General features: G+C 39.1%; 1 protein-coding gene and 1 long non-coding RNA gene across 2 annotated transcripts; both read right to left on the bottom strand.

Moving 5' to 3' along the window:
• Positions 1–24,095: 24,095 nt before the first annotated feature.
• On the bottom strand, positions 24,096–27,778 carry LOC139918853 (uncharacterized). The gene is made up of 5 exons (XM_078283294.1): positions 27,768–27,778; positions 26,513–27,575; positions 26,252–26,407; positions 25,590–25,682; positions 24,096–24,416 (listed from the first exon to the last, which is right to left on the bottom strand). Exons 1-5 carry the CDS (start codon positions 27,776–27,778, stop codon positions 24,096–24,098), a joined length of 1,644 nt encoding a protein of 547 aa, XP_078139420.1.
• A 395-nt stretch (positions 27,779–28,173) lies between these two features.
• Positions 28,174–32,559, bottom strand: LOC144538583 (uncharacterized). The gene is made up of 3 exons (XR_013504371.1): positions 32,481–32,559; positions 32,094–32,147; positions 28,174–28,322 (listed from the first exon to the last, which is right to left on the bottom strand). It is a non-coding gene; the product is annotated as an uncharacterized LOC144538583 (long non-coding RNA).
• Between the last annotated feature and the right edge of the window lie 39,530 nt (positions 32,560–72,089).

Below are 72,089 nucleotides of genomic sequence, written 5' to 3'. Positions count from 1 at the left end.
ACGTAGGTACCAGCCATGTTATGCTAACTCGCTGGGAAGCGGGCGCAAGATAGCTCCAAAGTCGGCGAGGTTTAGCTCTAGAATTGTGATGCGTTTTAGGTCCTTGGAAAGCTGGGAATGTTTAGTTTCGTTCGATACCAAAGATGTTGTTGTGGCGTGATGAGAAAAGTATCCCAGTGCCTTTGAACGCAACTGGCTCTGTTTACTGAGTCTAGTCTGTCAAATTCAAAAGGGGCCAGTGTTACAATTACCTAGGTATCTGGTTAGATGAAAAATTGTCTTTTAAACCCATGTCAATGAACTGACTAAGAAAGTAAAATTTAAACTGGGTTTCTTTTTTTTTTTTTTAGAAATAAGCAATGCCTTAACATGAGTAGTAGGATGCAGATTGTATAAGCAACACTTTTTATCAGTGCTTGATTAGGGTGCTGCTGGGTGATGCATTTTATAGGGATTGCTCTTGTTTTTCTTAGTAGACTTTCTTATTTTGTCTGCATGTGGATGGTCTGGAAATAACTTATTTTGTTTGTTGTTTTGTTTTCTTGTAGTTCCCAGTGCCTTTGAACGCAGCTGGCTGTGTTTACTGAGTCTAGTCTGTCAAATTCAAAAGGGGCCAGTGTTCCAATTACCTAGGTATCTGGTTAGATGAAAAATTGTCTTTTAAACCCATGTCAATGAACTGACTAAGAAAGTAAAATTTAAACTGGGTTTCTTTTTTTTTTTTAGAAATAAGCAATGCCTTAACATGAGTAGTAGGATGCAGATTGTATAAGCAACACTTTTTATCAGTGCTTGATTAGGGTGCTGCTGGGTGATGCATTTTATAGGGATTGCTCTTATTTTTCTTAGTAGACTTTCTTATTTTGTCTGCATGTGGATGGTCTGGAAATAACTTATTTTGTTTGTTGTTTTGTTTTCTTGTAGTTGTGTACACAGGTCTGTCTCGCAAACAAGATGTCGATCTCAATGGGACTTACCTGTTTAAATAAAGGAAATAAAAAAAACATTTTAGGACATTATTATTTAAACTCTTTGTGATCAGACACAGTTTGGACAAAATACAATTGGTTTACGGATTTACGGAGCGAAATGCTAACAATTGCAATGCTGCACCGCTTAGCAAAACTAGTGAACGCCAAGTCTAAGGGCAGGGGCATTGCAAGGGCGGCAAGCACACTTTAAATTTTCTTTAGAAAATTTAGCCTTTTCTAGTTCTTATTCTTCTTCCGGACAAAAGTTTAGCATGCATCTCCTCCTACAGTTTTTACAGTACATAGACATGTGAGACATCAAAATGCGCGGCTCATTGAGGAATCCTGCGCTATTACTTTTCTAAGAGATCTGTCGTAAGCTCTTTGAGATATTAATGATTCAATGGCATTTTTAGACGCAATACACACCCATTGTAAAAGGATGAGAACCTGAGAACCGTGTGGACTCAATCACAGGATCACAGAGCCAGAAATTTAAGTTTGGTTTTGTCCTTGTTTCTCCGCGGAGATCGGGAGCCTCCCACTCAGTAGCTGAAGCTAAGGTAGAATCAGATGAGTATGGATGTATTTGGACTTTTATTCTGTATATTAAAAGTCTAGTGCAGAGTTTTTAATGGCTGGCTTGATGCATTTGGGACAGACGGACGGAGATCGGGAGGTATGTCTGGTTTCTCACACACAGTAGCTGAAGCTAACTGAAGCTACGGTACACACACAGAGTATGGTGGTTTCTGCGCTTAACGGAGCTTCTCACGAGCTCAGTTTTTAAGCTAGAGCGGAGCTTTTTTATTAGCGGAAACTAGACATCCAGCCGAATACGTAGGTACCAGCCATGTTATGTAACATAGCTCCAAAGTCGGCAAAGTTTTTGACAAAGGTAAATGGGCATGACTATTTTCAAACGGGTCCCTTGACCTCTCACATTAAGATATCTGAATGGCTCATTAGAACCGCAAGAGTCTTAGCTTTACAGCCATATCTGACATATGTCAGCTACATAGGGTATATGAGCTCCAGGGTACTAAAGACACAGTGTTCTGCATGCAGTGAAAAGATGTTATTCTCGCCTTTTTTTCTTTCCCTATTTCTGCACACTGTGGTACCTAAACAGTCATGGAATTGTAGAAATTGGGTATGGCTGCAAAGCTGAGACTCTCGTGAATCCAAAGAGCCCAATTGCATTCATGTGTGATGAAATATGGCCTCATAGTAACCATTTCAATGTGATGACAGCATTTTTTAAAACTTGACCTTACTGTGAATGAAATGAAATGAAATGGTCGAGCTCATTCATGTCAGTGCTTCGACACAGCCAGCAGATGGCGACAGAGACCATGAGTTCCCCACATGGGCTTTCTGTCAGTCTCGGCACCGTCTTTATGATGCGTTTAGGGTCCTTGGAAAGCTGGGAATTTGTAGTTTCGTTCGATACCAAACATGTTGCTGTGCAGTGATGAGAAAAGTTTCCCAGTGCCTTTGAACGCAACTGGCTCTGTTTACTGAGTCTAGTCTGTCAAAATGCTAACAATTGCAATGCTGCACCGCTTAGCAAAGCTAGTGAACGCCAAGTCTAAGGGCAGGGGCATTGCAAGGGCGGCAAGCACACTTAAATTTTCTTTAGAAAATTTAGCCTTTTCTAGTTTTCCATTATTTTTTTAAGCCTGAAGAACTGAAGTCTGAAACGGTCCCCAGCAACGTCAGTTGTTTTGGAGAGCTCTGCAACTTACTTCACCTGGAAACCCAAGGGAAGCTTGTATCGACTAAAAAACTTCACTGGATTTTCTACTGGCATGGGGGTGAGTAGATAATGACTGAATTTTCATTTTTGAGTGAACTATTTCTTTAAGGTATACCGGTATTGATTAATGTGATGGTATGCATTTTTGCAATACCTTCGACTTGGACTCGTCTGCTGTGAGACTCGATTTACTTGCGACTTGACTGCTTCAAGATTCGACTTGACTCGAGACATGAAAGTAAAGACTTGATTTGAAACTGGTAAAATCCCGGAGCAATTGCTTATTCAAAAACAGGCTTTTAAATGCCTCCCTTTATTGCTTTACGCACAGTTCTGCCTTTAGCTTTTGTTTTGGAGTAACCTTGATAACTGGCTGGGCGCTGCCAAACTGGAGTGGATGGGAATAGCGGGTAGCCTATGCCTAATGATGAGCAAACCTAATACTGGTGACTGTTAAGGAATGAAGAAAATAATAAATAAATTTGATGTAAATGTTTCCATATAGGCCTAAACGTTGACTAACAACCTTAAAGCATAAACACGCCACCAAGCCTCCAGCCGCTCTCCAACTGCACCGGGATGAAAGTGGCGAACAACTCGGAGAAATTCGAGAAATTGTGTGGCTGAGTTCAGAAAATAAATAAAAAATAATTAATGTATATGAACAGAGTTAAAACGAGTAGCTTACCTCTATTGCTATGACTTTGATGTTAAGCTTCTTTATGTTAAGCATGCGCCGCAGCCGCCACCATACAAATACATTTTTGATATGCCAATGCCTAGTTTTCGTTACAGAGATGTTTTTCGTTTTTATAAATATTAAAGATTATTACTTATGTCTTTTCGTCTTTATATTGTACCTGTAATTATGAGGAAACCCATATTCATGGCCTCCACCCAATGACCCTACAATTATCAGTAAGACAGAAAGTCAATTTACTCAACACGTTCCGTTAAACCTGCAATAAGCGATTTGTAGCGATACCAGGGAGACATTTGCAGAAAGCCCACAACCTTTCTGTTGTCTTCTTGAATCAACACCAAATGACCTATCACAACAAGTGGCCATAAAGGTGTCAAATGGACACAGTCCATGGCTCAAGGAGTTGAGTCTATGCCAGCCAGAGATGTCTCCACAGGACAGCTTAGGAAATTAACGACAGGATACCAACCCGGCAAAGAGCTTTGAAACTCACACATTCCACAATTAACGACCTTTATCTTTCAGCCATCAGGAGGAGAAGGACTCAAGAACTCAGGAATACTAATGAACTATACAATCACACATCCATACTTCTCACACATCTGAATATAGGGAATCACCCTCCTTTCCTCATTTGGAGTACCAGACTGTTCTGGTTAATCAGAAGGGACAGTCACCATTGGGTGAGAACGGGAATACACACCGTGTCAATACGAAGGAACCAATGACTGCTGTTGACACTATCCAGAGTCTCATCACTACCCCCTCTCTAAATCAGGACAGTCATAAATCTCTTCCCTTTCCACATTCCTTTAAAACCTACTTTCAACTATATTTTCCCAATGTCTTTAATGGATCTATTTTGTAGTTTGAAGTATACTAGATGTGTTGACTATAGGCCCATATATATGTTGAAGATGTTCAATAGCTAAAGTTACATGCACAGACCATGATGCGTTAAATGATTGAAGTGTATCAGATATTCATCCAGAGACACTCTCCTATTTTCATGGTCCTACACTGCCACCTTGTGGTCATTTATAGCGACGACAGGTCCGTATAAAATGTCAGTGCGTCCAAATGTCTTAAATGTTTAAATTGTCTTTCTCATATTGATCACGAAGTTAGAGACCCAAGTCACATATACGAGTTAACTTGATGAAGACTTTCTAGCCACAGATTGTACCAGGAAGGTATTTGATGTCCTTATATTGATGTGCTAGTTATATAAGTTTGAATGTAAGTTGACAGGTTTTTATTATTTCGATCAATTGACAACAGTAATTGGTGGAGATGTAAAATACCGACATATTATTTTAAAAGGAATCTTTATTAAGATCACTTAGTAATAGATCCCAAAATAAAATAGACTAGAGGAATGATTCCTCTTGCATTCCTTTCCCCCCTCCCTCTCGGTTCGGGGTGAAATCCTCTCAAACAAAGAAATTAATTAGTAAACAGAAAAAGAGCGCGAAGCGTGATTTGCATGGCAAACCACGCCTGAGAATTCAAAGAGCTATAAAATGTTCCTATCTGGGTTTTCAGACAGTTCAACATTCCGCCCGCACCAAGAAACCTGCTGAAGCCAAGACCAACAATTTAGCTACAATTCGACCTTAGCTGAAACTTAAGAGTTTGAACCTGGAGTTAGAGACGTCTTCTCCAGATGAACTTAAGAATCGCGTACAAGAAGTTTGAACCTCGCCTCTAATAGTCAAGAAGTTATCAACGCTCGGCCAAGCGAAGATCATTTTCGAAGCTATTTAGGAACGAGATAATTTAGTTTTATAACAGTTAGAAGAGCTAGAAACGTCAACTCTTCCAAGACCAGCAGTCAAACACTGATGCAACATCGCCGCAGTGTTCCACATCCAGAGAGGCCTGTTGTCTACAGCTGTGAAAAGCCGGTAGCGCTGCTTGCCTTGACGTGACGATAACACATCAGAGACCAGCTGTTCCACCAGCGTCTGCCGTTGCCAGGTAACCGGCCAAGCCGAGCCCGTCTCTCCGAGCTCAGCTGGACCAGACAACCCGACCCGGCAGGACTTCTCAACTGAACAAAGTAGGCTCTGATTATCCACGTCTTTACTGCTGAGAGTTAATGCAACAGCTTAGATTCAAATTACTTAAATAGATCAGGAAAAGTTAGGCTTTTATAGTCTAGTTGCCCCGTAGCTTTCCGCCTCGTTTCTCTGGTTGATTGATCCATACATACCTCCATTTACTGCTGCCAATTCTTATTCCCATATTTCATTATCATTTCCCTTTCACTCTTATTTTGTTTCATTGCATTTCATGTCTATTTTTAGTCTATAGTTTCCGTGCTTCATTCTGGTGATCAATATACGTGCCTTATATTGCTTATCTCATTGAATTTGTTATGCTTGTATAGTTAAATAAATATTCCCATTTATTACAGAGAAGTTGTTATGTGTTTCCTTACTTGCAGAGTAAAGTAATCCCTGTATTGAAAAGATTTCACGATCTTTAGACTGATGACTGATTAGTATAAGTAAAGGTCCTTCATCTACGAAGGTGGTGCCCCTTACGAGTGTAAATTGATATCTTTATCAAAGTTTCATATTTTCGTACCTTTACTAAATTCTAGATTTGATAATTTCGACTCTACACGCTACAGATTTCAGACCCTGTAACCAATTCTGAAACTAACATGTGCTACGTTGAGATTTCCGTGAGACGTAATGATATAAACAAATAGCCACACACACAGCCAGCTGTGTTGTTGTTTTCACCTCTTTCCTAAAGCTTGTTGTCAAAGTTGGCCCGAGTAATGGCGAATCGATGAAGCGAGCGAGTAAACGTTTTCAACTAGTAAACTTGCTACCTACCTTTTCACTTGTCATTGTGGGACATGTAACCTTCAGCGGGAGAAAAATCTGGCAAAGTGAGACTGGTAACCAGCGATATTTCTCCGTAGGTACGTTTATTTTAGCCATTAGCCTTTATACACGGTTTGTCCTTAAGGGCTTCCGTCGCAGTAGCTTTGCTGTGTGTGTTTACAAAATGTGTTGCGGGGTTGCTGTCACCCTCTAGTGGTCAGAAAAAAATCGCTTAATGTAGCTTTAAGTCAGTTAGGTTAAACAATGTGAGTGAAGTAGGCCTAATTGTGTTTTACTTTCATCTGTTCTCTGAAAGAAAACCCACTTTTGAAACCTCTTCCACTCCAGATCCCAGTACCGGGTCTAGAGACTACTCTAAATTACTACCGACAAAAAGTTAAAAAAAAAATGCTGTGGACGCTGTCCAAGTAGTCCATTTTGTCCAACAATGCCTGATAGGAAATAATTGCAATATTTGTGTGAAGTCTCCTTTTTCCACGGCCGTCACACACTCTCGTCCCTTGTCCTTCCCAATTGTGCAGTCCTTATAAGCAGCTTGGATGCGCTGGGCGCGCGTAACACACACCCAGGAGATCGCTGTGAATGGAGGAAGAGGTTGTCGTTTCTGACAGCCTCGAATGAATCTGGGACTTCAGTTTAACAATTGATTGTCTTTTTGCGTTCTTGTCAATGTAAGTTGAGTCATTACAATCATTTGTACTAGGAAATACGGTCAGATCAATGTCTGCTAAATCCTATATGGCAGACGCACAGTAGCCTGGCGCTCGGCCAAATTCATACGCCACGTCATCATTTATTCAGTTTGTTTGTGATAGGAGACATTCACTATCGAAACCACATTATGTCATCAATCACCAAGCATGCCAATCATATCCCAACCTCATCCCAAACTGGACTCTGCCTTGCGTTTGATACCTCTGAACCCAGTGAGTGGGCATCAAATTAACCAGCAAAATTAAAGTTGTAAAATAAAAGCCCTCAAACTGCAAGGGACGGTAGCATTAGAGAGATAACTTGAAAAGGTTTTGCTTGCTTGTATAGCGAGATTTAGGCCTACAGGTCCTATATTTCCTACTATCCAGTTTTTAAATCTTGATGTTTCTCATGGTTCAGTGTTCATGTTCCTAATGAAAATTGTGAAATTTAATACAGCATTTTTGATTGATCCTTATTTTTCTTCAGTATATTTTAGCTGTATTTATTTAAGCAAGTAGAAATAGCTAACAATTTTAATAGAAAACCTAGCTTGCTGTTGCATTTCTCATGGCATTTGTATTGGAAAAAACAAACAAACAAACCCAAATACCGTCAATATCGTCATACACTCAATATTGTGGAAAAATATTGTGATATGATATTTTTGCCATATAACCCATATACTCAGGCAGTCTCCATGCTTTAGCCATTTGGATATCCAAAGTGCGCCAAATGGGTTTTCTGCCTGTTTACTGGGAATTTTACTTCAAAATACTATTTATTTCCATATAGCCATGTTATAAATGACAAAAATCTCCAAAAGAAACAAGAAAAATAAAAAATAAAAAACACAAGGAAAGGTCTCAGCCAATAGAATCGATTGGTGTATAGTTAATTGATGTCAGTGCTTCGATACAGCCAGCAGATGGTGACTAAGAGTTCCCCATATAGGCTTTCTGTATTGGTGGGTACTATTGCCTTCCCTGAAACAAAGGAGCAATGGCGCATCATGTTGATGGCTGGGAATTGACAACAGGAGGGTGAGTAACTAAAATCACTATTATTCAAACTCTTTCTAATCAGACATAGTTTGGACAAAATACATTTGGTTTACGGATTCTGAAAGCCCAGGTCCCCCTGGTAATAACAGTATAACACTCATGTCATCTATTTAAAAAAAAAATCTGCTTTTCTCTTTCTTTGGGTAGAACTGGATTATCGCCACTGGCATCGGTGCATTAATCTTATTGGCCAACAACGAAAAAATCGTCCATTTCCAATATTCAACCGATATATCAGTGCATCACAAATTTTTAGCCCCGCGATAGCAGGGGCTCTATGGATTGCACCGTCGGTCAGTCGCTCTGTTCACCACTTTATGGGTCATGTGGGTGAAAGTGTACCCTACCTGAACTCCCTCGTTCAGGTCTACGCTCCCTCCCGCTCACTATGCTCTGCCGAGGAGCGGCGCCTGGTGCTGCCACCACAACAAGGCCCTAAGTCTCTAGCCAGACTCTTCTCTTCTGTGGTTCCTCGGTGGTGGAACGAGTTACCAAACTCCATTCGATCCGCAGAGTCCCTCTCAATCTTTAAGAAAAGGCTAAAGATCCAGCTCTTTAGCGAACACCTTCTCACTTGATGGACTGTGTAATTATAAAAAAAAAAAAAAAAAAAAAATTCTTTATCTGCCTCTATGCACTGCCTCGTGGCACCTATGTCCTGTTGGACTACAACTTAGCTTTATGGCACTTACTCTCGTTGTGCTCTCCTGACTAGATCCTTGCTTGTGTTGTATTAAAATCTCCTGTGTACGTCGCTTTGGATAAAAGCGTCTGCCAAATGGGAAAGGGAGTTAGACTGCAGACTCTCAATCAGGAGACCGGAGTTTGATTCCCGACAGGAACGAAAATTCAATGTCGCGGGGCTGTTACACTCTTAGTCTTGTTCACCTTTAACTTAACAAATGCCATTTCATGGAGACTTTTACTCTCATTGAACCCCTAACCCTGGCAGTGTTAGTCTCGTGCCTTACCCATTCAGCTGCACAGGGAATTGAACCCCTAACCCTGACAGTGGTAATGCCTTGCTCCACACACACACACACACAACACACACAATTTGAATTTAAATTAATTCCACTGCTAATTAAAACTACACTAACCAACTTCACACAGCCCCAAATGGCAGAGTTGTAACGTCAATAAGCTGCACAAAGCCCCAGTTGACCTGAGATGCTTTGCTGTATTCCATTGGAAGTCGGAAGTCGATAGTTCCGAATTTGTATTACCGACTTCCGATCTAAATACGTTCCAGTGCGTCTGCTTGGGAAAACAGTTGCAAAGGGAGTTCAGTTTACTTTTCACCATGTGCGCCACCATACGGCTGTGACGTAAGAACTCAGGAGAACGGAGCCCGAATTTCTGACTGGGAACTGTAACTTTATCGACCGCGCTGTTGCACTTTTGTGTGTCAGAAGTCGTTTGTCTCCAAGTTCAGAGTACAATGGAATGTAGCATAAACTAAAGCTAGCTTACATTAGTTAATATAATATAAAACCTCCTTGGCTAGCTAGCTACCAGCCAGCTAATGCTGCCCAACGTGGTGGGTCGTAATTTCATGTCAAATGTAATAATGTTATATAAATAGATATTTAACAATTATTGTTTATTTTCACCAACTTTGTTTACAAATCTTAAATGTTCTTGCCAAATCCATGGTTATGTACTCTATTTCTATGTTGATGGACAAGCTTCCACTTGGGTTGGCTACAGTCAATGTCTTTTTCATATATCTGTTGTTGCAATGAGAGAAAAGGGCTCACTGATGGACTAGAGTCACTTTATAAAGTTCACTACGCAAGAGGTCATGACATCGTTACTGCACTCCAAATAAAATACAGTAAAATAAAATAAATAAAACAAAAATAGGCCTAGATTTTTCATTACAGCAAAAGGATTAGCAGTTGCATTGCATATAACTTTTTAAAAAAGGCTTGACGTTTCTCATCTCAAAAGCTATTGTCAATGTCATTCTTGTAAAGCACATTGAGTTTCCCCGTGGATGTCCTCCCGTGTCTTTGATCTCTGTATCTTACTATAATATTTTGTATGTATACTGTGTATATATATATTTTTTTTTTTTCTCGTCATTGTATACCCAATACAGATGTTGTTTATTAAAAATAAATAATAATGAAGCTCTTCCGCTAGTGCAGATTAGTTTTAACTGCACGTCATACATCAGTCTTTGGGTTGGCACCTTTTAGTTACCGTGAGAATTAACAATAGGCCTACAGGGAAAACAATGGCAAGCCTGGTGAACTTTGAGGAAATTATAAAGAATTTATATGAAGATGGATGTACAGACAGAGAAATTTCAATACTTTGTCTAGCATTGGCCTGCACAGAGGGGCTTCTGAACGAAGTATCCGACAGTTTCACGCAGAGAAGAGACTCACAAGAAGATACGTCTCTGAAGAACAGTTGGAGATGGCCATTGCCAAGGCCATTGATGAGGTAAACATGTTTACTTTTTACATTTTTATGCAGTAGGCCTATTTTTGTTTTTAGCCCTAACAGCAGTTGTCTTTGCTCCCACTCGGAACTGGAATTGACATGATAGACAAAATAGAGTCATTTGGATGAACATGCCAGTGGCAGTTGTGTTGAACAGTCTAACTTTCTACTTATGCACTGTCCACACACGAAACAATACATCAATCATTCCCATGGCAGCATTATCAAAATTGATTTTGGGCCGTGGCTGGTGCAGGTGAACAATCTTTGTCCACTGTCCAGGGAAAAATCAGTTACAATTGAGTTACACCCTTTAAAAGCATGTTCCCACCATGGATGTATTAAACTCTGCTCCCAATAACTGTCCTCTGACTACGTCCGATATGTTTTTTTTTTTTGTCTTCGCACCTGACTTTACTTCACAACACAATTTGGAAGTTGACAGTTTTGACATGAAACCTCGAAAGTTGTGTATCGCGGTATCGCCACTACTCTTTGGCTGTTTTTTGTGGGGTTAGCTAGCTCTATGGGTGTCCAAGCCATCTAGCCACACTGCTGAGAAGAAACGCTGGAATACTACTTGGACTAGATTACAGCCATTTTGGTGAGCTTTTATTAAATGTATAGTAATGTATGTAACATAATTATGGGTGCTACAATACTCCCCATTACTGATGTTGGCTTATGTTTAGGGCTGCCCCCTAATAGTTGACCAAACGTTAGTCGATGAGAAGAGTCTTAGTCGACCAAGTTTTCAGTGGTCTGTTAGTCGCAGAAAAAAAAAAAAATAACCCTCAAACTCCATTCGGGAGCTGCGCCTTGTCGCCTTATTAGACCAGGGTTGCCAACTTTGGGTACCTGGCTGGAGTGAGATTTTGATGCCATCGAACTACAAAGCAAGGAATCTCTGTCTGTCTGTCTGTCTGTCTATGTGTGTGTGTGTGTGTGTGTGTGTGTGTGTGTGTGTGTGTGTGTGTGTGTGTCCTTCGCATATCTCGACAACCGTTTGTCCAATCTACTTAACACTTGGCGGGTGTATTGCTGGGGACCCAAGGACGTGCAGTGTCGGATTTGGTGCAATTTGGACACGCAACACATTCAATATTAATAAACTTTGAATAAACAAGCGAACAGCGCTCTGTGCAGCAGCGGGGCTCAAAGCAAGCGACTGATAGCCTACGCCTATTGTGTGGTTTTTTTGGGTGAACCACAGTGTATTTCACCGGTGTTTCTGACCGCGAGAAGCCGCGACTTGGGTGTGTTTTTTTTGGGTGAACCACAGTGTATTTCACCGGTGTTTCTGACCGCAAGTAGCCGCAACTTGGGTGTGTTTTTTCCCGTGAACCAGAGTGTATTTCACCGGTGTTTCTGACCGCAAGTACTTGGGTGTGTTTTTTCAAAAAATATATATTTAAATAATTAAATTAATATCATAAACGTGCGACGACCAGTCGACTAATGGCCTGAACTAACGACTACTAGTCGACTAGGAAAATCTTTGGTCGGGGGCAGCCCTACTTATGTTACACTGAAAGTCCAACTCTTAACACCGCTACTTATTTGATTGTAAGTGACAGTTTTATATTTAATCCCCTACCAGCTTTACGTTTAAGTTGCCGCCAAGTTAAACCCGTTTCAATTTACTTTTACCTTGTCTTGATCATGCAGGATGGATGGTGATCTGGAAGATGTCTTGGCAAGTTAGATGTGTTTGAGCCATTGGCAGCCACGCTTCGTTGGCAGCTTTGTAAATTGGATATGAGTCTTCTCCATCAAACCAAGGTCATTTTGTAGGAATCCAAAATGCTCCCACACTGCTGATTTAAGGCACTTTATGGTGGATAAAAAGCTGGGATGTTGTGTCCTCTCTGTTAGATAATGTAGCCTCCACACAAACATAAACAGTGATTCTCTGATTAGTTTTGACAGGTGCAGTCTCGTGCGAAGTTGAGGCTGCATTCAAGAGCACAGAATCGCAGTTGGAGATACCGCAGCTTCTAAAATGCTTGCGGTTAGAAAACCGTGGCGTTTTAAAATGCGGCTAATAGTGACATTGGTTCGATAAATAAATCGATAAATCCCTAGTTCGCACCAGTGCTCTAAATTCAACCTCTCATTGGCATTTTTAAAAAAGTAGGAGCAAATGCGAGCATTTTGCTCACACTGCAGAACCCTGGGTGAGTGTGCAGGATTTACTGAGTTTGAGTCTGATGAAAGGTTTTGATTCATGGACCAAAGATTACCTGCAGCTCTGAAACACCTAGTTCAGAAATCCAGTTTACATGCAACTCTATATTAAGCAATTAATTGCATCCTCTGCAATTTGGAACTTGCAGAACTTCATATTGCGATTTTTTATTTTTATCTTTTTATGAATTGTACAGCTCTAATTATGTGCTTGAAACATTGTCATTGTCAACATACTTGAATAAATACATGAAGTATGCCTATTAAGTGTGGCTTATGTTTCAATTTTATCATATTTAGCCTGGCTGGTGGCTGGTAAAAAGGGTAAGTGGCTGGTAGAACCTGGGAATCTACCAGGCACAGTGGCTAGTGCATAAAAAAGTTCATTTTCCACCCTGCTTGTATGGCATCATTTCAGGCTTGATGAGGGGGGGAGAGAGGGGCACAGGCACATACACACAGGCACAAGGAATGGGTGCAGAGAACTTTTAATTAAGGCTACGATTATGGTTGAATATCAATATACCAAATAGCCTATATATATCAAAATATTTCAAAATAACTAGCATCCACATTATGTCATAACACAAATATCCTAATAGGATCAATCTAAAGCCTTCTTAACCCTAATGACTCTGGTCTGACAGTGGGTCGCAGTTGTTATTTGAATTTGGCTTTTTAAAAGGAATGTAAGTATATTGGGTAGTAGTAGGCTATATCTTCAATGAATTGTGACTGTGAATACAGACCTGTGGAAATTGAGTGATGTATAATAGCCCAATGTAAAAAATTATTGAAATTAAGGGATTTACAGTAGGCCTAAGTGGTACAGTACTTTTAATGATGACCCAATCATGGAGATAGCATGTTTATCTGGCCCCTGGCAACTAGATTATTCAGAGCAGCACGAAAACAGATCCACATTAAGTTTATAACCGCCTCCCACACATCATTTAACTTCTTTCGGTTTCATATTGTGGTACCACAATTCTCATATCTTAATTGTCTTGCTAGCAAATTACAGCTTGATCCCTTCCTTTGTGCCTAGCTTAGCTTAAATTGCTTCTAACGACAGACTGATGCTGCAATAAAAAAAAAGCCCATGCTGGCCTCACAGGTTTGCACCCCCAAGATGAAAGTTCAAAATTCACCTATGCCTAATCCCCATTACCTAAAACTATTTTCTAAAACATTGCACCAGTACTACAGAAAGATAGAACAAGAGCATAAGGCATTACAGATAAGAGAGGAGATACAGTATTCTGGCCTGGGTTGTAAGAAGCAAAGACAAGTGTCCTACATTGTCAAGCAGCGCATGTCATTCTACTTCAATAATTTCCATCCATCATTAGCTAGCTAGTTATACAGCTGCTTTCTTTGTTTGGTGAACCAATTCAAGAGGACATGTTTCAGTCTCAGGCTTTCCACATTCACATTTTCCATCAGGAAAAGAGCAGGTCAAGTGTGTGGGCTAGTTTAAATAATCAAACTAAAGATTTCTCATTTTTTTCTTTCTTAGACAAGTTGGTAATTTGCACTAACACTAATGGAATTGGTTTGTAATTCATTATATGTGTGCTAAGTGTGCTATTTATTTTCCCCGTGTCTCATGCTAGTCAAGCTGGCAACATATATATGGTTGCTTGTGTGTCTCCTAGTTAGTTGAAGTGTTTTCAGTTTGAGTTCTGTTCAGTTCTGTTTGGGTTAGTCTGGGTAGTTTGGCTGGACAGAGTTTTTGGCAGCCAAATTGAGAACTCTTTTGGGTAAATAAAACTCCTACTTTTGCACTTAATCTGCACCTCTCTTTGCCTTCTTTGCTTGGTGCCTCACAATGCCAGTAGCATGTAGTCTGTGATTTGTCACACTCAAGAGAATTCAATGGTAACAGACACTGCAGGAAAAAAGGGGTGGACTTGTTGCACACTTGGGTTAGGAATAAAAAGATTTATTAATTAAAACCAATGCATTATGACCTACATACCTTCTTCGGGGTTACATGTTTACAAGACAGAGCTCCTTTTATACCAAACAATAAAATTCAAAACAACCAATAAAAGGGGTGGTTCAAATAGAATAGAGAATAGAGGTCGGACAGACACTACAGGACCACATCCTACATCCGACAACAGGTATTGAAATCCCTTCAGTCAGCTCTCTTGCTCCCTTGGGGCAAAGATCCAATGCATCTACTGACCGGCCCAGCTAAAAGTGAAGCTTTTAGCGCCAGCCAGGCTTGTGTCTCAGTCAACCTCCCTGTACATGAACGCCCTAAACAGCCGACTTGGAAGTGCCGGTTGTCAGGCCTTTTCACCAGCACAAATAAGAGTTGTTTTCTGGATTTAGTTTTCTTGTTAATCAGATTATCCATGCCAAGACAAAAACAAAAAAAACACATTGTTTCCCGTTTTTAACACTAATAGTTTTTCAGTGAAAACATGTCCATCAACTTATCGTCCCTACAAAAAGTACCGCAGGCACAGTGTGATTTGCAGCAGACGAGCAGCAACTCCAGCATTCAGTACCGCTACCATGTCGAGTCAAGTTCCAGTATTCAGTATACGGGTTACGTACGTATTGAAACTCGAGAACCCAAATGAACGGCTCGCTCACTATGGAAGTAGTATATTGTTGAGTAAGCCCTTCATTTGGGTTCTTGAGTTTCAGTACATACGTAAGCTGTATACTGAATACTCAAACTCGTCTTGAAAGGGCAGTAGTATTGAACACTCAAGATGCTGCTCGTCTCGGACAGCTTGCAGATAGTAATTTGAAAGTGAAACTCAACAACCCGAATAAACAGCTCACTCAACAATGTACTATTTCCCCAAAGAGCGGGTTTGGAAGTGCGATATCATTGTTTGTTATGGCATGATCATTCAATCGTTTAATGAGTTTTGAAACTCGAAGTGGGAGGAACCAGCACATACCACTAAAGACTTGGTATGTTTCAAGCTTGAGAATGATTTGTTCAAAATGATTTGTTTGTTCTTTTTGGACCAGCACTATGAGAGAGGAAAACAACTGTGGTGAGTCCAGCTTTCTATTTCTACTGTCAACTAGTACTTCATGTAGTGAATAACTGACTGAATAAATAGATACAAACAGGGCTGTCCATACACACTTCCCCCCATCATTTGTTCTCACTGTTAATATTTTGTCACTTCGATAATTGAGGTTGAATTCACTCAAAATTAAGAAATAATTAACTGCAAAACAATATCAGTCAGCTTGTCTCACTCCATCCCTCATTCCAACCCCCTCTCTCCATCCTTCCCTCTCTCCCTCCCTCCCTGGTCTTGTTAAAGAGCCAGTAATGAGTGACATACAGGAAGTCAGATCATCATAAAGGTGTCATTATGTCACCTCCCCTCCTCTGTTCCCAATTCAATTAACAGATCAGTCAGGGCAGATTTCCCAGCATGCAGCCCTATGTTAACCTGGCTGACGCAGCGTCTCTGTGTGCGGTACAGAGCCTGGAGAGGGTCTTTTGATCTACACTCTTAGAAAACAGGGTTCCAAAAGAGTTCTACACGAAGGGGTAAGGATCTACCAAGAACCATTTGCCTCTGAAGAACCCTCATGTTAAAAAAGTTCCTCGGGGGTACTTTGTTAGACAAATAATTCAATCAAGAACCATTTTCATTCAAAGAACCATTTTGGAAGAAATAGTTCTTCAGGGATCCTTTAGAGCAGGTGGTCAAACAATGTGCCATGGAGGACAGAGAGTCTTCAGGTTTTTGTTCCAGCCAAAGACTACATCAGCTGATTTCACTGATTAGTTCTTCCTCCCTGGTTGATGTTGTGCTACTCAGTGAAATCACCTGAGACCTCATTTCTAAAACATTGCATGTGCACAAAACTGCCCTGAAAAGTGCGTGCACCACTCTTCATGCAGATTTTCAGATTTATACAAACAAACTTGGCGTGAAAATCTGCCTACTGCTATGGAAACTTCGACCCATGCGTGCACACATTTTGGAGACAGTGGGAAGTGGTGACTTTGATGGCAAATTAGATAATTTCCATGCCTGCTCCACATCGAATTAGAAATAATCTAATAATATTCCATGTCTTAAAAATGTCTTCAACTAAATAGTGTCTTTGTTGCTTTAGTTTGTGTGGAGATGTATGCCCTTGCTTGTGTATTACATGCTTAGTGTAGTACATCGCTTATTCAACATATTATTCAACAAAGCCGGTTGTCCAAAAAGCATCTACATTTCATTATAGGCTCATAAGGTGTGAATTAGTCTCAATTAAGTGCATTACAGTCTTTTAGCAGAGCCACAATTTGTCCCAAATAATTGCGACAAATTCAAGGTGTTAAGCAATTGGACTGGATGTCACAAGGTTATAAAATAATTCAGTCAGAAAATGAGAATAAACAACTTGTCTAGTCTGCTCTTAAGTCTGTTATGCGTTTTTTTTGTCATATTAATGTGAAATGGTGAATGTATGTTCACTCTTTCCAAAAACAAAAGGCACATTTAGGATACCTGGGTCAGCCAGAGCAGTCTCATTTTCCTTTAATGTCATGTCAGTGTCACCCTCTTCTTCTAATACAATGCAGTTGAGGGCCATCACACACTAAGTAGGGTTTTCCCCCATTATCGAGGTGAAACATCCGTAAAGGGGAGAGAGAGCTCTGGGGCCTCATTTATAAAACATTGCGTGCGCACAAAACCGGCCTGAAAGATGCGTGCGCCACTTTCCACACAGATTTTCGGATTTATAAAAACAAACTTGGCGTGAAAATGTGTATCCATTTTGGATACTGTGGGGAACAGTGACTTAGATGTCAAAGTAGTGAAATAAAGTAAACTAGAAAAGGCAAAATTTTCTGAAGAAAATGTAAGTGTGCTTCCTGTCCTAGCAACAGTCCCTTTGACTTGATGTTTGTACATGCACTAGGTAGTGGTAGTAGTTGCAGTAGAACTAGAAGTGGTAGCAGTAGTACACGTAGTAGTAGTAGAGTAGTAGTAGTTGTAGCCCAGTAGTAGTAGCCTAGTAGTAGTAGTAGTAGCAATAGTAGAACTGTTCCCCCTCCATATACATATTAAACTTATAATTTCTGGCAACACTTAAACCAATCAGACCAGCAATCATTAAAATATCAATCCCTTCTCTGCAACCAGCATTCCCTACAATGTGATTCCCTGACAGAGACCCCATTAGAGTAAAGCAAATTATAAGAAAACAAAACTATCTGACACATTGGAAAGAATCAACAACCAGAGCAAATTGGAGTGCTATTTGGCCCTAAACAGAGAATACACAGTGGCAGAATACCTGAGCACTGTGACTGATCCAACACTATGGAAATCCTTGACTCTGTACAGACTCAGTGAGCACAGCCTCGCCATTGAGATTGGCAGCCACAGGCAGACCTGGTTCCAAGAGAAGACAGACTGTGACACATTGAGAGAGAGACAGATAGAGAGAGAGAGAGAGAGAGTGAGAGAGAAGACAGACTGTGACCCACTGCACACAACATGAGGTGGAAACTGGGCGACACTTTTTAACTGCCTGCCAACTGTACCAAGACATCAGAGACATAATACTTCCCACAGCAAACACCCAAAAAGATTTTGAAAACATAACTAATAACAAAAACTTCCATATCTGCTGTGTGAAATACAGCAATGTGCAAACACAGCAGCAAAATTTGTGAGCTGTTGTGACAGGAAAGCAATACAACCACCATAAAGACTGTCAATCATCTGTCAGTCATCTGTGTGTTCCTGACTGACCATCTGCACTGTGCTGATCTCTGTACATAGACATACTGTACATATATACACAACAGATACATTTAAATACATTTAAAAAAAATGTTGCTTTCTTTACACTTCTCACTTATTTGAATTTATATTTTTGAACTGCAATGTCCACATTATTAACAGCAAAATCACAATTTTTGTTTGTATTTTTAAATTAATTTACCTATTATTTATATTTGATTGCAATGTTGCAATGTTACACCGCTCTGTTTACACATTTCTGTATTCTAGTATATATTTACTTATTGTACGTACATTTTTTGTTTTTATTTCACACTTGCTTTAGCAATGTAAACGTATGTTTCCCATGCCAATAAATCCCATTTGAATTGAATTGAGAGAAGAGAGACGGAGAGAGAGAGAGAGAGAGAGAGAAACAGAGAGACAGACAGACACAGAGAAAGAGACAGACAGACAGACAGACACAGAGAAAAACAGACAGGGAGGACCCCAACACGCACACACAGACACACACACAGAGCGAGACCGTGAGACAGAAGGAGAGATAGAGAGAGAGACAACATGTCGGTTTTCTGTTTTCCTCTCTGTCTCGTCGGCTGTTGATCTGTGTATGAAAGTGTTAATTCGAAAGTTTCAAAGCGGCATATTGTCGCTACTCATTGTCACAATGTAGAATATTAGTCACCTGCTTTAAAAAATACTAATTTGACAAACCGTGGCAGAAAAATTAGAGTTTGCATGTATAACACACACACAGAGAGAGAGAGAGAGAGAAAGAGAGAGAGAGAGAGAGTTTATATGGAGAAGAGATCGGCGGCTGGCTCTTGTATTCCCCAAAGTAGAGAAATTCAAAATCGTTTACACAAAACACACTTCTGCTAGTGTAACAAAGTTAAAAATGTGTTATTTATTATTTGTAAATTTCACCAGAAGTAAGCAGCTTCAGGTGGTGTTAGTAATTATGGAGTCTCATGTGGTGCACTACGTGTCTGCAGATCTGCGCTTTTTGCCCCTTTGGTGTTGCCGTACTTTCCCACAGCAAAGATGGCGATTGCTTGCTGCTGGGTATGTTGTGCAGTGAAATTCTCCTTCGTATGTTTAATTGTTTTCGTGGGAAATATTTACTTTCAGGCTGCATCCTTTAGTGCAATTTGCCAAGTATTAGTTTTAGCATGTGATGTGATGAATTGTGTATATTCCTGTCTGCTACGAACATTTTTCAGTTCAACACACTAGCGCGAACGTTCAATGCATTCTGTTCTAGTCACGTGACTCACATAGCTGTCTGGAAATAGTAGGTTCTTTATTAAAAGTAACTGAATGCTTTTATTTTGTATATGCAGATATGAGGCATATATGCAGTCACCACATGAAGACAGATAGTGTATTTTGTGTCTTCTCCAGGTATGTGGCTCCAAGTGTTATGTTTTCATTGTTGTATTTTTGCAGTATTTTTCCATTCACTACCCAGAGCGCATTTGATGCTTTCACCAGCAGGTTGTGCTATTCTGCAGTGGCCTTGTTTTGGTGAAATGTAATTAAGTTTTGTTTATATAGAAAATGCTTTTCCTGTTAATTAAGTACAATAATATGTGAAACACACTGAAATATCTGTATACTGAACTCTGTAGGCTGTATCATCACTGGTGTAGCATGTATAATTGTTTTTTGTATTGTGGAAATGTAAGCAGAGATGTGTATTTCTATGTATATATAAACAATCAAGAAAATAGAACCCTTTACAGAAAGCGAAAAGGTGAGGTTGTTGCACTAGCTAAAAGCTCCATTAAACAGATGTGTTTTAAGTAAAGATTTAAAACTTTCCATTGAAAGTTGGGAGACTATTCCAGAGTCTAGGACCATATACAGAAAAAGCTGCTTCACCATGAATCTTGGTTTGCGTTCCTGGAATATTGAGGAGGAGATTTTCTGTAGACCTAAGGGCTACCAGGAACATATTTATGCAGTATATAATTAATATAGTCAGGAGCAAGTCCGTTTAAAGATTTATAAATAAATAAAAGAATCTTCTAGCACTAATTTGTGTCAAAACAGGAGTAATGTGACATTTTCTCTTTGTTCCTGTTGGTACTCTATCCGCACTGTTCTGGACCTGTTGTAGCTGTCTGATGGTTTTCTTGGGCAGTCCTGACAGCAATGCATTGCAATAATCAAGCCTACTAGTGACAAATGCATGGAACAATTTCTCAGCATCATGTGAGGAAAGGAGAGGCTTAACTTTGGAAATAATTTTTACTTGATAGAAGGCTGTGTTAGTAACATGCTTAACATGTGGTTTGAAACTCAGATCTGAGTCAAAGATGACACCAAGATTTTTAGCTTAATATGTGACATGTGATAGAGAAGTTAATTTAGAGCCCAGTCTCCCTCTTTGCTTATTATCACCAATGATTAGAATTTCTGTTTTCTCTGTATTGAGTTGAAGGATGTTTTGTGTCATCCATGCGGTTATATCTGATTGACAGTAAAGTTAACTAGTGGGTTGAGATTTTCAGGTGTAATGGCTAGATAGAGATGGGCATCCGCAGCATCCGAGTAACTGTTATAAAGTGCTATGAAAATTTCAGCAGCTTTTGAGTCAAGGCATCTTTGCTCAGTATTATAATGTGCATTGCATACTTCAACAGCAAAATGAACACAATAATGATCAGAAATGGCTATGTCTGTAATAGAGGTTATTTTTGTTTCAAGACAACGACAAGGTCCAGAGTATGTCCATGTTTATGTATTGGTCCTTTGACATGTTATGTAAAACCCATCAAAATTAAAACATCATTAAAATCAATTATTATACTATCTGTAGGATTATCAATATGTAGGTTGAAATCCCCCATAATTATTATTCTACCATAATTCAAATGAATAATAGATAAAAGCTCTGAGAACTCATCCAAGAATGTGGCCCTCTCTTTTGGAGGCCTGTACATTACAACAGCAAGCACCATGGGTTTTGATCTTAGTAAAATTGCATAATGTTCAAAAGATGAAAATTCATCACAAGAAAGGGTCTTATAACATAAAGAGGATGAAATTATGCTTGCAGTACCGCCTCCTTTTTTACCTCTTCTTATCTCATGTGCAAAGGTAAAATCTTGAGGTGATGCTTCAATTAACACTGCATTTCCATCCAGTTTGAGCCAGGTCTCAGTTAAAAACATAGTCAAATTTTTTCTCGCATACAAGATCATTTATGATTAAAGATTTATTTGATTTCCCAAGTTTGATGCCCTTTTCTTTCTAGCATAACAATTTGAGGTCCTGAGTTACATTTTGTAACTGGGAGAGAGAGACGACCACCTGACTTGAAGGTAGCTTTGTTTACTCTATTTGTAATTTTAACAGGAATGTGACTGATTATAGACCTTGCAGGAATAAAATCCATATTTTTTGTGTATGCTACATTGTTATGGAAATGTCACCAAACAGCTGGTCTAGGGTCTCCTCTCCTAACATTGATTACCAAAGTAGTCAGATGGACATATGTGATTTTCTGTTATACTGTATTTACTGTGGGGCAACCTTGTACTTATATTACAGTGAACAAGAGGGGAACAAGCACTGCTTTATTTTACAGCCCGCACACCTTGTACTTACGCCATAACTACAGTGAACAAGAGGGGAACAAGCACTACTTTATTTTACAGCCCGCACACTCTGTACTTACTCCATAACTACAGGAAACAAGCACCGATAACACTTCTTTTGTCCCCCCTAATTACGTTACTGTACCCTGTAATTATTTTTTAAGTATGCAGTAATTATGAAAATAGTTACACTATAACTACCTCATAAGTCTCTCATAATTACAAAATTGTTACCTCTTAATTCCTGGAATTCTTGTTTTGTGACCATGTAACTACAGCATTGTTATTTTCTTAGTACCCCATAATTACAAAATATTTACCGTAATTAACATGCTGTAAAATAAAGCGTTACTTTATATTCCTTACAATGGAATCACCAACAATCAGCGATACAGGAAGAGGCCCTTATGGAAATTTCCCATGGGATTCCCACTGAAAGCAATTGGATATCCATGGGGCCCCCATGGGTCCAATGGGAATCTCATAAAAACTCATGAGACCTACATGGCATCTCCCATTAGCACCCATGGGACAGCCAATGAGCACCCATGAGACCCCCAGTGACTCCATGAAAAAATCATGTGACACCCCATGAAATCCCATGAGACCCCCTAATGAAAACTTGGACCCCGATGAATTGTCATGCACTCAAAAAAAATATTTAGGCCTAATATTTAAGATTTATGTATTTTAATTGCATATAAAATTTCCATCCATTTGGATTACACAGTTTTAACATAAACAAACTAATAAACTTAATGTGATGGATATTTGTCAGTCAAACATAAATGAAACAAGTAAGAATGAGATTTGTGATAGTACTAATAAACCCAATGTGTTTTAAATACACAATAACCAGGTTTATATATTTATCATCAATAAATCCAATTTGTTTGAAATTCATAAGAACCAGGTTTATGTATTCAATATTAATAAAGCCTATTTGTTTGAAATTCATAATAACCAGGTTTATGCAATAAACCCAATTTACTCAAAATGCATCAAATTTATGTACTTTTTATTAATATACCCAATGTATTTTAAATTTATAACCAGATATTTCCAATTTTTGAATCTTTTTTCCATTCACCCCACACCTACAACAATATGTAACTACAATACATTAAAAAAAGATAACAGTCAGACCACCTTGTTTCACATTTAACAATTTATTAACGCTTATCAAGGCAAAAACTCAAAGGCAGCAACACCACTTCCATTCAACAGCACGGTATACTGACATAACAGCACACCACCACAAAAAGAGGAGCTAGCAAGACATACTTGTACACAGAACCAGTGCTCATACAAACATGTTGTGTTGTGTGCAAAAAACAAACAAATCATAAAAAAGAAAGTTCCCTCTGGGAAAATCCCAATAAAAATATTATTAAAAAAAAAAAAAGCTCTCTTAAGGTTAAGAAAGTGCTCTACTTTCAAACATTTACTCGTTGCAAACATTTTAAAAGCTAATTTAAGGGAACTCTGGGCTTCTGAACTCTGTTCTATGATTTCGAAGGCTAACAATTGCTGGGATCCAATTTTGAAATTAGGATCCAAAACATCACAAGGCTCAGGTGAGCAGCTGTGCCCCATTGGCCTTTAACACTTTGCTGCTTGTTACATGACACAAAGAATATATATTGTAAACAGACCTTTCTGCAGCAATATGATAAACTCCCTCAAGAACTGTGCTTAACAATTGTGTGAAACTTGAGGTAGACAGGTAAATCAACCATTATAACTGGAATGCTTACAGTACACTAACATTTCAAGGAATCCCTGACATCAATTTTTTTGAAATTTTCTGACCACCACCCTTACAATCCAAAACATTGCCATAAGGGCTCAGTGGTTGAGTGGCTTTGCACCACCACACTTTTCATGCATGTTTAATTACGAGTGCAGGAATATTCTGCAGCAAAAATATAACAATCAAGAACTGTGAAAAAAAAGTTGAAAATTTTACATCTAAGTTCACTCAAAAAAGTACTGAAATTTGCATTAAGTCAACCACTTTGATATACATTTCCAGAGGGAAATATCAGTGTATCAGGTCACTGGAGCATCTTAATTTTCAGTGCTTGGACTTTTGGTGAAAGCTTGGTTGTGTCCAGTTCCATCAGGATTTTCTGAAACACTTCAAATGTGCACTTGAGGTCCTTAGGGTAGCTTAAGTTAAGCGCATAAATCAGTCCAAAAAGCATCACACATCCAAGGGTGACACTTTGTAGGTTTTGCAGAACTTCCACGCCTTCAAGTACAACACCAACATCTGCAAAAAGCTCGTCTCCAGGACCGGCACCCTCCACCTGAGTGACGTAGATGCCCATCGTTGTCTGTACAATCCCCAACTCAGCCTCTCTAGGTTCGCTGTCCTGGAGGATAAACAGAGAACAATGAGCTGTGTCCCAATGCCGGTCACATTGTGATATTCAGAATTTTTTAAGGCACACTGTTTTGCAAACTCTGACATTACAGATATGTAGAATCATTCAAATGCAAAATAATGGAACATTTTTCAAAACCTCACACAAAAAACCCAGAAAGACCCGAAAACTGACCGTCCATTTCTTTCTAACCAACGAGTTTGCAAAATCACTCATCAGTTTAGAAAAATGGCCAGACAGCCAGCCCGTATGTCTAGCTGGACAGTTTTCATAAAATGACCTCAACTCACCATCGATGCCTAGAAAGTTTGCCACCTAAGTAGTAGGCTACTTTTGTAAACCTGCAAGCCAACAAACCAATCTACATGCATTGTGATCCTTCAAAAGTTACAAATACTCCCCCACAGTCAGCTGTTAATTACTTTGGTAAATTATGAAACAGGAAGACTATAATCCGAATTAAAAATAAGGCCAGTGCAATTTTAGATTTTTGGACTGATTTTGAACTCAAACTACCCTAACGAGAAGAAGAAAATCCTGATGGAACTGGACACAACCAAGCTTAAAAATACAAGCACTGAAAATTAGGATGTTCATGTGATTGTGACTAACTGGCCTGATACCCTGATATCTCCCGCTGGAAAACATATCTCCCGCTGGAAAACATATCAAAGTGGTTGAACTGCTGCAAATTTCAATATTTGAGTGAAATTTGTATACGGTACATCATGTTTAAAGTGTTTCTGACAGTTCTTAATTTTTTTTAATTTTTGCTGCAGAATTTTTCTTTCATATTGCTGCAGTCATGTGTTACTGTTTTAATTTGTCAGGAATAACGTATTACTTCCCTATCTACACCAAATCTGAGATCAGCATAATGGTTTGAGTGTTTCATAATTCTGATCCATAATTTCCATACTTTGTACTGCCAACTGTTTTATACTTTACCAGGGTCATTTACAGCTGACAAGTTTTTCATTTGGCTTGTAAGATCAATCATGCTCCACACTGATAGCTGTATAGTTTAATCTTTCAGTGCACACTACACACACATGGGCAAAGCTAGACTGTGATGCCTATGAGACAATTAACATAACTATCAATGTAAATATATCCATAAAACATTTAGAATATAAAGAGAGTAGGTTGACGTACACTTACCACGTATTCTTTGACGAGTGTCTCCATGTCTTCATTGAGGTAGACACTTAGGCTCCTCAGGATACAGTCGCGCTTGATGTTTATGTTTTCATTCTGAAACAAGCATACCAACAAGATCCCAAAGAAAATTACATTAGTCAATGCATTGATTTACAGTTCAAGTAATGCTGAATTTTAAGTTTAATATATTAAGTAATATTTTAAGACTAGAGCAGCCAGGGCTGTACTTGCTGGACCCCCTCCCTAGACATGTTTAGTTGTCACCACATTATCCTAATGACTTTGATATAGTCACTCATATAATCTCAAATATAATGTATAATATAATGTACATTTTCTGATTGTACAATAAATACTTTGCATGAGAGAAATTGTTTGTCGTTTGTGTGTATTAAGCTGCTTTAATACAAAGATCACTAAAGGTCTCTAAGAATCAGAAGGTGGTGAATGTTTGGTAATATGAATTCACAAACCCATATTTGCTACATGAAATCACTGTTGGCCTGCAAATCTGTTTAACTTGTAGAAAAGAAAGGAGAGGAGAAGGAATGAGGAGGAGGAAGGGGAGGAGGAAGGGGAGGAGGAGAAAAAGAAAAATCTTAAGAATTCCAGCAGCTTGTTGCTTGACACCTTAAAAAAATAATACATAAAAACACACTTACATTAGCTGTCAGTGCCATTATGGTGCGGATTTTCTTTCCTGCAGATCCTCCTTTGGAACGGAAAACCTTCATCAGGTCATCAGTGTATCTGTCCAGTTGTCCCATGAATTTTGATATCAGAGGAACAGTTGTTATACGCATGAACTCCAAGTTGACCTGAAAGAGAGGAGAAAAGACAGGATATACTTGACTTTAAACAAGATGTATAACACTGAATGCAATTTGCATCTACATTTCAAACAAATGGGTTACTACACTTACTTCACCAACTTCAAACAGTGCTGGCCATCTGTTTTGGACCTCTGTAATCATTGGCTCCTGAAGAACTTCTTGTCGTCTGTACGAGAAGGTACGCTGCATCTTTTCCTTGATCACTGCCTCGTCCTTTCTCCTTTTTTTTACCTCGGTCAACAGAGCAACCCTTTCCACCTCTAGGCTGGCTGTGGTTTTGCCTCTTGGATGGCTTGGACAGAAATTAACCTCTGCCTTCCGGGGCTCCTTGATGTTTGCAGCTGGTTTCCCCTGACCTTTCTGTTTGTTCTTAAGTGAGTTGACAATGACTTCTGGGTGTCCAGCTCGGCTGAGCTTGGTGCGGAAGTTCATCATCTTGATCTTAATGTAGTGCTTCCATCCACAATACCCAGTGCGAGTTCCTTTCTCACGCAAACATGGGTGGGTCTGTACCAAGGCCTCAGCAACTTCTTCAAACTGATCATCCCTTGGATATGCTGTGTACTTGATAATTTCTTCTGCAAGGCCTTCAAGAATATCAGATCTGACTTTCGGGGTAAGAGATAGGAAAGTTCCATTCGCATTGAAATCATTATTCCCCTTCTGGAGCAGCATCTCGGCACAATATGAAAAGCGTGGCACGACAAAGGCTTCAGGCCAAAAGCAGGACCGGGACTCAGGAGATGACAATATGATGGTATCATTGCTGCTATAGGAGTCACTGGATGCTGAATCATTTGGTTCTTTTGATGAGCCGGCAGATGCATTGGGGGGAGTCACTGGGATTGTGGAGCAGGTATCTTTAGTGGGTGGAGCTGAGGAGATTACAGAGCTGGTAGCCTCACAAGGTAAGTATACCACTTTCAAAGTACTTCGATCTTGAATGTCTGAAATTGACAAGAGGTTCATAAATTGATTTCCAAAGTCTTCATCTTTGTACTGAAGCCTGAACTGCTCCGTCACTCCAAAGAAAGTCTTAATTTCAAGAGCCAATTCATCCACAGATGTCGGTATTCCGGATTCAATGATTAGTTTTCTTGCATCGTCTTCACCTCCAAAAAGGACTCTGGTCCTGCCATCCTGCTTGGTCAATCTAGAGTGCAGACACAAACACACAAAGAGGACAGGTATTAGTCTTGTTATTAAATAAAGTGTTAACATGATTGTTAGGTTCTTATCCCCATAAGTGTCTCCTTCCCATCTCTCTCTCGCTCTCTCTCCCCCTCTCTCTCTCTCTTTCCCATCCTGCTGTCTCTCTCCTTCCCCTCCCTCTCCCGAAACCGACAAACCCTGCATAGTATACCCTTAATTATTCCTTGGGTTACTAACCAAAAATGTGTTTTTGATTGACAATTTGGCCTGCTGCTGGCGCTAAAGGAAATGTCATATGGTTACCTAAATTGACAGGTTTTATCTAGGCAGCATGAATGTTGTCACCAAATTTCATGGCGATCCACCAAATACGATTTTGAGATTTGCCGCTCTGGACCTGATGACAGACTGACCAACTGACACGGTGACGTATAGGCCCCTGCTTCCCAGCAGGACAAAATATAAACATTTGAATTTTTTTGATAGTACACATTTAAAAAGCATGTACACATTTGGACAGCTGTCACAACAAAATCTGAGAAGTGTTAAAGCTACTGAATACTTTTACAAGGCACTGTAACTTATCTAAATCAAACCTTTGATGACGATGTGTCTCTTCAGGGTTACCATACGTCTGGCTCCAACTGTGTAGGCCACAAGTGGATAGCAATCTGTCAGCTCCTCAAGCTGAACCAGGGCAACCTCTCTACCCAGTGACGAAGTCAACTGAAAGGCTCTAAAATGATCTCTATACCAAGCACAAAATAAACGAACGATGAAACTCAACTCATCTCCCATTATGCACATTTGTAGAATCTCTGCGAATTCAGGCATTCCAGCAGTTGAACCACATGCAACTAGCATTCCATTTCTGTAATTAATTCCTCTAGTGGTGACATTTTTTGCAAGATGAACTTGACTGATATCTGGATACTTCTGCCTGAGAGCCAACACAACTTCCTTATTCAGAACATCAACCTGGACTGTGGAGACATTTGTAACTTCCAAATTTGATGTACTGAGACTGGATGAATATATGTGATAACTGATCAATTGCTGGTGTTTGGCTGCCAGTGAGAGTGCAATATTCCTGAAATTATTTGTGTGTCGGGCAACTTGTTTAAAAAAGCTATGTTTAGCTTCAAATCTCATCGTCCATACACCTACAAGAGGCCCAAAGCACCTAATCAATTGCGGGTAATGCTCAAGATAGTGGTGTTTAGGTAAAAGCTTTCCGCCTGGGTTAAGCTCAAGTAGTCTCTGTCTGTGCTCAGACACTTTGACATCAAGATAGGCAATTGTCTCGTCAGTGTGAACCAGTGCCACAACTAATTCTACAATTTCCTTCAGGTCTAGTATCACTTTCCAAGCAAGCTCACCCTCTGGTATCAAGTCTCCTACTAGAAATGGAAGCAATCGTATTAAGTTCCAATTTTCATGGGCGTTTCCACCTATTGTCTTCTTACATGAATAGCTGTGTGGTATGATGTGAGATCGATTTTTTTTGTCACTCCACTTATAAGGAAATTTGAGGATTAGCGTGTTAAGACATTCAAGACTGAAATACTTCTTAGAGATCAGAATACTCAAACACAGTGCCAGTTCAAATGGGACAATACCCTCAAATAAATCATGCACTATATCTGGGGGATAGCCTGTGCTAACGTGAAAATGGTGAAGATGTTCAGTTAAAACACATGCTCTCTTCACTCCAAAGCAATTTGTTTCAGTTTCCTGTGCAGACTTCACATGTGCTTCATGTATTTCTTTGGTTCGAAGCAAAAAAGCACCTGACTGAACATCCTTTGATTTAATATCTTCTTTCGGAGCAGTACAAAATCGACAAATATAATGCCCAGAGAAGCTCTCGACAAAACCAGCCAATCCGTGGGCTCCCAAATTGTCAGCTATAACACTATGGACTGTTCCTTTGACAAACTTTCCAAGCTTTGAGATGAACACACCATGCTCTTCTAAAGTAAAAAGGTCTTGTAAAAGTGGCTCTAATATTTTACCATAGCCATATACCTTTACATCGTCACTCTTGCACAAAACTGTCAAATAAATTGAAGAGAGTGCTGAATGAGAGCCTGGTGGCAAGTTATTCAGAATCCAGTATACACTACACAATTTGTGCTTCTTTCGTGATGTGCCCAGGGGATTACAAAGTTCAAAGTCATCAATGTATAAGTTTAAACAAATTTTCAACTCATCACCTGACAGGAAAGTGTTTTCCTTGAAGTACACACCGTCTCTTATAGAGTGATAATGCTGGTTCTCAAGCTGCTCTGTATTACTTCCCTGTGTTCTGTGGCTATTGATAACACTATTTAACACTACAGTAGAACCAAGTAACTGCTGCAAAGACCGCAATAATGGGATATATTGAAAGGTCCTGCTCTTCTTTTGGTCCAGAATAAACTCCACTGGCTCAACAACATTAAACAATTCCTTAAAGTACTCCTTTCTCTTATAAGCTGTAGCAAGGGGGCCACCTTTCCCTATTGCTTTCACCAAAGGATTAGATTTAGTAAGTAAGTAAGTAAAGTTTATTTATATAGCACCTTTCACAGAACAAAGTCACAAAGTGCTTCACAGGAGTAAAATAGTTAAAATAAGACCATCAAATAGTAAGAAACAATAAAACATAAAAACAAAGGACATAAAAACACACAGAAATACAGACACAAGAGGCTAGACAAAGGCCAGTCTGAACAGATGAGTCTTCAGCTGCTTTTTAAAAGTGTCAACAGAGACCGCAGATCTTAAGTCCAGTGGAAGAGCGTTCCATAGTTTAGGTGCTACAATTTCAAAGGCTCGATCACCTTTTGTTTTGAGCCTAGAGCGAGGGACAACCAGTAAGCCCTGGTCAGAAGACCTAAGTGACCTGCTGGTAATGTAGGGATGGAGTAGGTCGCAGATGTACACAGGTGCCTGACCATGCAGGGCTCTATATGTGATTACAAGAACCTTAAATTGAATCCTAAACTTGATGGGAAGCCAATGTAAGGAAGCTAAAATGGATGTGATGTGAGACGTCCTGCTGGACCTGGTCAACAGCCTTGCAGCAGCGTTCTGGGCCATTTGTAGACGATCCAGGGATGACTTGCTGAGGCAGGTGAAAAGGGAATTACAGTAGTCCAGGCGGGATGATATAAAGGCATGAATAATCATCTCCAACTCAGCTTGTGACACAACAGACTTGAGTTTGGCAATGTTTCTAAGATGGAAAAAACATGTACGGGACAATGACTTAATATGTTGATCAAAGTACATAGCCTGATCAAAAATAACACCAAGATTTCTAAGGTTAGACCGTACAGTTGAGGAAAGGGACCCAATACACTGAGCAACCTTGGAAACGATACTGTCTGAAGCAATAATAAGAACCTCAGTCTTGTCTGCGTTAAGCTGTAGAAAGTTGTTGGCCATCCAGTCCTTAATGGCACTCAGACAATCGTGCAAAACAGACAGTTTGTCAGTCTTATCTGGCTTAAAAGAGATGTACAGCTGAATATCATCAGCGTAGCAGTGATAAGAAACACCTTTAAATTTGCTAATAATCAGTCCTAGGGGAAGCATATATAAAGCAAATAAGATAGGACCCAAAACAGAACCCTGGGGCACACCGCAGGATAGGGCAGCAGTTGCAGACATGTAGGGACCAACCGACACAGAAAAACTCCTATCCGAGAGATAGGAGGAGAACCAGTCCAGGGCGCTCCCAGAGACACCCACCCACTGCCTAAGCCTTTCAATCAGAATGCAGTGATCTACAGTATCGAAAGCTGCACAGCTACACAGTATATCAGCTAGTTCCTTAATAATTAACCTATCAACTTCTAGGTTTTTGTTTTTGAATAATTCAGAAAGACTGCTACAAGTTACAGGCACAGACACAGTACTTAACAGGTAGTGTAGTTCATCAAGCAATTCATCAATTGCTGTAGATGGAACATGAAAAATGTTTTCCAACTTCAATAAAATTGAGGCTATTTTTTGTTCTACTACTTTTGGAAGGTCCTCTGAAGTATCAACATCACTATCTGCATCTGACAGAGTACCAAAATCTATGTCTGCAGAAGATGAGGGGCTATCATCTACAGGACTACCAGATTTGTTAGACTGAGCAGTGAGTTTAACAACACCTGCCTTAAAATCTTTTAGAGTGTGGGGATTATGTTTCCGATTTTTATGCGAGTTAAATGTACCATATATGTTTGTCTGAAACATACATCCTTCAAACATACAAGTTATGGTTTCATACTGCCTAAGATGTTGATTTACATGAGTAAAGTATTCCTTCTCAGTTGAAAGTTCCTCACATCCACACGTCTGACATGAGAATGTAGTTAACTGAACATGTGCTGTTTCTAGCTTCCTGTGTGTTTGATATGTGTGACTCAAAAGGTTCTTCCAACTTGTGAATGTACATGGACAATCTGCATATACACATGGATACCGGCATTTGCGGCCATAGTGGATATGTTTCAGCCTAAAATGTTTTAGCAACTCATACCTGGTAGATAATGAAATGTCACACACTTTACATGGCCACATTCGCATACGGTATCTGTGAACAAAGACAAAGAACAATTTATCAGTTGTGGGGTCATTAACAAGTGCTGTCTTACAGCTGGATAGTTAAACATTAAAACACTTACAGCCAGCTCCTTTTAAAAAAAAAAGCAAATATGATTTACAGCACACTACCTGCAAAACCATATCAAACCCTAGATCAAACACTGCAAAAATGTTTTGAACTATGCATTAGGCATGTTATGCTTATGTTTATGCTTTTTATGTTGATTCATCTGAACTTCAAAATTATTTTCATTGTTCGTCATCTGATGTATTGAATTTTCTGTGTATTATAAATCAATGTCTTTGTAGCCTACATACTTACAAGATCTAAGAGGTTGCCCCGGCATACAATTTGATGTGAGAACATATGTTTCAAAGAATTAGGTATCTGTAAAAGACAAATGGTTCTAGTTAGAAACTAAATGCATTTAACATCTAATTCTATAATTGTGTGATGTTCTTTTGCTTATGAAATCACAAAATCATTTTTTACAGAATTTTTTGAATAGTACTCAGTCATCCTTTTCATCCAAAATTTTGTTCATTATATACTGACTGCAGTAGTTTATGCTTTTGATCAAGTAAAATATTTATAGTTGACAGAAATACAGCCACTCCAATCAACCTTGGAATAGAAAAAGTCTGCACCACTCTTTTAGTGTAGTTAACATTTGCAAACTGTTGACATTTTGTTTTTCAACTACAGTTGCCCATATATATATATATATATATATATATATTTGCATAATTCAAAACATATCATGCCTAATTACACTGTAGGCCTGCTCTAAATTGTGAGCCAGTGATCTCCACACAATATATTTTACAATCAATGAGAAACTTCCAAATACCATATGCACACAGTTTTTGAGATCACTTTGATATGATACTACAGAATATGAATCTCAAGATTAACCACAAATTCTCACTATAATCTGTTCCCTTAATCTAGGAAAAGTGCAGGAAGCAGAATTTTACCCCCTCCCCAACCCCATGAACAGTTTTCAATCTGTCCTCCGTGCTCTGCCTTCTCTGCTCCGCCAAAAAGCTGCAGTGCTGTGTGCGCGCGCGCGTGTACATGCTACAAAAGGCCGGTTAATGCCATCGTCAATTCTTCAAATTGCAACTAATAAACCTACAAGCACTTGAAATTAAGTTGTCGCTGCAATAAAATGGGCTAAGCATATTTTTAATAATGGTAACTGTAGGAAAATGTAGATAGTAGTTACTTGGATGTAACTTCAGTTCTATGAGTATGTGCGTAGCCCTCTAACGGGCTCGCGATTAGCACCAACTCACATTACGACATGTGGTGCTAGCGAGTGGAGCTACACACAATAACCAAGTTAGAGGCTCTGGCACACGAAGCGGGTGGTCAAGCCCCCGGTCTTACCTGGCTGTCTTGAGCCATCTGTGTCTGAAGCTAACCTGTAGTCTGCGGGTGTGTCTCGCAACTGTTGCTGGACATGAACAGGGCTAGTTAATTGGTCAAATATATATATCAAAATAAATATATCATATAATGATATTAGTGTGATACGATATCAACTGCACTAATAAAACATACGTACATAGACTGATAACTGGCAGGTTATATAGGATGAGTGCAGCTGTAACTTACCAGTCCAGTCTGCAGGATGCTCTGAGGTGAGATGGCGGACAGGTGGCGAGAACTCTGACGTCATTTCCACTTCTGAACGATTTCATTTCCCGAAATTTATATGGAAACCAATCTCATACATTTTAACTAATTGAATCTTGCTTGTTCCACAGCTAGCCATATTTAAACCATGTTCATACGTTTTAACTGATTAAATTGAATTGTTTTCACAATTAACAGATTTATGCTGATTCTAAGGAATTTGAATAAATACATTTTGAAAATATGATTATTTAAATAAAATCAAATAGATGCAAACACTTAATAATAAACTATGCCATGATTAATTTTTTTGAGTGAGGGACTCCCCAAGAAAACGTGGGACCCCCATGAAATCCCATGGAACCGCCCAAATGAAAACTGGGACCCCCATGCAATCCCATGGGACCGCCCTAATGAAAACTGGGATCCCCATGAAATCCCATGGGACCGCTCTAATGAAAACTTGGGATTCCCCATGATTGCCCAGGGTAGGTAAATAAAGGGAGTAGCCTAATTATTGTCACTAAATAAGCACAAAAAACAATATATACATATAACACCAGTTTTATTTGACTGTGTTTTTATTTTCATTTCATGTACTGTACAGCACTCAAATATCACAAGCAAATGCAAATAACTGAACAAACATGTCGGTTTACAAGTTTTTCACTAATCACATTCTCAATCTGTTTCCATACTATTTGGTTAGTCACAACAGTACATAAATCTAAAGCAAGGATTGTTGACAAAAAACTGTTTGGCTGCTTAGTTCAACTATGAAAATGTGCCGTGAGGAAGCCCTTGTAGTTTTGAAGGCTTTTCTTGTTATTTTCAACATACTGGTTTTTATTTTATTTATTTTATTTTACGTTTATTTAACCAGGTAAGTCAATTGAGAACCAATTCTCATTTACAATGACGACCTGGCCAAGAGGCAATAACAGTATACACGTCTATACAGATAGTAAAAACATAATCACAATAAACAAACATGAGTCAGTTTGAAACATCACAATATACACTGAACAAAAATATAAACGCAACACTTTCGTTTTTGTTCCCATTTTTCATGAGTTGAAGTAAAAGATCTAAGACTTTTTCTATGCACACAAAAGGCTTATTTCTCTCAAATTTTGTTCACAAATTTGTTTAAATCCGTGTTAGTGAGCACTTCTCCTTTGCCAAGATAATCCATCCACCTGACAGGTGTGCCATATCACGATGCTGATTAAACAGCATGATTATTGCACAGGTGTGCCTTGGGCTGGTCACTCTAAAATGTGCAGTTTTATCACACAACACAATGCCACAGATGTCACAAGTTTTGAGGGAGCGTGCAATTGGCATGCTGACTGCCCGTAAATTGAATGTTCATTTCACTACCATAAGCCGTCTCCAATGTTGTTTCCGAGAATTTGGCAGTACATCCAACCGGCCTCACAACCGCAGACCACGTGTAATCACGCCAGCCCAGGACCTCCACATCCGGCTTCTTCACCTGCGAGATCATCTGAGACCAGCCACCCGGACAGCTGATGCAACAGTTGGTTTGCAAAACCAAAGAATTTCTGCACAAACTGTCAGAAACCGTCTCAGGGAAGCTCATCTGCGTGCTCGTTGTCCTCACCAGGGTCTTGACCTGACTGCAGTTCGTCGTCGTAACAGACTTGAGTGGGCAAATGCTCACCTTCGATGGCGTCTGGCACTTTGGAGAAGTGTTCTCTTCACAGATGAATCCCGGTTTTCACTGTACCAGGCAGATGGCAGATAGCGTGTATGGCGTCGTGTGGGCGAGCGGTTTGCTGATGTCAACATTGTGAACAGAGTGCCCCATGGTGGCGGTGGGGTTATGGTATGGGCAGGCATAGGCTACGGACAACAAACACAGGTGCATTTTATTGATGGCAATTTGTATGCACAGAGATACCGTGATGAGATCCTGAGGCCCATTGTCGTTCCATTCATCCACCGCCATCACCTCATGTTGCAGCATGATAATGCACGGCCCCATGTTGCAAGGATCTGTACACAATTCCTGGAAGCTGAAAACATCCCAGTTCTTGCATGGCCTGCATACTCACCAGACATGTCACCCATTGAGCATGTTTGGGACGCTCTGGATCGGCGTGTACGACAGCGTGTTCCACTTCCTGCCAATATCCAGCAACTTCGCACAGCCATTGAAGAGGAGTGGACCAACATTCCACAGGCCACAATCAACAACCTGATCATCTCTATGTGAAGGAGATATGTCGCACTGCATGAGGCAAATGGTGGTCACACCAGATACTGACTGATTTTCAAAAAATGCATATCTGTAGCCCTAGTCATGTGAGATCCATAGTTCAGTGCCGAATAAATGTATTTTTTCAAGATAAAACTGCACATTTTAGAATGGCCTTTTATTGTGACCAGCCCAAGTCACACCTGTGCAATAATCATGCTGTTTAATCGGCATCTTGATATGCCACACTTGTCAGGTGGATGGATTATCTTGGCAAAGGAGAAGTGCTCACTAACACGGATTTAAACAAATTTGTAAACAAAATTTGAGAGAAATAAGCCTTTTATGTGCATAGAAAAAGTCTTAGATCTTTTACTTCAACCCATGAAAAATGGGAGCAAAAACAAAAGCATTGCGTTTATATTTTTGTTCAGTATATATCATATATACAACAGCAGAAATCTATAGTTAGTATAGTCGGAGGGCCAGAAGAAGCAACAATTCAAAAGGTGCAGTAAGCAGAAATTATTATTATTATTATAATAATTATTATCTTCTAATATGCTGTTAAAGGAAGGCAGTGGAATGAGAGTGCAGAGTTTTAGGGACTTTTGCAACTCATTCCAGTCACTAGAGGCAGCATACTGGAATGAGTGGCGGCCAAAGGAGGTGCGGACTTTGGGGATTGTTTGGAAAGCAGCGCACCTGCTTGGAGGAAATGACGCTGCTCTCACAGAAGCGGATGTAGTCTGTGATGCAATGGGAGAGACCCTCAATGTCCTCCCCATAGTCCTCCTTGAACAGCTCCCAGTCCGTGGTCCGGAAACAATCCTGTAGGTCCTCCTCAGCCTCCTCAGACCACACCAACACAGTCCTGATGGTGGCGGACTGCTGCCTGACAACAGGCTTGTACATCGGTACAAGGTGTATCAGGTTGTGATCTGATCTGCCGAGGGGGGGGGAGGGCAGTGGAGCTGTATGCTTCCTTCACATTAGCATACAGCAGGTCCAAGATCTTATTCTCCCTTGTTTTGCACGTCACATGCTGTGTAAATTCAGTCAGGGTTCTGGAGAACAGGACATGATTGAAGTCCCCACTGATTGTCATGAAGGCGCTGGGGTGATTCGTCTATAATTACGCGACTGTAGAGTGGATGGCGTCACTTGTGCGCGCTGCCACTGCCAACAGTGGGATGTAAACAACCACAACAATGGCATGTGAAAACTCTCGAGGCAGATAGTATGGCCTCACACCAACAGCCAACAGTTCCATATCTGGAGTACAGATGCGTGGCTTCACAGTAATGTGTCCTGGGTTACACCATCTGGAGTTAACAAAGACAGCTAGACCTCTTCTTACTGCTTTGTTTCTCCCTGTCTGCCCACACTAGCCTGTAGCCGGCTAGTTTGACTGAACAGTACGGTATATTCCCACTCAGCCATGTCTCCATGAAGCACAACACACTGCTCTCCCAGTACTCGCGCTGGCTGCTCACCAGGGCTGAGAGTTCGTCCGTCTTGTTGGCCAGCAATCTCACGTTCCCCATGACGACCGATGGAAGGCAAGGTTTAAATCTCCTATTCCTCTCTCTCTTATTCCTTACCCTCACACCGGCTCTCGTTCACGATGTCTCCTTAGCTCCACTGGTTTTTCTGCCGGTGGAGGGGCTGCTTTAGCCTGAAATGCAAGGAGCGCCTCTCGCGTATAGGCAAGCATTATCTGTCCCGTCTGCTGTCTGGCTAAAACTTACAGATAAATCACTTACTACTAGCACTAACCATAGAGCTAGAATGTTCTAAAAGTTAAATAGTGCAAAAGTAGTGCAAAAAGAGCAAAAAAGTAGCTAAAATATAGAGAAAAATAGAAAAGTAGAGAAGAAAAGTGGGAGCTGCTGTGACAGCTGCCACCCACAACGACGGCGCCACTACTAGTAAGGTTCCTTGAGGGTGGCTTTTTCTTATTGCGATGAGGACACCAGTTTTGTGAGATCACTGGTATGTGGGAATTACATAAAGGAGGCGACAGAATATTGATTAGATAGCCTTCTTTGGGTGAGAGTAGTTGTCAATTCAGAGTATATAGTGTGGATGCAGTTAAAAAACAGTTATTTTGTTCCTTTTGCATTCGGGTAAATGCCGTCTGTTTTGAACAGATCCATTCTGGGCCAGAACAAATCAAAGCTACTAATAAAGCCGTACCCTGTGGAAGTGCAGAAGTTCTGTAGCCAGTTGTGTAGACTGAAAAGACGGCTAAAATGTTCTGAGACTTTTTTAAATGATGGAGTGGGGCCAGATAAGATACAGCTTTTTCCAAGGCTCTCGATGGTTGCTGCTAACGATTCAAACTCATACTGAAATTTCATAGTTTGTCTGTGCATCACATCATTTACACCAGCAGGCACAATCACAGTGTGAACAAGGGGATAGAGCCTGATAACTGCAGGCAAATACTCGAGTACATCACTTAATTTAAAACCAGAGAAGCAGTAGGTGACGGCTCTAGGGAGTTTGACAAACCTAGTGATGGAATCCCCAATCACTAGGATTTCAGGCTGGCCGTTAAGGCATCCTTCATCGTAGATGGCCAGGTTGTGAGGAGGGTTTTCTGGAACTGCTGCAACGCCAGCAGCACTAGCTGTGCTAGCAGCGTTAGCTTGCCTCACACAGCTGGTAGGAGTGGGTAGCAGAGCAGAGGCAGGTAGAGGTGACGGGGGCAGGAGGAGAGGGCGATGGAGCACTGGATCCGAGCGTCGCTGAGGTGTTGTGGTGGAGTCTGAAGCTGTGGGCACTACCTGGGGACACTTAGTCTTAGGGGAGCTGGGTGGAGAGCCTGAGGGCTGGGGTTAGGACGCTTCCACGGCTGGACAGGTGGAATGGGAGAGCCAGAGGAGTAAAGAAGTTTTTCAAAGGTAGGACATCCTCGGGGTCGAAAAGGGGAATGGAGAGCCTTCTTTTTCCCCTTACCACTGATGCCCAGCTGGTAGGGCTGTCAGACGGGATGGCGTAATCATTAAGTCCCGCTAGCTCCTGGGCTAGCTTGTGTGCCTGTCTCTGTAGACGATCGTAAATAATTTTTTCTATTGACTGCAGCTCTGTTTTAATGCAGGAGAGTTTGGTGGCTGTAACCATTCTGAGTCCAAACAGCCGGCTATCTTAGCCCCAGGCTAAAAACAAACCTAGCTAGCTGTTTGCCAGCAGCTGCGTAGGGCTGTGGAGAGCCTGTATGGTCAAAGTCCAGAGAAATACGATCGATAAACTGACCAGGTGATAAAAGATGAAATGTTACATTTGATAAAATTCTCTCATAGAGTCTCTAAAATGAAATATAACAGACCAGTAGGTGTGGGGATTAGTCCCAGGCGAGGGAGGCAGACAATTCAGTGCAAAACCAAGGGCTATAGCGATTTTTAGTTCTAAGTTTTTTGGAAGGAGCATGTATGTTCAAGATGGTAGAGAAGGAGGTTTTAAAATAGGACCAGGCATCCTCAACTGTGGGGATAAGGCCAATTCTGGACCAGTTTACTAATGCCAGGTCATGTAAGAAGGCCTGCACATTGAAATTCTTAAGTAGGTGTTTTGAAATGATCAGTGGTGGGCGTTTGACATTGATGCCATTGCGTACACAAGCAATGCAACAATGGTCACTAAGGCTAAGGAGTATTAAGCATATCCCAATTGAGATCGCCTAATAGCAGAAACTCAGAGGAGGTGTGAGGGGCAATTAGTTCACTAAGAGCAGTCAGGGAGCAGGCAGGAGCAGAGGGTGGTCTATAACAGCCAGCAACAGTGAGAGAAAGATTTCTTGAGAGATTGATCTTTAAGAGCAGCAACTCAAACTGTTTGGTAACCATTTGGATAAAATGACAAAACAATGTAAGTTGTCCTTGCAGTAAATAACAATCCTCCCACCCTTAGAGGGCCTGTCCTGACGGAAAATATTATAGCCAGGAATGGATACAGCAGAGGATGTGACAGATTACTTAAGCCAGCACTCAGAGATGACTAAAACATCAGGATTTGAAGTATGCACATATGCTTTGAGCTCGTCAAGTTTAGGAAGAAGGCTTTGAATATTTAAATGCATTCATCCAAGACTCTTGCGGTTACAAAAACGATCAAAAGTTAATATTTTGACATCGGGGATATGAGAATTGTTTACAGAGGAGACACAATCATTACCAGGAGTAAGGTAAGGGCCAGGGTTTAAATGCACATTACCAGAAATCAACAGCAGTAACATGATAAAACCGCGACTATACTCACTGCGTTTAGATAGTTGTGCGCACAAGGGAGAGTTCATAAAAGGCTTGAAAGGAAACACATCAAGACATAGTTGTTTCAATAACAAACAAGTAAGCATCGGAATAATGTACAAAATGTTCCAAACAGGTAGCCTAAGCAACAAAGTTACCGCAAATGAAATAACTTCCCTACATAAAGAAGGGAGAGGCATTGTTACACCCCGAGGGGGCGGGTATAATGGCACGGGAGGTAGTTCGGGATGTGACATGGTATTGACAAAAAAATTGTAGTATGATAACAAGAGAAAAAGTAGATAGTGGCACCCCATCGGAGCTACAGTACCTTTTATCAGAGTGCGTAAAGTTCCACTTTTCCGGACGCTGTTACCGAGACATGCTGCCAGTGCTGTGATGGATGCGAGTGGAGGTGGGTTGGCGAGTCCGGCTGGAGCCCTGCTGGTCAATAGTAAATAGCCCACATTATTGGAAGAGTAGTCACATGCAAGAGCCTGAGATGATGATCTACACATCCGAAGCGCAGCGCAGACGTCCACGGGCAATCAGGAGCGCACAGGAGCCAACACACACAAGTCCCGCAGAGGATGGCACAACTCGAATGCAGGCGGGATGGAACCCCCAGGCCAGCAGGAGCAAAACTGGTACAAATCCATGTACGGGGAGCACACAAAGCCGCTAGGTCACTTTATGTATTTGCAAATATCGATTGTAGTCTTGTTTGTTGGCAGGTTGACTTTAATACGTTCACTGAACAATTTAAACATATTACACAAAAATCTACTATAAGCAGACGGTGGATGAAAACGACAAACAGGCTGAAATCAACACTGACGTGGACAAGACTTGTAATGCTTCGCCATAGTAGTAGCGCCATCGTTGTGGGTAGCAGCCCGTTACAGCAGCCCCCACTTTTCTTCTCTACTTTTCTATTTTTCTCTATATTTAGCTACTTTTTTTGCTCTTTTTGCACTACTTTTGCACTATTTAACTTTTAGAACGTTCTTAGTCTATGGTTAGTGCTAGTAGTAAGTGATTTTTTGTCTGTAAGTTTTAGCCGGAGAGAAGACGGAACAGACAATGCTTGTCTATACACGAGAGGTGCTCCTTGCGTTTCAGGCTAAAGCAGCCGCTCCGCTGGCAGGAATACCAGCGGAGATAAGGAGACACCGACGGGGAACGAGAGCCAGTGTGAGGGTGAGGAATAAGAGAGAGAAATAGGAGATTTAAACCTTGCCTTCCATCGGTGATCATGGGGAACGTGAGATCGCTGGCCAACATGACAGATGAACTCTCTGCCTTGGTGAGCAGTCAGCGCGAGTATCGGGAGAGCAGTGTGTTGTGCTTCATGGACACATGGCTAAATGGGAACACACGTGCTAGTGAGGGCGGACAGGGAGAAACAAAGCAGTAAGAAGAAAGGGGTCTAGAGGTCTAGCTGTCTTTGTTAACTCCAGGTGGTGTAATCCAGAACACATTACTGTACCCCAGATATCGAACTGTTGGCTGTTGGTGTGAGGCCATACTATCTGCCTCGGGAGTTTTCACACGCCATTATTGTGGTTGTTTACATCCCACCATCAGCAGTGGCGGCACGCACAAGTGACGTCATCCACTCTACCGTCACGGGATTACAAATTTATCACCCCAGCGCCTTCATAACAATCAATGGGGACTTCAATCATGTCCCGCTCTCCAGAACCCTGACTGACTTTACACAGTATGTGACATGCAAAACAAGGCCTTGGACCTGCTGTATGCTAATGTGAAGGAAGCATACAGCTCTACTGCCCTCCCCTCCCTCGGCAGATCAGATCACAACCTGATACATCTTGTACCAACGTACAAGCCTGTTGTCAGGCAGCAGTCCGCCACCACCAGGACTGTGTTGATGTGGTCTGAGGAGGCGGAGGAGGCCCTCCAGGATTGTTTCCGGACCATGGACTGGGAGCTGTTCAAGGAGGACATCGAGGGTCTCTCCCATTGCATCACAGACTACATCCGCTTCTGTGAGAGCAGTGTTTTTTTGAGAGGCTGGTTCTGCAGCACCTCAGGCCCCTTGTGGTCGGCTCCCTGGACCCTCTGCAGTTCACTTACCAGGCCCACATCGGAGTGGAGGACGCCATCATCTACCTGCTCCACAGGGCTTACTCACACCTGGAGAGGCCAGGGGGCGCTGTCAGTGTCATGTTCTTTGACTTCTCCAGTGCCTTCAACACCATCTGGCAGCGGTGCACCCCAAGGAACCGTATTGTCACCATTTCTTTTCACCCTCTACACCTTGAAATTCTGCTTCAACTCGTGCCACCTACAGAAGTTCTCTGACGACTCCTCCATTGTTGGCTGCATCACAGAGGACAATGAGGAGGAATACAGAGAGCTGGTAGAGAGCTTTGTAGGTTGGTGCGACAACAACCACCTCCAGCTCAACATCACGAAGACCAAGGAGCTGGTCGTGGACTTCAGAAGGAGTAGGAAGCCCCCAAACCCTGTCACCATCCAGGGGGAGGAGGTAGAGATGGTGAACTCCTATCGGTTCCTAGGAGTGCAGCTCAACAACAAACTGGACTGGTCGGACAACACTGAGGCCCTCTACAGGAAAGGACAGAGCAGGCTGTACTTCCTGAGGAGACTCAGGTCCTTCAACATGATGTTCTACCAGTATGTAGTAGCCAGTGCACTCTTATTTGCTGTGGTGTGCTGGGGAGGCGGCATCAAAGCAGGGGAAGCTAACAGACTGAACAAGCTGGCGAAGAACGTCAGCTATGTTGTTGGACTCAAACTGGACAGTCTGGAGGCAGTGGCAGAGAGGAGGATGAGGGGAAAGATAAACTCTATCCTGGAGAACCGCTCTCACCCTCTCTACGATGAGCTGAGGATGATGAGGAGCAGCTTCAGCCACAGGCTCCACCTCCCACGCTGCAGGACGGAGCGCCTTAGACGTTCCTTTCTGTCTGCAGCCATGGGACTGTTCAACACCATTAGAGACCCCTGTGCCAGTAAGCCTTGACCAAAATCTCTTAACAAGTGGACAATACCACAACAAGTGCATTAGTGTGCCCTCTACTTCACAACCATGCCAGCACAAGTTTGATAACCTGTGGTCAATTGTTTTAATATTATTATTATTATATTTTCAATATAGGCCCTGTGTATTACCTTTACTTGCAAAATTTTGTATCTGACACAATTTGATATTTTAGCAGCATTTCACACCCATGTCACGTTTCCACTGTAATTTAGTTCGGGAGCTGCAGTCAGGTGAAGCAAGGGACAACAACCTGTAGAATGGCATTTCTGGCGTTTCCTGGCATTTAAACTCTCTGGCCCTAAACCTCTAGTCATTGCTATCACCTACCATCCTCCCAAACCCAACCCCAACTGTCAATTTCACCATCTGTTTTGCTCCTAGGCAGAGGCAGCCTTAAGCATCTGGGGGCCCGTTTCAAGAGCTAATGTGCGAAAAAAAAACATAAAACAAAAAAAGGGAGGATTCAAGTTGGTTTGCATCAATAATGGTATATTTTTGGACTTCAACTTAAATTCATTATGTGCACTTTCAGCATCATGGACAGCTCAACATAGAAATAATCCAAACAATTCAAACAAACAATTACAAACCAAACAATTTAAAACTGAAACAATGACATTTTTGCTTTGGAATGAGGAGAAGCCTCGCCCTTATCGGCAACTACTAGTCTGCATTGAATAGCACTAGGCCTATGTGTTATGTATCAGCTGACATAAAAACAGCTTAAACATTTCCCTCAAATTAAATTAACAACAAAAGCAATGCCATATTTTGCTTGGGAATGAAAAGTGTCTGAAACTACTGGTTGTTTACAATGAATTGCGCTTCGCGCTCTTTCAGCACCGTGGACAGCTCGCGTCAGGCCCGGAGAGCTTGTTATTCAAGCACTGTTGGCCTGGTAGGATTATTTAACCCTAAATAATTGCTTATAGAGATTATTTTAATTATGTGTATTTGCTTTAGTTTGAGAATTTACTAGTTTGTATTAGTTGACACCGTTAGTAATGTTCGTAGTGAAAGAAATGACCCGCCTACCGTTTTGCTGTGAATATTGAACTGCTAACTGGTTCTAACTGCAATTAAAGCTGGCTGTTAGCTTTGAAATGGTGTCCGGTGTGTTATCTTTGATTGAAGTAACCACAGCTCGCCACAATATACATATATATATATATATATATATAAAAAAGTGGGTGAATTATTTAATGCTTGCATGTCAGTCGGGGGTCCTTTGGGAGTGCGGGGCCCGTTTCAGTTGAAACGGGTGAAACATAGCTAAGGCCGCTACTGCTCCTAGGTGATTTTAACATACACAACGACTCCCCAGACTGCAAAAGTGCAATAGATTTTTTGGATATACTCAGCTGTTTCAACTTCATCCAACATCCCACCTACAGCCGTGGACACATTCTGGACCTGGTCTGCTCCACTGGCCTCCACATCAGAAACCTCTCCAACATTGACCTCACCATCTCCGACCATTTGGCCATCATCCTGGACATTGACATTCCCACCCCCCAACCCAAACAAAATCGCACAATAACTTTCCGAAATCTCAAGTGCATCTGTCCCATCTCACTCTCCACCTGTATATCCAACATCATATCTGACTTCACCCTCCCTGTAAACCCAGCTCCCACAGACCTTGTCAACTTCTACAATCACACACTGTCTACCTGCCTCGACCAGCTTGCCCCCATAAAAACAAAAACTGTCACATTCACTCACTCTGCCCCCTGGTACACTCCTGAACTACGGAAACTCAAACAACAAGGAAGACAACTGGAGCGGCTACACAAGAAAACTGTACTCACCGTACACGCCCTGGCCTACAAAGAGCACATTCACTCAACACAGCCCGCTCCACCTTCTACTCCGGCATCATACACTCTGGTTCCTCCAACCCCAATGCTCTGTTCTCCACCATAAACAAGCTCCTCAAACCAATGGACAATATCTCACACTCCTTCACCCTGGAAAAATGCAACGACTTCCTGTCATTGTTTCACTCCAAAATTGAAAATATACACAATCAGCTAGCCACCTCCTCTTCCATCCCCCCCGACCCAGAGCCTGTACCTCCCCCGCCAACAGACCATAGCCTTTCCCTCTTCTCCCCCATAAACGGATCTGACCTCTCCAAAATACTCACTGGCATCAAGTCCTCCGCTTGTCTCCCTTGTCTTAGCCCACTCATCACTGACATTATAAACGCCTCCCTCACTTCTGGCACTGTTCCCTCTTCCCTCAAGCTTGCTGCCATCACACCCATCCTCAAGAAGCCTGGCCTGGACTCTGACAACCCCAACAACTTCAGACCCATCTCAAACCTCCCATTTCTTTCTAAAATACTGGAATGTGCCGTCGCTACTCAACTCAAACAATACCTCCACTCCAACCAGATATATGAAACATTCCAATCAGGCTTTCGAACACACCACAGTACAGAAACTGCTCTTCTTAAAGTCACCAACGACCTCCTACTCTCCTCTGATTCCGGCTCCCTCAACATCCTCCTCCTCCTCGACCTCAGTGCAGCCTTCGACACCATCAACCACTCCATCCTCCTCAGTCGCCTGCAATCCTGCATTGGCAGAACTGGTTCAGCACTCTCATGGTTCAAATCCTACCTTTCTGATAGATTTCACTACATCTCTATCAATAACTGCAAATCCGACACCACCCCAGTCACCCACGGTGTCCCTCAAGGCTCGGTGCTTGGTCCCCTCCTCTTCATCCTCCACATGCTCCCCCTAGGTCACACCATACGCCACCACGGACTACAGTTCCATTGCTACGCTGACGACACCCAGCTCTACATCTCCACCAAAACCATCACTCCTGCCATTCTCTCCACCCTCACGAACTGCCTCACTGAAATAAAAACCTGGATGAACAGCAACTTCCTCAAACTCAACTGCAATAAATCGGAAATCATCATCATCAGCCCCAAATCCCTCCTCCCCTCCTCCCAGGACTTCTCACTCAACATCGATGGTCACACAGTCACAGCTTCCCCCCTGGTCCGAAACCTTGGCGTCACTCTGGATCCCACCCTCTCCTTCAAGTCGCACATCAACAACATCATCAAAACGTCCTTTTTTCATCTCCGCAATATTGCTCGACTTCGGCCCATCCTCTCCTTCTCAGCTGCTGAAACACTCATCCACGCTTTCATAACCTCCAGACTGGACTACTGCAACAGCATCCTGTATGGCCTCCCTTCCACCATCCTCCAAAAACTACAATACATTCAGAACTCAGCTGCCCGGTTGCTCACCCACTCCCGCTCCAGAGAACACGTAACACCCATCCTTCAACACCTTCACTGGCTCCCAATACAGCACTGAATCCACTTCAAGATCCTCCTCATCATATACAAAGCTCTCAATAATCTTGCCTCCTCATACCTGACAAACCTTCTCCATGGCCACTCCCCCACTTGCCACCTCAGATCAGCTGATGCCAACTTCCTGACCCCTATCACCAGGACCAAGCACCGCACCTTGGGGGACAGAGCATTTGCCATTGCTGCCCCGACCCTCTGGAACTCCGTCTCTTCACACATCAGAAACTCAGACTACAATATCTGACTCCCACTGCCTCTCCAGAACTGAAATGCACATTCTTGTCATTTTTATCATCTTCATTTATCATCATCACTTTGTATCAATGTTTTTATGTATTTTATATTTATTTTATTTTCCCCTAGCTGTTGTAAAGTGTCTTTGAGTGTTATGTAAAGCGCTTACAAATAAAATGTATTATTATTATTGTGTGATTGCTGACTCAGCAATCACAGGTATAATATTCCCACTATTTATTGTGTGATTGCTGACTCAGCAATCACAGGTATAATCTTCTCGCTCTTTATTGTGTGATTGCTGACTCAGCAATCACAGGTATAATATTCTCGCTCTTTATTGTGTGATTGCTGACTCAGCAATCACAGGTATAATATTGTCGCTCTTTATTATTATTATTTTTATTCCGTACACTTTTTTGGCACCTATCTCCTCCTTCATACTTTCAGCTAAAAACTCCATTCAAACTTTAAAATGTTCAGCTTGTTTAGGACATGCGCGCGTGTATTCAACTTTTTGATATCTTTTATACTTTTTAAACTATTTTTTTACTACTTTTTTTATAATGGGAGTCTATGGGCGGAATGTTCAAACCATGCCCTCTTTGAACTCTAACTACTCTTTCATACTTTAAGCTAGAAACTCCATTCAAACTTTAAACAGGTCACCACTTTTAGTACTTTATCACTTTAATTCAGCTTTTTGATACCCTTTGTACTTTTTGAGTAATCACAGTTTAAGTTTTATACTTTTTTCAACCTTTATAATGGGACCCTATGGAGCTACGCTAGAGTGCGTGATGTCACAACTCACTCTAGCAGACTTTACAGGCCATACTTTTCACTAAATTCACACATTTTAAAACTGTGGCAGTTCACACAACTTTAATACTACATACACATATTATACATCAAACCCTTCAGCTACTTCTGCTCTCACTCACAATGTCAATATATAAGCGATGCGATGTAGTTTTTGAGATATTAACGTTTGTTTGACACTAGTGTTCCACTCTATTTCACAGTAGTTTCTGCTGCTTTTTACTTCTTAGTATTATTACATTTTAGTACATTTCTAACATTACTTGTCACTGCCTTCCTACTCTTCATACTGCTAGTACCTTCCAGCTTTTCACATAAGCCTTCCTACTAACAGATAGTTTGTTTGCCTTCGTAGTCTTCCTATCAACTACATATTTTTATACCTTTTTACTTCTTAGTACTGTTACATTTTAGTACATTTCTAACTATTACTTGTCACTTTTGTATTTTCTGTTTTTTCTACTGAATATATATCTACTCTTCATACCTGCTATTCATACTCCTTGTACCTTCCAGATTTTACAAAATAGTCTTCCTACTATCTCCTTCCACCTTTTACACATAAGCCTCCCTACATATTTTCTTACTTTTGTACTTGTTACTATTATGAAATTTTAGTACATTTCTAACATTATTACTTTGACACTCATTACAGCTCCTTCACAGAAGTGTTTTAAACTGCCACATTTCTCACAGTTTTAACATTACATACACATATTATACTTTGGTTCAGCCGTTTCAATTTGAACAGACGATCCACGGTCAGTCATGTTAAGAAACACGCACACGCCCACGCCCACACGTGCCTACACACACCACATATGCTAGGTATTCGTTACTATGGGCTGTCACGAGCAACAGTTTGCACGCTCAGCAATCACACGCATTTTCTCCAGAAAATGCACCTTTCTAGTTATTATTATTGTGTGATTGCTGACTCAGCAATCACAGGTATAATATTCCCACTATTTATTGTGTGATTGCTGACTCAGCAATCACAGGTATAATATTCCCACTATTTATTATTATTATTATTATTATTATTATTATTAATCCGTACACTTTTTTGGCACCTATCTACTCCTTCATACTTTTAGCTAGAAACTCCGTTCAAACTTTAAAATGTTCAGCTTGTTTAGGACATAGGCGCGTGTATTCAACTTTTTGATATCTATTCTACTTTTTAAACTATTCTACTTTTTTCTACTTTTTTTTACAATGGAAGTCTATGGGCGGAATGTTAAAACCATGCCCTCTTTGAACTCTAACTACTCTTTCATACTTTAAGCTATTAACTCCATTCAAACTTTAAACGGGTCACCACTTTTAGTACTTTATCACTTTAATTCAGCTTTTTCATACCTTTTGTACTTTTTGAGTAATCGCAGTTTACGTTTTATACTTTTTTCAACCTTTATAATGGGACCCTATGGAGCTACGCTAGAGTGCGTGATGTCACAATTCACTCTAGCTGACTTTACAGGCTGCACTTTTTACTAAATTCACACATTTTAAAACTGTGACAGTTCACACAATTTTAATACTACATACACATATTATACATCAAACCCTTCAGCTGCTTCTGCTCTCACTCACAATGTCAATATATAAGCGATGCGATGTATACTTTTTGAGATATTAACGTTTGTTTGACACTAGTGTTCCAGTCTTTTTCACAGTAGTTTCTGCTGCTCTGCTGCTCTCTTACACATGCAGCTGTTCTGCTTATTTCACTCTTCTTCATTTCAACGTGTCTTTTACATACTTTCATACCTTTTTTACTTGTTAGTATTATTACATTTTAGTACATTTCTAACATTATTACTTGTCACTGCCTTCCTACTCTTCATACTACCAGTACCTTCCAGCTTTTCACATAAGCCTTCCTACTAACAGAAAGTTTTTTTAGCCTTCGTAGTCTTCCTACCAACTACATATTTTTATACCTTTTTACTTCTTAGTACTGTTACATTTTAGTACATTTTAGAACATTCCCGCTCTATTTCACAGTATTTTCTGCTGCACTCCTCCTCTCTTACACATGCAGCACTTGTGCTTATTTCACTCTTCTTCATTTCAACATGTCTTTTACATATTTTCATACCTTTTTTACTTGTTAGTATTATTACATTTTAGTACATTTCTAACATTATTACTTGTCACTGCCTTCCTACTCTTCATACTACTAGTACCTTCCAGCTTTTCACATAAGCCTTCCTACTAACAAATAGTTTGTTAGCCTTCGTAGTCTTCCTACCAACTACATATTTTTATACCTTTTTACTTCTTAGTACTGTTACATTTTAGTACATTTTAGAACATTCCCACTCTATTTCACAGTATTTTCTGCTGCACTCCTCCTCTCTTACACATGCAGCACTTGTGCTTATTTCACTCTTCTCCATTTCAACATGTCTTTTACATATTTTCATACCTTTTTTACTTGTTAGTATTATTACATTTTAGTACATTTCTAACATTATTACTTGTCACTGCCTTCCTACTCTTCGTACTACTAGTACCTTCCAGCTTTTCACATAAGCCTTCCTACTAACAGATAGTTTGTTAGCCTTCGTAGTCTTCCTACCAACTACATATTTTTATACCTTTTTACTTCTTAGTACTGTTACATTTTAGTACATTTCTAACATTATTACTTGTCACTTTCGTATTTTCTGTTTTTTTCAACTGAATATATATCTACTCTTCATACCTGCTATTCATACTCCTTGTACCTTCCAGATTTTACAAAATAGTCTTCCTACTATCTCCTTCCACCTTTTACACATAAGCCTCCCTACATATTTTCTTACTTTTGTACTTGTTACTATTATGAAATTTTAGTACATTTCTAACATTATTACTTATCACTTTGACACTCATTACAGCTCCTTCACAGAAGTGTTTTAAACTGCCACATTTCTCACAGTTTTAACATTACATACACATATTATACTTTGGTTCAGCCGTTTCAATTTGAACAGACGATCCACGGTCAGTCATGTTAAGAAACACGCACACGCCCACGCCCACACGTGCCTACACACACCACATATGCTAGGTATTCGTTACTATGGGCTGTCACGAGCAACAGTTTGCACGCTCAGCAATCACACGCATTTTCTCCAGAAAATGCACCTTTCTAGTATTGCAGATAATATTCCCCACCGTACATTTCTTCGGCACCTAACTCCTTCCACATACTTTCACCTAGAGACTCCGTTCAAACTTTCCACTGTTCGGCTTCTTTAGGAGATGCGTGCTTGTATTTTTATAAGCAATCTGATTTCTACTTTTTAAAATATTCTACTTTTTTCTATTTTTCTGTTTTACAATGTTAGTCTATGGGAGGACTGTTCGAACGTTAGAGTGCGTGATGTCATCACACACTCTAGCAGACTCTACAGACTGTAGAGGCTGTGATTGTCACTAAATATTCAATTTTCTTAAACTGTCATCACTCCCACAACATTCACACTACATCCACATATTAGATATCAAACTGTTCTGCTACTTCTTCTGCCACTCACAATGTCAATATCTAAGCCATAATGTTTATACTTTTTGAGTTAGGGCTGTTTGTTCAACACTAGTGCAAAACTGTGTTTTACAGTACTTTTCTCTCCTTTGAACAGCCTTGTCTTGTACACTTTTCAAAACTGTCACTATTCCCACAATTTTCACACTACAGACATACATTTTACATCAAAGTCTTTGGCTATTTCTTCTGTCACTCACAATGTAAATATTTAAGTGATAGCACTTGTAGTTTTTGAGTTAGGGACGTTTGTTCAACACTACTGCTTTACAGTTTTTTGACTACTTTAAACAGCTTTTTCTTTTTACACTTGCAGTATTTAAACTGTAGTACTTCCCACAATTTTCACACTACATAATAATATTACATATCAAACTCTTCACATACTTCTTCTGTGTATCACAATGTAAATATCTAAGTGATGGGATTTGTAGTTTTTGAGATATGGATGTTTGTTCGACACCAGTGCTATATTGTGTGTGCCTTTTTTGAACAGATTTTGTCTTTTAACCTTCAATCACTTCCACAACTTTAACATTACATACATATGTTATATATTAAACTCTTCAGCTACTTCTGCTCTCACTCACAATGTAAATATATAAGCAATATGATGTATAGTTTTTGAGTTATTAACGTTTGTTCGACACTAGGGCTCCACTCTGTCACACTACTTTCTGTTCCACTGCTGCTCTCTTACACATGCAGCTCTTCTCCACTTGTCCTTTTTTCACTCTTCTCCATTTTAACATGTCTTTTACATATTTTCATACCTTTTTACTTGTTAGTATTATTACATTTTAGTACATTTCTAACATTACTACTTGTCACTGCCTTCTTACTCTTCCTACTTTTCATACTACTAGTACCTTCCAGCATTTCTCTCACTCACGTTGTTGGACACACACACTTCTCATTTTTTCACTCTTCTCCATTTTAACGTGTCTTTTACACATTTGCTCACCCTTTTCTTCTCACTATTTTTACATTTTAGTACATTTCTAACATCATTACTTATCACTTGGACACTCATTACAGCTCCTTCAAAGAAGTGTTTTAAACTGCCACATTTCCCACAGTTTTAACATTACATACACATATACTTTGGTTCAGCCGTTTCAATTTAAACAGACGATCCACGGTCAGTCATGTTAAGAAACACGCACACGGACACACCCACGCCCACACGTGCCTACACACACCACATATGCCACAGTTTGCACGCTCAGCAATCACACGCATTTTCTCCAGAAAATGCACCTTTCTAGTTATTGTGTGATTGCTGACTCAGCAATCACAGGTATAATATTCCCACTATTTATTATTATTATTATTATTATTATTATTATTAATCCGTACACTTTTTTGGCACCTATCTACTCCTTCATACTTTTAGCTAGAAACTCCGTTCAAACTTTAAAATGTTCAGCTTGTTTAGGACATAGGCGCGTGTATTCAACTTTTTGATATCTATTCTACTTTTTAAACTATTCTACTTTTTTCTACTTTTTTTTACAATGGAAGTCTATGGGCGGAATGTTAAAACCATGCCCTCTTTGAACTCTAACTACTCTTTCATACTTTAAGCTATTAACTCCATTCAAACTTTAAACGGGTCACCACTTTTAGTACTTTATCACTTTAATTCAGCTTTTTGATACCTTTTGTACTTTTTGAGTAATCGCAGTTTACGTTTTATACTTTTTTCAACCTTTATAATGGGACCCTATGGAGCTACGCTAGAGTGCGTGATGTCACAATTCACTCTAGCAGACTTTACAGGCTGTACTTTTTACTAAATTCACACATTTTAAAACTGTGACAGTTAACACAACTTTAATACTACATACACATATTATACATCAAACCCTTCAGCTACTTCTGCTCTCACTCACAATGTCAATATATAAGCGATGCGATGTATACTTTTTGAGATATTAATGTTTGTTTGACACTAGTGTTCCAGTCTTTTTCACAGTAGTTTCTGCTGCTCTGCTGCTCTCTTACACATGCAGCTGTTCTGCTTATTTCACTCTTCTCCATTTCAACATGTCTTTTACATATTTTCATACCTTTTTTACTTGTTAGTATTATTACATTTTAGTACATTTCTAAAATTATTACTTGTCACTGCCTTCCTACTCTTCATACTACTAGTACCTTCCAGCTTTTCACATAAGCCTTCCTACTCTTCCTACCAGCTGCACATTTTTATACCTTTTTACTTCTTAGTATTGTTACATTTTAGTATATTTTAGTACATTTCCACTCTATTTCACAGTAGTTTCTGCTGCTCTCTTACACATGCAGCTCTTCTGCTTATTTCACTCTTCTCCATTTCAACGTGTCTTTTACATACTTTCAAACCTTTTTTACTTCTTAGTATTATTACATTTTAGTACATTTCTAACATTATTACTTGTCACTGCCTTCCTACTCTTCATACTACCAGTACCTTCCAGCTTTTCACATAAGCCTTCCTACTAACAGAAAGTTTTTTTAGCCTTCGTAGTCTTCCTACCAACTACATATTTTTATACCTTTTTACTTCTTAGTACTGTTACATTTTAGTACATTTTAGAACATTCCCACTCTATTTCACAGTATTTTCTGCTGCAGTCCTCCTCTCTTACACATGCAGCACTTGTGCTTATTTCACTCTTCTTCATTTCAACATGTCTTTTACATATTTTCATACCTTTTTTACTTGTTAGTATTATTACATTTTAGTACATTTCTAACATTATTACTTGTCACTGCCTTCCTACTCTTCATACTACTAGTACCTTCCAGCTTTTCACATAAGCCTTCCTACTAACAGATAGTTTGTTAGCCTTCGTAGTCTTCCTACCAACTACATATTTTTATACCTTTTTACTTCTTAGTACTGTTACATTTTAGTACATTTCTAACATTATTACTTGTCACTTTCGTATTTTCTGTTTTTTTCAACTGAATATATATCTACTCTTCATACCTGCTATTCATACTCCTTGTACCTTCCAGATTTTACAAAATAGTCTTCCTACTATCTCCTTCCACCTTTTACACATAAGCCTCCCTACATATTTTCTTACTTTTGTACTTGTTACTATTCTGAAATTTTAGTACATTTCTAACATTATTACATATCACTTTGACACTCATTACAGCTCCTTCACAGAAGTGTTTTAAACTGCCACATTTCTCACAGTTTTAACATTACATACACATATTATACTTTGGTTCAGCCGTTTCAATTTGAACAGACGATCCACGGTCAGTCATGTTAAGAAACACGCACACGCCCACGCCCACACGTGCCTACACACACCACATATGCTAGGTATTCGTTACTATGGGCTGTCACGAGCAACAGTTTGCACACTCAGCAATCACATGCATTTTCTCCAGAAAATGCACCTTTCTAGTATTGCAGATAATATTCCCCACCGTACATTTCTTCGGCACCTAACTCCTTCCACATACTTTCACCTAGAGACTCCGTTCAAACTTTCCACTGTTCGGCTTCTTTAGGAGATGCGTGCTTGTATTTTTCTAAGCAATCTGATTTCTACTTTTTAAAATATTCTACTTTTTTCTATTTTTCTATTTTACAATGTAAGTCTATGGGAGGACTGTTCAAATGCTAGAGTGCGTGATGTCATCACGCACTCTAGCAGACTCTACAGACTCTAGAGGCTGTGATTTTTACTAAATATTCAATTTTCTTAAACTGTCATCACTCCCACAACATTCACACTACATCCACATATTAGATATCAAACTGTTCAGCTACTTCTTCTGCCACTCACAATGTCAATATCTAACTCATAGCTTTTATACTTTTTGAGTTAGGGACGTTTGTTCAACACTAGTGCAAAACTGTTTTACAGTACTTTTCTCTCCTTTGAACAGCCTTGTCTTGTACACTTTTCTAAACTGTCACTATTCCCACAATTTTTACACTACAGACATATATTTTACATCAAAGTCTTTGGCTATTTCTTCTGTCACTCACAATGTAAATATCTAAGTGATAGCACTTGTAGTTTTTGAGTTAGGGACGTTTGTTCAACACTACTGCTTTACAGTATTTTGACTACTTTAAACAGATTTTTCTTTTTACACTTGCAGTATTTAAACTGTAGTACCTCCCACAATTTTCACACTACATACTTATATTATATATCAAACTCTTCACATACTTCTTCTGTGTATCACAATGTAAATATCTAAGTGATGGGATTTGTAGTTTTTGAGATATGGATGTTTGTTCGACACCAGTGCTTTTCCTTGTGTGCCTTTTTTGAACAGATTTTGTCTTTTAACCTTCAATCACTTCCACAACTTTAACATTACATACATATGTTATATATTAAACTCTTCAGCTACTTCTGCTCTCACTCACAATGTAAATATATAAGCAATATGATGTATAGTTTTTGAGTTATTAACGTTTGTTCGACACTAGGGCTCCACTCTGTCACACTACTTTCTGTTCCACTGCTGCTCTCTTACACATGCAGCTCTTCTCCACTTGTCCTTTTTTCACTCTTCTCAATTTTAACATGTCTTTTACATATTTTCCTACCTTTTTACTTGTTAGTATTATTACATTTTATTACATTTCTAACATTACTACTTGTCACTGCCTTCTTACTCTTCCTACTTTTCATACTACTAGTACCTTCCAGCATTTCTCTCACTCACGTTGTTGGACACACACACTTCTCATTTTTTCACTCTTCTCCATTTTAACGTGTCTTTTACACATTTGCTCACCCTTTTCTTCTCACTATTTTTACATTTTAGTACATTTCTAACATCATTACTTATCACTTGGACACTCATTACAGCTCCTTCAAAGAAGTGTTTTAAACTGCCACATTTCCCACAGTTTTAACATTACATACACATATACTTTTGTTCAGCCGTTTTAATTTGAACAGACAATACACGGTCAGTCATGTTAAGAAACACGCACACGGACACACCCACGCCCACACGTGCCTACACACACCACATATGCCACAGTTTGCACGCTCAGCAATCACACGCATTTTCTCCAGAAAATGCACCTTTCTAGTATTGCAGATAATATTCCCCACCGTACATTTCTTCGGCACCTAACTCCTTCCACATACTTTCACCTAGAGACTCCGTTCAAACTTTCCACTGTTCGGCTTCTTTAGGAGATGCGTGCTTGTATTTTTATAAGCAATCTGATTTCTACTTTTTAAAATATTCTACTTTTTTCTATTTTTCTGTTTTACAATGTAAGTCTATGGGAGGACTGTTCGAACGCTAGAGTGCGTGATGTCATCACGCACTCTAGCAGACTCTACAGACTGTAGAGGCTGTGATTGTCACTAAATATTCAATTTTCTTAAACTGTCATCACTCCCACAACATTCACACTACATCCACATATTAGATATCAAACTGTTCTGCTACTTCTTCTGCCACTCACAATGTCAATATCTAAGCCATAATGTTTATACTTTTTGAGTTAGGGCTGTTTGTTCAACACTAGTGCAAAACTGTGTTTTACAGTACTTTTCTCTCCTTTGAACAGCCTTGTTTGTACACTTATCAAAACTGTCACTATTCCCACAATTTTCACACTACAGACATAAATTTTACATCAAAGTCTTTGGCTATTTCTTCTGTCACTCACAATGTAAATATTTAAGTGATAGCACTTGTAGTTTTTGAGTTAGGGACGTTTGTTCAACACTACTGCTTTACAGTTTTTTGACTACTTTAAACAGCTTTTTCTTTTTACACTTGCAGTATTTAAACTGTAGTATTTCCCACAATTTTCACACTACATAATTATATTACATATCAAACTCTTCACATACTTCTTCTGTGTATCACAATGTAAATATCTAAGTGATGGGATTTGTAGTTTTTGAGATATGGATGTTTGTTCGACACCAGTGCTATATTGTGTGTGCCTTTTTTGAACAGATTTTGTCTTTTAACCTTCAATCACTTCCACAACTTTAACATTACATACATATGTTATATATTAAACTCTTCAGCTACTTCTGCTCTCACTCACAATGTAAATATATAAGCAATATGATGTATAGTTTTTGAGTTATTAACGTTTGTTCAACACTAGGGCTCCACTCTGTCACACTACTTTCTGTTCCACTGCTGCTGTCTTACACATGCAGCTCTTCTCCACTTGTCCTTTTTTCACTCTTCTCCATTTTAACATGTCTTTTACATATTTTCATACTTGCCACTTTCTTACTTTCTGTTTTTTTCTACTGAATTTATACCTACTCTTCATACCTGCTATTCATACTCCTTATTCCTTTCAGATTTTACAAAATAGTCTTCCTACTATCTCCTTCCACCTTTTACACATAAGCCTTCCTACATATTTTCTTACTTTTGTACTTGTTAGTATTATGAAATTTTAGTACATTTCTAACATTATTACTTATCACTTTGACACTCATTACAGCTCCTTCACAGAAGTGTTTTAAACTGCCACATTTCTCACAGTTTTAACATTACATACACATATTATACTTTGCTTCAGCCGTTTCAGTTTGAACAGACGATCCACAGTCATGTTCAAAAACACGCGCGCACACACACACACACACACACACACACAGACAGAAATATGTGACATAGATACAGCCATAGGATAAGAAAGAGGGAAAGAGGAGAGTGATAGACCAGTCACAGACAGCCAACAGAAAGGGTGAGCTGTACCCACACTAAACTGCACCAGTGCCACAGTTTGCACGCTCAGCAATCACACGCATTTTCTCCAGAAAATGCACCTTTCTAGTTGTGTGATTGCTGACTCAGCAATCACAGGTATAATATTCCCACTATTTATTATTATTATTATTATTATTATTATTATTATTATTAATCCGTACACTTTTTTGGCACCTATCTACTCCTTCATACTTTTAGCTAGAAACTCCGTTCAAACTTTAAAATGTTCAGCTTGTTTAGGACATAGGCGCGTGTATTCAACTTTTTGATATCTATTCTACTTTTTAAACTATTCTACTTTTTTCTACTTTTTTTTACAATGGAAGTCTATGGGCGGAATGTTAAAACCATGCCCTCTTTGAACTCTAACTACTCTTTCATACTTTAAGCTATTAACTCCATTCAAACTTTAAACGGGTCACCACTTTTAGTACTTTATCACTTTAATTCAGCTTTTTCATACCTTTTGTACTTTTTGAGTAATCGCAGTTTATGTTTTATACTTTTTTCAACCTTTATAATGGGACCCTATGGAGCTACGCTAGAGTGCGTGATGTCACAATTCACTCTAGCTGACTTTACAGGCTGCACTTTTTACTAAATTCACACATTTTAAAACTGTGACAGTTCACACAACTTTAATACTACATACACATATTATACATCAAACCCTTCAGCTGCTTCTGCTCTCACTCACAATGTCAATATATAAGCGATGCGATGTATACTTTTTGAGATATTAACGTTTGTTTGACACTAGTGTTCCAGTCTTTTTCACAGTAGTTTCTGCTGCTCTGCTGCTCTCTTACACATGCAGCTGTTCTGCTTATTTCACTCTTCTCCATTTCAACATGTCGTTTACATATTTTCATACCTTTTTTACTTCTTAGTATTATTACATTTTAGTACATTTCTAAAATTATTACTTGTCACTGCCTTCCTACTCTTCATACTACTAGTACCTTCCAGCTTTTCACATAAGCCTTCCTACTCTTCCTACCAGCTGCACATTTTTATACCTTTTTACTTCTTAGTATTGTTACATTTTAGTATATTTTAGTACATTTCCACTCTATTTCACAGTAGTTTCTGCTGCTCTCTTAAACATGCAGCTCTTGTGCTTATTTCACTCTTCTCCATTTCAACGTGTCTTTTACATACTTTCATACCTTTTATACTTCTTAGTATTATTACATTTTACTACATTTCTAACATTATTACTTGTCACTGCCTTCCTACTCTTCATACTACCAGTACCTTCCAGCTTTTCACATAAGCCTTCCTACTAACAGAAAGTTTTTTTAGCCTTCGTAGTCTTCCTACCAACTACATATTTTTATACCTTTTTACTTCTTAGTACTGTTACATTTTAGTACATTTTAGAACATTCCCACTCTATTTCACAGTATTTTCTGCTGCCCCCCTCCTCTCTTACACATGCAGCACTTGTGCTTATTTCACTCTTCTTCATTTCAACATGTCTTTTACATATTTTCATACCTTTTTTACTTGTTAGTATTATTACATTTTAGTACATTTCTAACATTATTACTTGTCACTGCCTTCCTACTCTTCATACTACTAGTACCTTCCAGCTTTTCACATAAGCCTTCCTACTCTTCCTACCAACTGCACATTTTTATACCTTTTTACTTCTTAGTACTGTTACATTTTAGTATATTTTAGTACATTTCCACTCTTTTTCACAGTAGTTTCTGCTGCACTGCTGCTCTCTTACATATGCAGCTCTTGTGCTTATTTCACTCTTCTCCATTTCAACATGTCTTTTACATATTTTCATACCTTTTTTACTTGTTAGTATTATTACATTTTAGTACATTTCTAACATTATTACTTGTCACTGCCTTCTTACTCTTCCTACTTTTCATACTTACCTTCCAGCATTTCTCTCACTCACGTTGTTGGACACACACACTTCTCATTTTTTCACTCTTCTCCATTTTAACGTGTCTTTTACACATTTGCTCACCCTTTTCTTCTCACTATTTTTACATTTTAGTACATTTCTAACATCATTACTTATCACTTGGACACTCATTACAGCTCCTTCAAAGAAGTGTTTTAAACTGCCACATTTCCCACAGTTTTAACATTACATACACATATACTTTGGTTCAGCCGTTTCAATTTAAACAGACGATCCACGGTCAGTCATGTTAAGAAACACGCACACGGACACGCCGACACACACACGTGCCTACACACACCACATATGCCACAGTTTGCACGCTCAGCAATCACACGCATTTTCTCCAGAAAATGCACCTTTCTAGTATTGCAGATAATATTCCCCACCGTACATTTCTTCGGCACCTAACTCCTTCCACATACTTTCACCTAGAGACTCCGTTCAAACTTTCCACTGTTCGGCTTCTTTAGGAGATGCGTGCTTGTATTTTTCTAAGCAATCTGATTTCTACTTTTTAAAATATTCTACTTTTTTCTATTTTTCTGTTTTACAATGTAAGTCTATGGGAGGACTGTTCAAACCATGCCCCGTTTTAACTCTAACTACTCTTTCATACTTTCAGCTAGAAACTCCATTCAAACTTTAAACAGGTCACCACTTTTAGTACTTTATCACTTTAATTCAGCTTTTTGATATCTTTTGTACTTTTTGAGTAATCACAGTTTAAATTTTAGACTTTTTTCAATCTTTATAATGGCAGCCTATGGAGCTACGCTAGAGCACCTGATGTCATCACTCACTCTAGCAGACTCTACAGACTGTAGAGGCTGTGATTTTCATTAAATATTCAATTTTCTTAAACTGTCATCACTCCCACAACATTCACACTACATCCACATATTAGATATCAAACTGTTCAGCTACTTCTTGTGCCACTCACAATGTCAATATCTAAGCCATAACGTTTATACTTTTTGAGTTAGGGCTGTTTGTTCAACACTAGTGCTTTACAGTAATTTTGCCTATTTTAAACAGCTTTTTCTTTTTACACATGCAGTATTTAAACTGTAGTAGTTCCCACAATACACACTACATACATATATTATATATCAAAATGTTCACATACTTCTTCTGTCTCTCACAATGTAAATACCTAAGTTGTGGGATTTGTAGGTTTTTAGCTATGATGGCTTGTTCAACACTAGTGCTATACTGTTTTTGGCTGTTATGAACAGCTTTTTTCTGTTTACACATATTTGAACTGTCACAATTTCCAAAATGTTAACACTACATGCATATTTTACACATTAAAATGTTCAGCCAGTCCTGCTCTCTCTCACAGTGTAAACATCTAAGTGATGGGATTTGTAGTTTTTGAATTATGAACGTTTGAGCTCCACTTGGGCCACTGCTGCTCTCCTAATGCAGCGCTCTGCACTTGTCCATTTTCATACACACGTGGGGGGCCACACACACACTCTCTCTGTCTGTCTGTCTGTCTGTCTCACTCTACTCTCTAGCTTTTTAATAGACTATCTTTCAGTTTTTGAGATATGAATGTTTGTTCAACACCAGTGCTATACCAGGTGTGCTTATTTTGAACAGATTGTTTCTTTGAAACTTCAACCACTTCCACAACTTTAACACTACATACCATGACAGCCATAGGATAAGAAAGAGGGAAAGAGGAGAGTGATAGACCAGTCACAGACAGCCAACAGAAAGGGTGAGCTGTACCCACACTAAACTGCACCAGTGCCACAGTTTGCACTCTCAGCAATCACACGCATTTTCTCCAGAAAATGCACCTTTCTAGTATTGCAGATAATATTCCCCACCGTACATTTCTTCGGCACCTAACTCCTTCCACATACTTTCACCTAGAGACTCCGTTCAAACTTTCCACTGTTCGGTTTCTTTAGGAGATGCGTGCTTGTATTTTTCTAAGCAATCTGATTTCTACTTTTTAAAATATTCTACATTTTTCTATTTTTCTATTTTACAATGTAAGTCTATGGGAGGACTGTTCAAATGCTAGAGTGCGTGATGTCATCACGCACTCTAGCAGACTCTACAGACTGTAGAGGCTGTGATTGTCACTAAATATTCAATTTTCTTAAACGGTCATGACACCCACAACTTTCACACTACATCCACATATTAGATATCAAACTGTTCAGCTACTTCTTCTGCCACTCACAATGTCAATATCTAACCCATAGCTTTTATACTTTTTGAGTTAGGGACGTTTGTTCAACACTAGTGCAAAACTGTGTTTTACAGCACTTTTCTCTCCTTTGAACAGCCTTGTCTTGTACACTTTTCAAAACTGTCACTATTCCCACAATTTTCACACTACAGACATATATTTTACATCAAATTCTTTGGCTATTTCTTCTGTCACTCACAATGTAAATATCTAAGTGATAGCACTTGTAGTTTTTGAGTTAGGGACGTTTGTTCAACACTACTGCTTTACAGTCTTTTGACTACTTTAAACAGCTTTTTCTTTTTACACTTGCAGTATTTAAACTGTAGTACCTCCCACAATTTTCACACTACGTACTTATATTATATATCAAACTCTTCACATACTTCTTCCGTGTATCACAATGTAAATATCTAAGTGATGGGATTTGTAGTTTTTGAGATATGGACGTTTGTTCGACACCAGTGCTATATTGTGTGTGCCTTTTTTGAACAGATTTTGTCTTTTAACCTTCAATCACTTCCACAACTTTAACATTACATACATATGTTATATATTAAACTCTTCAGCTACTTCTGCTCTCACTCACAATGTAAATATATAAGCAATATGATGTATAGTTTTTGAGTTATTAACGTTTGTTCAACACTAGGGCTCCACTCTGTCACACTACTTTCTGTTCCACTGCTGCTGTCTTACACATGCAGCTCTTCTCCACTTGTCCTTTTTTCACTCTTCTCCATTTTAACATGTCTTTTACATATTTTCATACTTGCCACTTTCTTACTTTCTGTTTTTTTCTACTGAATATATACCTACTCTTCATACCTGCTATTCATACTCCTTATACCTTTCAGATTTTACAAAATAGTCTTCCTACTATCTCCTTCCACCTTTTATACATAAGCCTTCCTACATATTTTCTTACTTTTGTACTTGTTACTATTATGAAATTTTAGTACATTTCTAACATTATTACTTATCACTTTGACACTCATTACAGCTCCTTCACAGAAGTGTTTTAAACTGCCACATTTCTCACAGTTTTAACATTACATACACATATTATACTTTGCTTCAGCCGTTTCAGTTTGAACAGACAGTCATGTTCAAAAACACGCGCGCACACAGACACACACATACAGCTGCTGGTACGTACACATCCACCCCCACGCACACACACACACAGACAGAAATATGTGACATAGATACAGCCATAGGATAAGAAAGAGGGAAAGAGGAGAATGATAGACCAGTCACAGACAGCCAACAGAAAGGGTGAGCTGTACCCACACTAAACTGCACCAGTGCCACAGTTTGCACTCTCAGCAATCACACGCATTTTCTCCAGAAAATGCACCTTTCTAGTATTGCAGATAATATTCCCCACCGTACATTTCTTCGGCACCTAACTCCTTCCACATACTTTCACCTAGAGACTCCGTTCAAACTTTCCACTGTTCGGCTTCTTTAGGAGATGCGTGCTTGTATTTTTATAAGCAATCTGATTTCTACTTTTTAAAATATTCTACTTTTTTCTATTTTTCTGTTTTACAATGTAAGTCTATGGGAGGACTGTTCGAACGCTAGAGTGCGTGATGTCATCACGCACTCTAGCAGACTCTACAGACTGTAGAGGCTGTGATTGTCACTAAATATTCAATTTTCTTAAACTGTCATCACTCCCACAACATTCACACTACATCCACATATTAGATATCAAACTGTTCTGCTACTTCTTCTGCCACTCACAATGTCAATATCTAACTCATAGCTTTTATACTTTTTGAGTTAAGGACGTTTGTTCAACACTAGTGCAAAACTGTGTTTTACAGTACTTTTCTCTCCTTTGAACAGCCTTGTCTTGTACACTTTTCAAAACTGTCACTATTCCCACAATTTTCACACTACAGACATACATTTTACATCAAAGTCTTTGGCTATTTCTTCTGTCACTCACAATGTAAATATCTAAGTGATAGCACTTGTAGTTTTTGAGTTAGGGACGTTTGTTCAACACTACTGCTTTACAGTCTTTTGACTACTTTAAACAGCTTTTTCTTTTTACACTTGCAGTATTTAAACTGTAGTACCTCCCACAATTTTCACACTACGTACTTATATTATATATCAAACTCTTCACATACTTCTTCCGTGTATCACAATGTAAATATCTAAGTGATGGGATTTGTAGTTTTTGAGATATGGATGTTTGTTCGACACCAGTGCTATATTGTGTGTGCCTTTTTTGAACAGATTTTGTCTTTTAACCTTCAATCACTTCCACAACTTTAACATTACATACATATGTTATATATTAAACTCTTCAGCTACTTCTGCTCTCACTCACAATGTAAATATATAAACAATATGATGTATAGTTTTTGAGTTATTAACGTTTGTTCGACACTAGGGCTCCACTCTGTCACACTACTTTCTGTTCCACTGCTGCTCTCTTACACATGCAGCTCTTCTCCACTTGTCCTTTTTTCACTCTTCTCCATTTTAACATGTCTTTTACATATTTTCATACCTTTTTACTTGTTAGTATTGTTACATTTTAGTACATTTCTAACATTACTACTTGTCACTGCCTTCTTACTCTTCCTACTTTTCATACTACTAGTACCTTCCAGCATTTCTCTCACTCACGTTGTTGGACACACAAACTGCCACATTTCCCACAGTTTTAACATTACATACACATATACTTTGGTTCAGCCGTTTCAATTTGATACACGGTCAGTCATGTTAAGAAACACGCACACGGACACGCCGACACACACACGTGCCTACACACACCACATATGCTAGGTATTCGTTACTATGGGCTGTCACGAGCAACAGTTTGCACTCTCAGCAATCACACGCATTTTCTCCAGAAAATGCACCTTTCTAGTATTGCAGATAATATTCCCCACCGTACATTTCTTCGGCACCTAACTCCTTCCACATACTTTCACCTAGAGACTCCGTTCAAACTTTCCACTGTTCGGCTTCTTTAGGAGATGCGTGCTTGTATTTTTATAAGCAATCTGATTTCTACTTTTTAAAATATTCTACTTTTTTCTATTTTTCTGTTTTACAATGTAAGTCTATGGGAGGACTGTTCAAACGCTAGAGTGCGTGATGTCATCCCGCACTCTAGCAGACTCTACAGACTGTAGAGGCTGTGATTTTTACTAAATATTACATTTTCTTAAACTGTCATCACTCCCACAACATTCACACTACATCCACATATTAGATATCAAACTGTTCTGCTACTTCTTCTGCCACTCACAATGTCAATATCTAACTCATAGCTTTTATACTTTTTGAGTTAGGGACGTTTGTTCAACACTAGTGCAAAACTGTGTTTTACAGTACTTTTCTCTCCTTTGAACAGCCTTGTCTTGTACACTTTTCTAAACTGTCACTATTCCCACAATTTTCACACTACAGACATATATTTTACATCAAAGTCTTTGGCTATTTCTTCTGTCACTCACAATGTAAATATCTAAGTGATAGCACTTGTAGTTTTTGAGTTAGGGACGTTTGTTCAACACTACTGCTTTACAGTCTTTTGACTACTTTAAACAGCTTTTTCTTTTTACACTTGCAGTATTTAAACTGTAGTACCTCCCACAATTTTCACACTACATACTTATATTATATATCAAACTCTTCACATACTTCTTCTGTGTATCACAATGTAAATATCTAAGTGATGGGATTTGTAGTTTTTGAGATATGGATGTTTGTTCAACACCAGTGCTATATTGTGTGTGCCTTTTTTGAACAGATTTTGTCTTTTAACCTTCAATCACTTCCACAACTTTAACATTACATACATATGTTATATATTAAACTCTTCAGCTACTTCTGCTCTCACTCACAATGTAAATATATAAACAATATGATGTATAGTTTTTGAATTATTAACATTTGTTCGACACTAGGGCTCCACTCTGTCACATTACTTTCTGTTCCACTGCTGCTGTCTTACACATGCAGCTCTCCTCCACTTGTCCTTTTTTCACTCTTGTCCATTTTAACATGTCTTTTACATATTTTCATACCTTTTTTACTTCTTAGTATTATTACATTTTAGTACATTTCTAACATTATTACTTGTCACCTTAGTATTTTCTGTTTTTTCTACTGAATATATATCCACTCTTCATACTATTCATACTTCTTGTACCTTTCATCTTTTATATATAAGCCTTCCTACTCTTCCTACTGTTCATACTACTAGTACCTTCCAGCTTTTCACATAAGCCTTCCTACTCTTCCTACCAACTGCACATTTTTATACCTTTTTACTTCTTAGTACTGTTACATTTTAGAACATTCCCACTCTATTTCACAGTAGTTTCTGCTGCACTGCTGCTCTCATACACATGCAGCTCTTCTCCACTTGTCCTTTTTTCACTCTTCTCCATTTTAACATGTCTTTTACATATTTTCATACCTTTTTACTTGTTAGTATTATTACATTTTAGTACATTTCTAACATTACTACTTGTCACTGCCTTCTTACTCTTCCTATTTTTCATACTACTAGTACCTTCCAGCATTTCTCTCACTCACATTGTTGGACACACACACTTCTCATTTTTTCACTGTTATCCATTTTAATGTGTCTTTGACACATTTGCTAACCCTTTTCTTCTCACTATTTTTACATTTTAGTACATTTCTAACATCATTACTTATCACTTGGACACTCATTGCAGCTCCTTCAAAGAAGTGTTTTAAACTGCCACATTTCCCACAGTTTTAACATTACATACACATATACTTTGGTTCAGCCGTTTCAATTTGAACAGACGATCCACGGTCAGTCATGTTAAGAAACACGCACACGTCCACACCCACACACACACGTGCCTACACACACCACATATGCTAGGTATTCCTTACTATGGGCTGTCATGAGCAACAGTTTGCATGCTCAGCAATCACACGCATTTTCTCCAGAAAATGCACCTTTCTAGTTGTGTGATTGCTGACTCAGCAATCACAGGTATAATATTCCCACTATTTATTATTATTATTATTATTATTATTATTATTATTATTAATCCGTACACTTTTTTGGCACCTATCTCCTCCTTCATACTTTTAGCTAGAAACTCCGTTCAAACTTTAAAATGTTCAGCTTGTTTAGGACATAGGCGCGTGTATTCAACTTTTTGATATCTATTCTACTTTTTAAACTATTCTACTTTTTTCGACTTTTTTTTACAATGGGAGTCTATGGGCGGAATGTTCAAACCATGCCCTCTTTGAACTCTAACTACTCTTTCATACTTTAAGCTAGACACTCCATTCAAACTTTAAACGGGTCACCACTTTTAGTACTTTATTACTCTTATTCAGCTTTTTCATACCTTTTGTACTTTTTGAGTAATCACAGTTTAAGTTTTATACTTTTTTAAACCTTTATAATGGCAGCCTATGGAGCTACGCTAGAGTGCGTGATGTCACAATTCACTCTAGCAGACTTTACAGGCTGTACTTTTTACTAAATTCACACATTTTTAAACTGTGACAGTTCACACAACTTTAATACTACATACACATATTATACACCAAACCCTTCAGCTGCTTCTGCTCTCACTCACAATGTCAATATATAAGCGATGCGATGTATAGTTTTTGAGATATTAACGTTTGTTTGACACTAGTGTTCCACTCTTTTTCACAGTAGTTTCTGCTGCTCTGCTGCTCTCTTACACATGCAGCTGTTCTGCTTATTTCACTCTTCTCCATTTCAACATGTCTTTTACATACTTTCATACATTTTTTACTTCTTAGTATTATTACATTTTACTACATTTCTAACATTATTACTTGTCACTGCCTTCCTACTCTTCATACTACCAGTACCTTCCAGCTTTTCACATAAGCCTTCCTACTAACAGAAAGTTTTTTTAGCCTTCGTAGTCTTCCTACCAACTACATATTTTTATACCTTTTTACTTCTTAGTACTGTTACATTTTAGTACATTTTAGAACATTCCCACTCTATTTCACAGTATTTTCTGCTGCACTCCTCCTCTCTTACACATGCAGCACTTGTGCTTATTTCACTCTTCTTCATTTCAACATGTCTTTTACATATTTTCATACCTTTTTTACTTGTTAGTATTATTACATTTTAGTACATTTCTAACATTATTACTTGTCACTGCCTTCCTACTCTTCATACTACTAGTACCTTCCAGCTTTTCACATAAGCCTTCCTACTAACAGATAGTTTGTTAGCCTTCGTAGTCTTCCTACCAACTACATATTTTTATACCTTTTTACTTCTTAGTACTGTTACATTTTAGTACATTTCTAACATTATTACTTGTCACTTTCGTATTTTCTGTTTTTTTCAACTGAATATATATCTACTCTTCATACCTGCTATTCATACTCCTTGTACCTTCCAGATTTTACAAAATAGTCTTCCTACTATCTCCTTCCACCTTTTACACATAAGCCTCCCTACATATTTTCTTACTTTTGTACTTGTTACTATTATGAAATTTTAGTACATTTCTAACATTATTACTTATCACTTTGACACTCATTACAGCTCCTTCACAGAAGTGTTTTAAACTGCCACATTTCTCACAGTTTTAACATTACATACACATATTATACTTTGGTTCAGCCGTTTCAATTTGAACAGACGATCCACGGTCAGTCATGTTAAGAAACACGCACACGCCCACGCCCACACGTGCCTACACACACCACATATGCTAGGTATTCGTTACTATGGGCTGTCACGAGCAACCGTTTGCACGCTCAGCAATCACACGCATTTTCTCCAGAAAATGCACCTTTCTAGTATTGCAGATAATATTCCCCACCGTACATTTCTTCGGCACCTAACTCCTTCCACATACTTTCACCTAGAGACTCCGTTCAAACTTTCCACTGTTCGGCTTCTTTAGGAGATGCGTGCTTGTATTTTTATAAGCAATCTGATTTCTACTTTTTAAAATATTCTACTTTTTTCTATTTTTCTGTTTTACAATGTAAGTCTATGGGAGGACTGTTCGAACGCTAGAGTGCGTGATGTCATCACGCACTCTAGCAGACTCTACAGACTGTAGAGGCTGTGATTTTTACTAAATATTCAATTTTCTTAAACGGTCATCACTCCCACAACATTCACACTACATCCACATATTAGATATCAAACTGTTCTGCTACTTCTTCTGCCACTCACAATGTCAATATCTAAGCCATAATGTTTATACTTTTTGAGTTAGGGCTGTTTGTTCAACACTAGTGCAAAACTGTGTTTTACAGTACGTTTCTCTCCTTTGAACAGCCTTGTTTGTACACTTTTCAAAACTGTCACTATTCCCACAATTTTCACACTACAGACATAAATTTTACATCAAAGTCTTTGGCTATTTCTTCTGTCACTCACAATGTAAATATTTAAGTGATAGCACTTGTAGTTTTTGAGTTAGGGACGTTTGTTCAACACTACTGCTTTACAGTTTTTTGACTACTTTAAACAGATTTTTCTTTTTACACTTGCAGTATTTAAATTGTAGTACTTCCCACAATTTTCACACTACATAATTATATTACATATCAAACTCTTCACATACTTCTTCTGTGTATCACAATGTAAATATCTAAGTGATGGGATTTGTAGTTTTTGAGATATGGATGTTTGTTCGACACCAGTGCTATATTGTGTGTGCCTTTTTTAAACAGATTTTGTCTTTTAACCTTCAATCACTTCCACAACTTTAACATTACATACATATGTTATATATTAAACTCTTCAGCTACTTCTGCTCTCACTCACAATGTAAATATATAAGCAATATGATGTATAGTTTTTGAGTTATTAACGTTTGTTCGACACTAGGGCTCCACTCTGTCACACTACTTTCTGTTCCACTGCTGCTCTCTTACACATGCAGCTCTTCTCCACTTGTCCTTTTTTCACTCTTCTCCATTTTAACATGTCTTTTACATATTTTCATACTTGCCACTTTCTTACTTTCTGTTTTTTTCTACTGAATATATACCTACTCTTCATACCTGCTATTCATACTCCTTATACCTTTCAGATTTTACAAAATAGCCTTCCTACTATCTCCTTCCACCTTTTACACATAAGCCTTCCTACATATTTTCTTACTTTTGTACTTGTTACTATTATGAAATTTTAGTACATTTCTAACATTAGTACTTATCACTTTAACACTCATTACAGCTCCTTCACAGAAGTGTTTTAAACTGCCACATTTCTCACAGTTTTAACATTACATACACATATTATACTTTGGTTCAGCCGTTTCAGTTTGAACAGACGATCCACAGTCATGTTCAAAAACACGCGCACACACACACACACACACACACACACACACACACAGACAGAAATATGTGACATAGATACAGCCATAGGATAAGAAAGAGGGAAAGAGGAGAGTGATAGACCAGTCACAGACAGCCAACAGAAAGGGTGAGCTGTACCCACACTAAACTGCACCAGTGCCACAGTTTGCACGCTCAGCAATCACACGCATTTTCTCCAGAAAATGCACCTTTCTAGTATTGCAGATAATATTCCCCACCGTACATTTCTTCGGCACCTAACTCCTTCCACATACTTTCACCTAGAGGCTCCGTTCAAACTTTCCACTGTTCGGCTTCTTTAGGAGATGCGTGCTTGTATTTTTATAAGCAATCTGATTTCTACTTTTTAAAATATTCTACTTTTTTCTATTTTTCTGTTTTACAATGTAAGTCTATGGGAGGACTGTTCGAACGCTAGAGTGCGTGATGTCATCACGCACTCTAGCAGACTCTACAGACTGTAGAGGCTGTGATTGTCACTAAATATTCAATTTTCTTAAACTGTCATCACTCCCACAACATTCACACTACATCCACATATTAGATATCAAACTGTTCTGCTACTTCTTCTGCCACTCACAATGTCAATATCTAAGCCATAATGTTTATACTTTTTGAGTTAGGGCTGTTTGTTCAACACTAGTGCAAAACTGTGTTTTACAGTACTTTTCTCTCCTTTGAACAGCCTTGTCTTGTACACTTTTCTAAACTGTCACTATTCCCACAATTTTCACACTACAGACATATATTTTACATCAAAGTCTTTGGCTATTTCTTCTGTCACTCACAATGTAAATATCTAAGTGATAGCACTTGTAGTTTTTGAGTTAGGGACGTTTGTTCAACACTACTGCTTTACAGTCTTTTGACTACTTTAAACAGCTTTTTCTTTTTACACTTGCAGTATTTAAACTGTAGTACCTCCCACAATTTTCACACTACATACTTATATTATATATCAAACTCTTCACATACCTCTTCTGTGTATCACAATGTAAATATCTAAGTGATGGGATTTGAAGTTTTTGAGATATGGATGTTTGTTCGACACCAGTGCTATATTGTGTGTGCCTTTTTTGAACAGATTTTGTCTTTTAACCTTCAATCACTTCCACAACTTTAACATTAAATACATATGCTATATATTAAACTCTTCAGCTACTTCTGCTCTCACTCACAATGTAAATATATAAGCAATATGATGTATAGTTTTTGAGTTATTAACGTTTGTTCGACACTAGGGCTCCACTCTACTACTACCACTACTTTCTGTTCCACTGCTGCTCTCTTACACATGCAGCTCTTCTCCACTTGTCCTTTTTTCACTCTTCTCCATTTCAACATGTCTTTTAGATATTTTCATACCTTTTTACTTTTTAGTATTATTACATTTTAGTACATTTCTAACATTACTACTTGTCACTGCCTTCGTACTCTTCCTACTTTTCATACTACTAGTACCTTCCAGCATTTCTCTCACTCACGTTGTTGGACACACAAACTGCCACATTTCCCACAGTTTTAACATTACATACACATATACTTTGGTTCAGCCGTTTCAATTTGATACACGGTCAGTCATGTTAAGAAA

This window comes from Centroberyx gerrardi, chromosome 4 (genome assembly GCF_048128805.1).
Source record: "Centroberyx gerrardi isolate f3 chromosome 4, fCenGer3.hap1.cur.20231027, whole genome shotgun sequence".
Classification (NCBI taxonomy): domain Eukaryota; kingdom Metazoa; phylum Chordata; class Actinopteri; order Beryciformes; family Berycidae; genus Centroberyx; species Centroberyx gerrardi.
Note: the sequence above shows the minus strand (reverse complement) of the source record. Positions and strands in the feature narration are given on the sequence as shown.

Excerpts from the sequence above, each read along its gene's own strand:
- LOC139918853 (XM_078283294.1), bottom strand. Across the intron at positions 25,683-26,251 it reads TAATGGCACTGACAGCTAAT|AATGAAAACATAAACATCAA; the intron begins GTAAGTGTGTTT and ends TGCTTGTTTCAG. Across the intron at positions 24,417-25,589 it reads CACTCGTCAAAGAATACGTG|GACAGCGAACCTAGAGAGGC; the intron begins GTAAGTGTACGT and ends TTTATCCTCCAG.